The sequence below is a fragment of the Zootoca vivipara genome, chromosome 5 (assembly GCF_965207765.1).
Source record: "Zootoca vivipara chromosome 5, rZooViv2.hap1.1, whole genome shotgun sequence".
NCBI classification, from domain to species: Eukaryota; Metazoa; Chordata; class Lepidosauria; order Squamata; family Lacertidae; genus Zootoca; species Zootoca vivipara.
The window spans coordinates 11,004,953-11,075,734 of record NC_142588.1 but is presented as its reverse complement, the minus strand read 5'-3'; the positions used below and the strand labels follow the sequence as shown (position 1 = coordinate 11,075,734).

The following is a 70,782-nucleotide window of genomic DNA, read 5'->3' as shown; positions in this document are numbered from 1 at the left end:
TTCCTAAGCCTCCCTGTGGAGAAATCACCTTTAAAAACGTGCCTGCTAGAACAGGGCTTGGTATAGACCAGGGGTCAGCAAACTTTTTCGGCAGGGGGGCGGTCCACTGTCCATCAGATCTTGTGGGGGGCTGGGCTATATTTTGAAAAGGGAAAAAAAAATGACCAAATTCCTATGCCCCACAAATAACCCAGAGGTGCATTTTAAATAAAAGCATACATTCTACTCATGTAAAAAAAACACCAGGCAGGCCCCACAAATAACCCAGAGATGCATTTTAAATAAAACAACACATTCTGCTCATGTAAAAACATGCCGATTCCCGGACCGCGCGCGGGCCGGATTTAGAAGGCGACTAGGCCGGATCTGGCCCCCGGGCCTTAGTTTGCCTACCCATGGTATAGATGCAATGTATGTGCATGTCAGGTTGTTATTTACCCTGTTTCTCCTATTTTAAGACGTAGTCGTAAAATAAGCCATAGCAGGATTTTAAAGCATTCAAGGAATATAAGCCATACCCCGAAAATAAGACATAGTGATAGGCACAGCAGCAATGACGGCCATGGCAGGAGGAGGAGGAAAAAAATAAGACATCCCCTTAAAATAAGCCAGTGTGTTTTTTTTTAGGAAAAATAAATATAAGACGGTGTCTTATTTTCGGAGAAACACGGTAGCTACACAAGTCAGCCTGGGGAAACCCAGTAACCCAGTATCTCTCCAGTATTGACTGGCATGAAAGTGTGGCGACAAGGAATGTTCAGTCACTCAGGGGATCAGAGTTTGCAGCCGAGCTGCAAAGCCAGCGAGGGGAGTGAGTTGTCAACTGAGTTGCGATTGAAAATCTCACACAGGGGCAAGGCTGAAGGGAAGAGTGAGAAACAGGAAACAGAAGGGTAGGCGGAAGAGAATTTAAGTGGCAGAGAAGAGGAGGCTGGATGCAACTTCACAGTGCTTAAGTTCCTATGGGAGGAAGAGAGGATTAGAAAGTTGGCCAAGGAACAGGGTGGCAAAACACTGGAATTCTGCCAGCTGTGTCTTCTGTTGTGAAAGCAACACTGAGACCTGGCAATCATGAGAGGGGTCAACAAGGGCCAAAAAACCAGATTAGGATACATATATTTGAACTAAAGCAGCCCATTCTTTGACTGCAAGCTACTAATTCACAGTCTCGCACATGCCAAAAATAAAGCAACCCTCTTGAACTGTAGCCCAATCAACCCTTTTATTATTTATTTCTTATTAAAGTTCCGCAAGTTATAATACCTGCTAGAGAGGGTCAGCCTTCTTACTGGCAGAGACGATGAACAGAATCTTCTGGGATGTCGGGGAAGGAAAGTCAGGCCCCGTGTGACAAGCTCCCCCCCCCCCAACCACAACTGAACAAAGGCCTCCACATTGCATAGGTGGGCCAACAAGGGAGATATGAAGGAAGCACCAAGGCAAACATACTCACCATGTGGCAAGACCTGCTGCAAAAGGGATGCTGCCCCCTCCCTATAAGCTGCTGCTCTAGAGCAGGCATCCCCAAACTGTGGCCCTCCAGATGTTTTGGCCTACAACTCCCATGATCCCTAGCTAACAGGACCAGTTGTTGGGGAAGATGGGAATTGTAGTCCAAAACATCTGGAGGGCTGAAGTTTGGGGATGCCTGCTCTAAGAGCCAATGCGCTATTGAGCTGGGCTGATAACCAGCAAAGATTTCACAATGTCTAGATTGGGGTCTCCTGCTGTTTTTGGACTGCAACTCCCATCATCCCTAACCACTGGTGCTGCTAGCTGGGGATGACGGGAGTTGTAGTCCCAAAACAGCTGGAGACCCAAGTTTGAGAAACCCTGGTCTAGATACATTACCAAGACATTATCAAGGGTGGGTTTGTACATACCGTATATTCCGGCGTATAAGACGACCCCCAACTTTTCCAGTTAAAATATAGAGTTCGGGATATACTCGCTGTATAAGAAATACGACCCAGCATATAAGACGACCCCTAACTTTTGAGAAGGTTTTCCTGGGTTAAAATGTAGTCTTATACGCAGGAATATACAGTACACTCCAGGAGGCCACAGGCAATGAACCTCCTTTGGAAGGGCTGTGTAGGCTAAAACTGTAGTTCCAGAGATCTACAAACACAAGGTTCCAGCAACAGCATCAAGAGTCTGAGCACTACACAGCGAGCCTATGCCACAGCCCTCAAAGGGATATCCATTCCCACAGTCCTGATCGAGTTCTCTGATAAGAGAGGACCATTTGTCGGGTGGAACAAAGGAAACACCATCCTTCTCCTCTTTGAACAGTTTTATTTTAAGAACTACACTTCAGAATGCATTTCCCACATGTCCTCACACATCATCACGGAAAACACACACACACACACACACAGCTTTCCCCAATACCACAGCAGGGCATCAAAAGCATAGGATTAAAAAAAAACACCAAAAAAAAAACCACAAGAGAAGACAGTAACTTAAATCAGTCCATCAGTGCATTGTAAACTGAGTTCTTGCACCGGTCAGGCGCAATGATTTTTTTTCTTCTTTAAAAAAACAACCAACCGTTAAAAAACTTTCAGAAGTTACCTTTGGCAAAAAAGAAATGAGAGATCCGAAGGTTGTGTTTAAGTCCCATCATCCTCTTCCTTCCAAGCGAGGCATGTGGCTCCTCTCCGCATGGGCTCTATGCAACAGCAAGATTCCACAAATTGCTCCAGTCTCCGTTGGCACTCTGGCCAATACTGCTGCACATCTGGGGCATTTTCCATGAAGCACAAGAATTCCTTTTGCCCTCAGGCAAAGGCAGAATGCTTTTTATTAGTATTGCCATTTGCCAAGTCCAATCTTGCTCTTCAGAAGCCATTCCATCCCCCTTCCCGATCTATTATCTGTTGCAAGAACTCTGGCATTCCACTGCTTCTATGTGGCTCACAGAGCTAAATCGAACAGTAGGTTTGGCTTATGACAAAGCTCCATTGCTCCCTCATTAAAGAGTCTGACCTGCCCAGGGGAATCTGAACCACTACCCAGCTTTCTCCAGAATGTCTTCGGCTACGGCATTCTGAATTCACAGTAAAAGATTAGGAGTGTGATCTGTACAATTAAATGATAAGAGTGTGATCTGTCCCAGAAAAGGAGCAGTCATGCTCAGGTGTTGTCCCAGCAAGGTGGCCATGACCTCTCTCCTGCTGGGACAAGCAAAGCTTTTGCAGCGAGGTCTTCTCAAAACTCTCCATTTCACAGAAAAGCACCTCTGTGGCAAAGGAGCAAAGCTGGGATCTTAACTCAGCACTCTCATCTTGATGAAACACAGCCAGAAACACCCACATTTCCTTCCAGGAAGAGAAAAGTAGAACAGAATGGAAAATAGAGGCTTCCACCATACATAGAAGTCTGTCCAAAAAGTCACTGCAAAAAAAGAGTTACCGTAACTTTGCTGTTCCCCTTCTCCACCTATTTATCCATTATAATCTAGTATGCAGAAGGCCGAGGATGGAGTGAAATTAACATTTCCATGTATGGAAAGAGAAACATGACACAAAGGTGTTTTTACTGACAAAAGGGCACTGGTGCTCATTGTGGAAAAGCCGTCTGGAGGGTAGGAAAGGGAATCTGTGTGTATGGGGACTTCAGCCTGGACTCCCAGCAGAATTAAGAGGTCAGGCCCTCCAAAATGCCGTTTTGGCACGGTACACTCAGAAGACTTTCTTCTCTCCATCCCTACCTGCCCCCTCTATGTACTTGTAACCATAATTTTGTTTTACATAAGAAAATTGTGCCATCGGAGAGAAGGCGACCTTTGACAAGCATGGAAGCTAAACCTCAGAGAAGGGGTGACGGGGAGATTTCTAACGCTGAGGTGCAGAGGGAAGATCGAAATGGCTTGTCTAGTTGCTTCTCGCACACAGGCAACTATGCAGATGCCAGCATGCAATTGCTTTCACTTCCCTGGCAAAATAAGCAGGCAGTGGCGCGTTACATGGCCAAAGGTTCTCTCCCACTTCAGGAGACCCTCAAGAAATTTGAGACTTACTGCGTCCACCCTTCATGCAACATCATAATTCAGCTGGTGGGATGAAGCAAAAGACTGGTAGGGCCAGTCTAAACTCTGCTCCCCCCCCCAAAAAAAAGTCTTTTGCGATGTGACAGGTGACAGGCAAGTACCAGGCGCCAATCTCTGTATACTGGCAGGTCGCAGACACACGAGTCCTTGGCAGCTAGGTTCCTACTTCATAAAGCACGGGATCTTCTGGAAGGTTAAGTGAAGTTGAAAGAGGGATAAACAGGAGTGTTTGTTGGTACCAGTCACTCCCTACGTTGGTGCAGAGCAGGGCAGAGCTGTGCCAGGAGCTCCTCAGTCTTTCAATTGCTGCGTGCGACACTAGCGCTTAGTATCTTCCACTTGTCTGTGAAGCAGCTCGCAACATCCACCACTGCAGAGGCCGAGGATTAGTCATACCGCCCCTTAATCATCATATTCAGCAAGGGGCCCACCTGTTCAGAGCGACAACAAAAAAGGAGAAAAACCACAAAAACTGTTGGCTACAGACATATGCCGAATGGAATGATGTTTGCACAGCCAAAAACCTTCCCAAGGTGCAAAACTGTAAGCACAGCTGGAAAGAGCAGAACACCGTTGAAGTGAACACTAGAATATAACTGTGCATCTTCCAACCTATTCTTTCTTTTTTTGTAAATAATTTTTATTAAGTTTTACAATTTTATATTTACTTCCCCTGCCTGTTTTGTTCTACCTTAATATTGCAATCTTTAACTTAAATGTTGTTATAGTCCTAACTTTTTCATACCATACAGTGGTACCTCTGGTTGTGAACGGGATCTGTTCCGGAGGCCCATTCACAACATGAAAAGGCCGCATCCTGAAGTGTAGAATCTGCGCACGTGCGTGATGCAATTCGGCGCTTCTGTGCATGCGCGCCAAACCCGGAGGTAACCTGTTCCGGGACTTCCAGGTTTGGCGCAGGACGCAACTTGAAAAGACGTAACCCGCAGCAGACGTAACATGAGGTATGGCTGTGCTTATTTTCACATTTCCACTTACACTTTGTTATTTTCCCATTTTTACATCTTTATTTCTGTATTTATTTTGTGAATTGTAAATGTTTACTCAAACGCTGCTAGTGAGTCCACCTCTTTACAATATTTCTGAAAACACAACATAAATGGTTCCCAGTCTTTTTAAAGTCCCTATTGTCCTTGTCTATCTTCCAACCCATTCTCAGTAAAGGATACAGTGGTACCTCTACTTACGAATAACTCTACTTACGAATGTTTCTACTTACGAATGGAGCTCCGTCCGCCATCTTGGATGTGGTTTAGATAGGATTTTTTCTACTTACAAATTTTTAGATAAGGTTGCTTCTACTTACGAATTTTTTCTCCCAATGCATTCCTATGGATTCGACTTACAAATTTTTTCGACTTACAAATGTGCGTTCGGAACACATTAAATTCGTAAGTAGAGGTACCACTGTAATAGGCTTAGAACTCAGTATTAATGTTTGGAGCCCTCACCCCAGTAGAACAAGCAGGCCTTAAGATCAATGTCAATTGTCACTTGTTTGCAACACCAGTGTGCAATTGTTTACAGAGGTTTTCTTTAGCACTAACATCTATTGAACTCCGAGGACCTTTGAAACCCTGCCCCTTGAGCAAATCAGCCTACTTTTGAAATCCGCCACATTTCCTGATGTCTGTACAAGATCTTATTGTATCTTAAGTTTGGAGAGATGTCTATTTGCCAATGACATAATGCTGAAGCTAAAAAGTTAAACCAGGCTTTGGGCAAATAGTACCAGAGATACCTCAAATTCGTATGACTCTATTAAAACCCACATTTTGTAGTGGATTTGCTTGAATTCCTTTTCATTTTAATACCACCCTGGCATCTTCATAGCTGATGTCCGGAGGTATTTTAAAATAAATACATGGCATTAATTTATAGCCCTTCTTTTCTCCCAGGGATAAGCCTTCCTGGGTATCTAAGGAACTGCAAACAACTGAATAAGGCTGTTTTGGTGCTCTCAGGGCCCAGTTAGAATTTGTGGGTTTCTGTGCAACTCAGCCCCCTTGGCCCCCAATAACAGTTTCCAGGTTTGTTCTGTACCTCTTGTGGGTTTCCAAGCGCCTCGCCCAGCATTTTCTCTATGTTCCTCATTATTGCCACCTTCTGATGAGCCTTTAGGGGATATTCAATCCTTTTGGGAGTTGGGGCACCCTGGAAAAAACCAAAAACAAATATTTACATGTGATCGTACTCTCAAAGAGGATTCCCCACCCACCCACACTTAGGAAGCTTCCAAATCGATTGAGGGGGGGGGGATTCCTAGACAAAGAGACTAGCATCAAACTTGCAGCGCTCACTCTTGTTTCTGGTTTGGGAGGTAGCAGAAAAACCAAAAGGAAACAGCAGGATCATAAGTTTGTAGCTTGAAAAAACTAACACACACACACACACACAAAGTAAAACAGTGGCCAATAAAACAGTGGGGGACAGGAGGAGCAGCCAAATGGCACACAGTCATACTAGAGGTCATTGCACAAATGCTGGTCTAGGAAAGAACCATCACCATTAAACAATTAGGCATTGTTTCAACCCAAGGAACTACATACTTCACAGAGGGAGTATCTATGGACCGCCTCTCCCAATGTGAACCAACTCTGACCCAGTGATCATCAATCCCTAGCTCCAGAGGGTGACAACATGAGAAGGGGGCATAGCTGCCAAGTTATCCCTTTTTTAAAGGGATTTTCCCTTATGCTGAATAGGCTTCCTCGCGAGAAAAGGGAAAACTTGGCAGCTATGGAAGGGGGCCTTTCCTGCAGTGACTCAGTGGAGTCGCCTTATGGGATCAGGGGGCTGTGCGCAACCGCGCAAAGGTTGCCCCCCCCCCATTTGATGTGTGGAGCGGTCATTGTGGAATGGGCTCCCAGGAGTCTTCATTACATATCTTTAGGTGTCAGGTGAAAAATATTCTCTTTAACTAGACCTTTGGCTGATTAGCATTCTATGTCCTTTTAAATAAGTTTGCGGGAGGGGAGTTATTGGTTTTGCTTTTGTTCTGTTACGTACTTTGTGTTCTCATTTTGATCTTTGGTATGCAAATTTACTGAACAACACCAATGCAGCCATACAAATTCTTTAAGAAATGGAATTAAGAACACAGGCCAAGTTTGGCAGAGTTAATGTAACTCTAGGGGACCTTAAGCAGCCATCAGAGGTGTGTAGGATGAAGAGGACAGATTTTATAACGTAGCAACATCAATACTGCATTACACCACAAAACAGTTATTCCAAGCAGCAGCTCTATGTTTCTGTTCTGTTCCTGCACAAAGTTCTCTACTGCCAGCAACAAAAGCTAGAGACATGCTTACCTTGTACCAAAAGTTTACAGTGATGGTAATTCCTCCGTTCAGCAGAGACTCGATGTGATGCCACCTGAATAGAATAATAGAAAGGCCAGGGCAATTGTATACATTTCCAATTTTACCCTGTTTCTCCTAAAATAAGACACACCCATAGAATAAGCCGTAGCAGGATTTCTAAGCATTTGCGCAATATAAGGCATACCGTGGAAATAAGACATAGTGATAGGCGCAGTTCTGGAGGGTGCCAAGGAAGAGGCTAGGCTGGACATGTAATTAAAAAATAAGACATCCCCTGAAAATAAGCCACCGTGTGGTTTTTTTTGATGAAAAATAAATATAAGAGGGTGTCTTATTTTCGGAGAAACATGGTAGTAGCCACAGAGAATTTAAGAATTAACAACATCAGTGCTACAGCATCAACACAGACAGCTCAGCTTGAGCCTTTGTTATTATTTTATCCCCCGGCTTCTATCCTATTTGCACTTCATGCCAGGGAACTATGCTATGCCTATCCTTGACCTCTTGCTGTTTCTTTCTGTCCTTATTTTAAGTTGCTCAATGGATCACACTCCCATGAATGGGTGACCTCTTTGGACGTGTATACTTTATCTCAGAATACAAGCAAAGCATGCTTCCCTCCTTCAGTACCAACCTGACAAAGGTAGGTTCACTTTCATTCCAAGTTGAAAGGGCTACGGGAACTGAAGGCGGGCACTTTCTCCCCCTTTTCCCTATACTTTTTACTTCCTGTGGGATGTGTGCCATTTCCCATTTTAAGGCCCACAGAGATTGGTACAGGGACAGATCCACATCCAGCTTAGGTCAGACTTACTCTACCCTTACAGTAAAGGAGAACTCACCCCATGAGATTAGCCTCAGCTACTTGGGGGGTTTGTTTGTTTTTAGAAAACCAATGGAGACGGACTAAAATATTACACAGTGGTGTATGAAATTTTCAGTGGTTGGAACAGTTCAATCCTGTGTTGAGCTGCCATGGTTTAGGTAAGTTGAAGATAAGCCTCAACTTACCTAAACCCACCCACCCAAATCCAAGCTACTAGCAAATGTCAAGGATGTTTTTATTTTTTCCTCTCTCTTCTGGGATGAGAACACCTTAAAACACAAAAGCCTATTTATCCTCCGTATCTTGAGGATAAAGGAAGCACTCCCTCCCTTTTGAATGGTGACAGAATACACAGAGTATAGGCCTTACAATACATCAGAGTTAAAAGAGAAAGAGCCATAGGCCTCTGTGATCCCAAGGTTCCCGTTCCTTAATCTGGGCCCCTTGGGTTCTGCCGCAGTTGCCCCATTCCCACACCACCCTGTCCAATCCTCCATCTATGCTCATTACCAATACATGGGGATATAAAGCACATCGCCTGGGCCCACCACTGTCTCATAGCCAACGACGTTCTGGAAATTGGGAAAGCGCTCATAGTCAGGATTGTCAAAGTCAACCTAGCAAAACAGAGGAGAAAAGAACATGTCACTCAAGAGTCACAAAGGTCATCTAGAGAGCTTCTGAGAGTATGGTCCTTCCCATGCCCCAATTCCCCTCAGGTAAACCTGCACGAGCTCAGGTAGAGACAATAATCTGTTGCATACTAGTCACAAAAGTTAACCTGGAAAGTCAAGTGCTAGACTAAATTCTAGATTTAACCCAATTTGCTTTCTTCAAAGCAAAATTAGTTAACGCAGTATTAAGTAAGACAGTAATACACTGGGTTTGTCTCCTAAGTGCACATCAGTAAATGATAGAAAAAGAGGTCTGTGTTGCATGTCTGTACTATAGGTAGACAGTAAGCAAAAGAAATGGGGAAGGTTGCGTTCAGGCTGAGGTCCAATCATGAGCTAGAATCTTGCTTTTACATTAAAAAAGAAGAAGATAGGCTACCTAGAAATTTGGTAGGTTGTTTAGATACCTTGGTGGAAGGTGAATTCCACCCCATAAATTTGTTGTTCCTGGAGAAGACTACACATATGGTTGTAGAAACTGGTTACTCATGCCAATGTGGAGTGTACACGTTTAGAGGACAATGCATTACTCACATTGCATTCAATAGTATAGTGTTTTCTTAGTATAGTGTACAGCGTGAATGTTGCATACTGGAGAGCCAGTGTGATATAGGGGTTAGTGTGTTGGGAGTAGGATTTGGGTCAAAGCTCCAATCGGCCCCCAAGTTCTGTGTGTGACCTTGGGCCAGCCACTCTCTCTCTCTCTCGGAAAAACCTGCCTCAGAGAGGAGTTGTGAGAATAAAATGGGGAAGAACCATTTTGAGTTCCTCAGAGAAAAGGCAGGATGCAAATGCAATAACATGGGACGTTGCTGCGTTTAATCTGGAGCACAGCCACACTTTTCACCACGGCATTGAATCGCATGCAATCATTTGAAAAGAAAGCCGGGAGTGTTTGTATGCAGAAACCCCACATATAAACACCTGCTTGCACACTGGGGTTTCTTTGCAGCATGCAGTAGTTGTTGCCTTTGATGTCTCTTTCCTTCAACATCGAGGGGGTAGGGCTAAATTTTCAGATTAAACACCAGCAAGTAATGCCTGAACAGGACTTAAAGAGACGTTGACCACAAATAACAGGAGGAAAATACAGATCACGTTTTGCTTGTGACCTCCTTCAGGCTGGTCATTGTTAGAGAGGACACAGAAGCCTGTAAGAATCTTCCATCTGATCAGAACAAAGGATAGTATTCAACTCAGTTTTACTCAGACCCACTGAAATTAAAGAATGTGATTAAGTTAGGTCCATTCCTTTCCATCAGTCTACTCTGTGTAAAACTTAGCTGAATGCCACCCGAATATTTTACATCACACACTCTTACAAAGTAGGGGCCATTTGGCACAGATATCGCCTTACCTGGCTCTGCCGATCACATGGGTGGTGCACAGGATAAGGATAGAGGCACTCAAACTGGTCAGGGGAAAATAGGATACAACGCTTGTATCCCTTAATCTGGGCAAAGAAATTCTGCTGCTCGTCATAGTGTGCTGGAGTAACATTCCCTTCATAAAAAGAGACAAGAGACACTGTAAACCTGACAGCCCTCTAAACACAAGTATTAATAATGAGGGTGTGCCTACATTACAAGTGAACCATTATAAAATAAAGTTTAAAGAGCACATCGGGCAATTTAACAGCACTCTCAGGACCCACTGAAGGCAACAGCTCCCATCACTGCGTAAGGAAAGCCACTGACAAACCAATTCAAAACCAGCTTAACGGCTGGGGTTTAGATGTTTTCTGAAAAATAGTTATCCATACAGAGAGCTATCCAAAGCAAGGGAGGTTGTTTAATGGTTTTAGTGTAGGCTGTCTTATGAGAGAATGCCCTGAAAGGCACAATGGAATCATTACCTTACAACGGGTGATCTGCATTGGTCATGCACCAAAATAAATCAAGTTCTACATAGGGTGGGGGGTCATCTAAACAGTGTACCGGTATTCAGTTATACAGAGGACACATCTGAATGTATGTCATCGGTTTATAGCACACGTTACAGGAGAAGGAAGAATTAGTTACGTGCAGAAAGTCCTTCTCACTGGAGCAGTCAGATGACTGCCATGCTGCCTATCTGTCCAGCCAGATGGAATGGATGCATGTGAAAAAAATCATGCATATCTCCAAAACAAAGTAAGAAAAGTGTGGTTTATCTTATGAAATGTAACCTGTGAACAAGAGGCCCTATTCTCAAAGATTATGGATGTTTGGGGTAGCAAAAGTTATGCCCATGAGACGTTTGGACTGCAACTCCCATCATCCCTGCTCGCTGGCCATGCTGCCTGGAGTCCAACATCTGGGAGGCATAATGTTGGCTATTCTGGCATCTATGGACCCTATCCCTGACACCGCTTCTTTGAATGTGAATCACCTCTGAATCACCTACATCGGATTTTTCATATATGAGATTACAGGCGCTAGATGTTGGATGTTTGTGCGCAAAAGAAATCCCTAAGAGGTTGTCTATGCTAGTAATCCTAAAAAAGCCAAAAAAAACACACCAATAAAAGCAAAATGCAACGAGTTGTCCAAAGACCTTTAGGGACTTCTAAGTCAAAGGCAAATTTGCTACCTTCCATGCCGATCAGTAACAAGTTGGATGTCAGCTGACCCCAGCCTCGCTTCGCCTGTTGCCTGTTAATCCAATTCCAATTGAAGCCCAGGAAATCCACCACGATTTTCCTCCCAACTGTGTCGTTCAGAGTTTGCTGCAGATAAAGCCTGCACATGGCAGAAAACAAGGGGGAAAGGAGAATTTTAAATGTACGTCTGCAAAAAGGAAGATCTCGCCTTGCCATCTTTCATTCATTTTTAGCCAATGCCTCAAAAGCACATTCACCTGTATAGAAACCTTACCAGCAAAGGCTAACTTCACAGAGGACAGCTCCACTGCAGAGTTAAGGAAAGGATTCACTTGAGCACTACCAAGACAACAGAAATTGGGCAGGTACACACAGGCAGGATGACCCATCTGTTCCCTGATGCACAAAACACATGGTTTCAGGTACTCTCATCCTCAGAGATCACCTTTCACCTGAGCCCAGCTGCTGCCGAGGTTCTATAGGGTGGTCCTTTGTCTATGTGAGAAGAGGGCATCTGTAAGGAGAAGCAGGGCAATCTACTGCAATTGCTTTGAGTGTGCAATGGCCTCCCCTATGAGTTTAGAAGCCGTCCTATCTTTGTATCCTTTCAGACAGGATACAAAACCTATCTTCCAAAAGACCTAAAGCAGTGGATTAGGGACTGTGACCTAGTGTTAATACTGCTGTTGATTAGACTGATTATGATCATAGGTTCCTAGCCTGCCTTTTAGGGTGGCATGTCCTCCAGACGGGTTGCAACAAAGTAAAATACACCATTAAAATAGCAGTAAAAATAGCTAGCATTAAAATAGCAGTAGCAGAGTAAACAGTTCTCATATATAACCAACCATAAAACAACCCATAAAAAGCCCTTGTTTATGATGCTCTTATTTCCAAAGCTGCATTTTTTTATTTTTTTTATTCTATTATTTTTATAGGAAGCTGCTTTGAGCATTGGGGAGGATGAAAAAATGAAAAAACCACACACATCCAGTTGCACAACTGGATGATGAGGAACTCCTTGATTCCGCTCACTGCAATCAACAAAGGAAGCAAAGGGTCTCTTCTCCCAACCTGTGTAGCACATTCCTCGTTGTAGTCTTTTTCTTGGCTTTAATTGCACAGCCGCTTTCCAATGAATTTAACAGGAGAGGGAGCACTAGAACCAGCCCCCCCCCCCCACTGAGTCCAGAATCCTATTTCTTTTCCCCATCACCTTGAGTGCTGCCCAAAGGAACACACTTAACGGATGCCTTCAGCAGCAATACTAGCACTATAACTATTAGATATGATCCTGTTGTTTCAGGAAGACACTTCTGCATGGTAAAAGGGGGATGAACAGGAAAGGGGAAAACTCCCTTCAAGGTAAGAAGTACAGTGGTGCCTCGCTAGATGAATTTAATTCGTTCCACGGGTCTTTTCTTATAACGAAAAATTCGTCTAGCGAACCCCATAGGAATGCATTGAATTTTTTCAATTCATTTTTTTGCCCATAGGAACGCATTAATTGAATTTCAATGCATTCCTATGGGAAACCGCGATTCGCTAGATGAATTTTTCATAAAACGAATTCGTCTAGCGAGGCAACCTCCACTCGAAAAATCCTTTCGTTAAGCGGAAATTTCGTTAAGCAGGGCATTCGTTAAGCGAGGCACCACTGTACAGAATTTGACCGTGTGAAGAGAGAAACGAATTCTGTTTCGGATCAGTCTGCACTGTGATAGGATTTCTGTATGATGTAGAATGTCTCACCATTTTCTTCAGTTTAAAACTCTGCAAGCAGCCAGCCAGGGATGACATCTCATGCAGATGAGCCCCTTAGAACAAAGGCAGAGAACCACAGGCCTGGGGGCCAAATGAAGCCCTCCAACCCTCTCTATCTGGCCCTCAGGACTCTTCCTATGTCACACCCTTCACCAGTCCTGCTTCACAACTTACTTGAGATAAAACTTACACCAGTTGCTCCACCCACTCTGGCTCTGGCCCCACCCACCACTGGCACGTGTCCCCTAAATGAGAATGCAGCCTTTAGACCAGGCACCCCCAAACTTCGGCCCTCCAGATGTTTTGGACTACAATCCCCATCTTCCCCGACCACTGGCCCTGTTAGCTAGGGATCATGGGAGTTGTAGGCCAAAACATCTGGAGGGCCGCAGTTTGGGGGATGCCTGCTTTAGACCATGAGTAGGCAACCTAAGGCCTGGGGGCCAGATCTGGCCCAATCGCAGGTGGATGGTCCGAGAATCAGCATGTTTTTACATGAGTTGAATGTGTCCTTTTATTTAAAATGCATCTCTGGGTTATTTGTGGGGCATAGGAATTTGTTCATCCCCCCCCCCCCAAAAAAATATAGTCCAACCCCCACAAGGTCTGAAAGGGTTAAAAAAGTTTGCTGACCCTTGCTTTAGACTGAAAAAGGTTCCCACTCAGCCTTAGAAGAACTCAGTCCATGTCTCACGACAGAACCAAACCGCCAAGCCACCAGCCGATGTTACCTTTCTCCACTATCCTGCTGTTCTATTTCTTGGAGCTGCTCAACGAAGTCGCTGAATTTCATCTCTTCCCTGCTTGACTTAGGCTTGAAGTTCTTAACATTTGCCATTTTCTTCTCATCGTAGTACAAGAACTTGTGGGTGCTTGCTTTATATACCGAAAAGTCCCCACTCCCAATGTTCTCCTGAAGATAGTTCAGATCCCATTTTAGAGCAGGAAACACCAGATTTGTATCTGTCAACACCACCGGCTCCTAGGAAAGAAAAGAAAAAAGCACAAGGCATAGCAATGCAAAATCCCAAGGTAAGGTGGGAGGTATCTACGGTAACTCTCAGCCACAAATATTCAGGATGGTTTTGGAACTAGGAATAAGCAATGGAAGGAAATAAAGCACAGCCTGAAGACAGCCTGTGTGTGTGTGGTCCCGCCACACACAACAAAGTAGCTGCAACTAGTCACTGCTGTCACTCATAAAGCACAGCCTGAAGACAATCCGATACAGCAGAACACTAGAAGTCAAAAAGCAGAATGGTGATGGGATTACCTTTCTGCTTAATGTTCAAGCCAGGAATCAAAATGCTTAACTCTTCAACAAGGATACTCAAATAGTGTTCAAAACTGAGATATATAAGCTAGGCACCAAAAGGCAGCTTAAACCTAGCCATAAATGCACAGGAACCGTAATGCTGAAACAGGAACATCATCAGCAGGTTTTTCATATAGCAACTGCAGAATAAAGTATAATGAGTAAAAAGGGGATCCAGGGGACTAAGAAATATTTTGCAAACAAAAATAATATAAAAACCACCCTCTTCTTTCCTCAGCCTATGTGCCACAATTCACTAACCTGTGCATGTGTGGGCCAGCTTGCCATTATTTGAAGGTTGCTTGTCAAAAGTGAATATTCCTACCATGGGGGTGTTTAAAAAAGGTGGTGGGAAAACTTCCCTCTATGTTCCCTCCCCCCCCTATTTTTTCAAGGTTGAAGTCTCCTGATCCAGCAACCCTACTCCATCATGTGAACCTTCCCAGGATCTGCAATCTTTGGGGAAGGCTCTCTTCTTGGTCCCGCCACCCTCATAGACACAAAGAGGGCCTTCTCGGTGGTGGCTGCTCCCAGTCAACTTTGGAACACCCTCTCTGGAGAAGCCACACTGGCTCCCTCCTTCCTATCCTTCTGTCGGCAGGTGAAGACCTTCCTATTCCAACAAGCTTCTGGGAACTGACCACTTTTAATTAAAGGGTTGGGTGCCATGCTGTTTTGATTATAATTCTGTGTGTGGTTTTAAACATATGTGTAATTAGTTTTTAATTCTATCAATGTTTAATGGTTTTTCTTAATTGGTTCCGGAGTGCCATTCACAGCCCGGAAAGTCCTTAACCCAAGCAGCGATAGCGTGCATGCACGAAGCACTGATAGAGCACTTCTGCGCATGCGCGCAAGGTGGAACCCAAAGGTAAACACTTCTGGGTCCGTGGAGTACTTAACCTGAAAGTACGCAACCTGAAGCGTACTCAACCCGAGGTATGACTGTATAGGGTGTGAATAGACAGATAGGAATTTATAAATGCATATACAGTACATACATGTGTATGTGCAATAATAATATTAATAATAATACTGGAGGCACCCTAACAAAGGCTGGTGGCAAAGTGGGGGGAAGCAGACAGATGGGCATGGATGGGTTGCTCTCAGCAGAGAGGACCCCCCCCCCCACTTCCTCCAAGAAGGAAACTCAGGCCTCCATCCCTCTCACTGTAAGCTGCCTTAAGTCATTGTCAGGGGGAAAGGCAGAGTATATAGTATCACAGGATTGTAGAGTTGGAAGGGACCCCGAGGATCATCTAGTACAGGGGTCCCTAGACTAAGGCCCGGGGGCTGGATGCGACCCAATCGCCTTCTCAATCCGGCCCGCGGACGGTCCGGGAATCAGCATGTTTTTACATGAGTAGAATGTGTCCTTTTATTTAAAATGCATCTCTGGGTTATTTGTGGGGCAAAGGAATTAATTCATATTTTTTTTCTAAATATAGTCCGGCCCCCCACAAGGTCTGAGGGACAGTGGACTGGCTCCCTGCTGAAAAAGTTTGCTGATCCCTGATCTAGTATAACCCCTGCAATGCATATATGCGTGTGTGTGTGTCTATACCCCCACTCTCAGAGTTGGGGGTATGGATAGACATATAGGAATGTATAAATGCATGCACATTTTTGTGTATGTAATAATAATAATAATAATGCTGGAGGCACCCTAACCAAGGCTGGCGGGAAACCGTAGGAGAGGGGGCCAGGGCGTTTGCCAAACCCCCACACCCTACCCCTCCCAAGGGTCTCAGCACAGGGGACCCCCTCCCCCTTCCTCCCGTCCGCCATGGGGGGGGGCAACCCCCTCACCTCGTTCTCGATGAGCTCCTCGGCCCTGGGGTCCCCGTGGCGGAGCCTGGGGATGGGCCGCGTGGGGAAGCCGTAGCGCCGGAACTGGGCTTCGCTCCAGCCTCGGTGGGGGCGGCCCCCGACCTCCCGCTCCTCCTCCTCTTCCTCGCCGCCGCCGTCTTCGGGGCTCCTGGGAGGAAGGGGGGGCGGAGAAGGGCACCCGTTCTCCTCAGTCGCCGCCGCCGCCGGGGACGGGGAGGAGCAGGACGCGGAGGCCTCCGCCATCGCCCACCTCGCGACGCTGGGCAGCCCGGGGACTCGCGGCGGCGGCGCCTCGCTCGCTCCCTCAGGCGGAAACGGCGGGCGAGGAACATCCGGGTACGCCAGGACGTGCCTGTTGTTGTTGTTGTTGCTGCTGCTGGCGTCGTCGTTCGCGGGGAGAGGGAAAGACTTCCGGTCCGGCTCGAACGCAGCGGCGGCCCCTGGCGGGCGGTCGAGGAAACGCGCCGCCCCCTCCACGAGGCTCTGAGCCATCAGCATCTCAGCGGCAGGTTCCAGCTTAGAGCGCCTTTGGTAAGCAGCAGGGCCGGCGCAGGCAGGTTTGGGTGCCTGAGGCAAGAGGGCACATGCACGCGCATCCTGCCAGGGAGCAAGAGGGCAGGGAGGCAGCTAAAGATTTGGCTTTTCGATCTGGCTTGATTTGCTCTGTTTCCGTGCCGCTCTCCTTTCGAACGCATCCCAGAGCTGATAGCAACAACGTAATGAAATGGAATGTCACAAATGCAGCATAAATCAAGTAAAATAATTAAGGTGGGGTATAAGAGAGAGAGAGAGAGAGAGAGAGAGAGAGAGAGATCTGCTCTTGGCATGCATAAGAAATTATTTGCAACTAAGATGGCTGTTTATTCTATTTTTCATGAAAAAGATACACCACTTGGTTGTTGTTTTTAAAGAAAACCTTTACAAAGAGAATAAAACCATAACATTAACTAGCAATCCTACGCTGTACACTCATGAGTTTTAGTCAATTAAGTTCTACTCGAAATAAGCCCATTGGAATCATCTAATCTGAGTTAGCCAGGTCTGCTAACTTAAGCAGGTCTGCTCAGAGTAGGACTGGTGTTATGTACTGAGCTGAATCCTAGAACAATAGGATTCAGAATCAGCGGGAGCTACCCAATCCAACTCCAGGTGGAAGTGAATCCGCAACCTGATTGGCCTGCTGGAGCAGCCAATCAGGCGGCTGGCAGAAGTGAATCTGCTACCTGATTGGCCTGTAGGAGCAGCCAATCAGGCTGCAGGCAGAAGTCAATCCACAATATAATTGGCCCACAGGTGTAGCCCTGAAGTAGCCAATCACGCAAGGCCCATTGTGTAAATAATGTATATAAGCAGATGGTTTTGGGAAAAGAGCCATTCGTCTTCTCTTCTTCTCCTTGATGAATATGAGCTGAATAAAGAGCATGAAATTCACTCTCGACTCCGAGTATATTTCACTGGCGACGAAGGTGGGATCCTGCTGAGCTGACTGCCACCACGCACTGCACCGCAGCACCGCCACCTGCTGCACCGCTGCACCGCTGCATCGCACCGTGCATCCAGGCTTCAGCTCCAGGACCCAAGGAACCCAGAATGGCAACCGACAGCAGCTTCTCGCCATTCAAACCAGCATCAGGAGACTGGGAAGGGTACGCCGCCCGTTTCAACTTCCTCCTGCAAGCGAAAGAAGTCACCAACGATGCCATGAAGAGGGCGACATTCTTCAGCGTCTGTGGAGAGGAGACGTTTGAAATCGCCCGGGCTCTCCTTGCACCTAGAGATGTCGCTACCGTCTCTTACAAAACAATAATGGAACGGCTGAAGGAGCACTTTTCACCACAGCCCTCGGTGGTAGCCTGCCGAAATGCCTTCTACGCAAAGCGGCAAGCCCCGGGGGAAACCATAACTGGGTTTGTGACCTCCCTCCGCCAAGCCGCCCGGTTATGCAACTTCTCAGAGTTGGAGAACATGCTTCGTGACCGCCTCGTCGGTGGCCTGAGGGACGAGATGTTGCAACGACGCCTCTACGCCAAAAAAGACCTCACGTTCCAGATTGCTCTGGAGGAAGCCCTGGCAACCGAAGCCGCCGAGAGATCAACGCAAGAGGCACGACCGGCCCCGCCATCCCAACCGAGGGTCTACCACGAAGACCTCACCGACGAATCCGAATCTGACAGGGAGGAAGTACACCGAGTACAGCGGCGCACTCAAGCAGCACACACACCACAGCAGCCTCGACGAGAAGGAGGGAACTGTGCAAGCTGCGGGGAGAACCACGAGAGGAGGACCTGTCGTTTCCGCAACGCAGAGTGCAGGCAGTGCAGAAAATTGGGACACATCGCCCGGGTGTGTCGGGCTCGACTCACCCTCGTCGACAAGCATCAGATGACCGACCCAGGAGCCCCAGGTCACACGGCACCATGCACCAAGGCAACTCGACGGAGATCACGGACTACCAGGTATTCCAGTTGCCCCATCCCAGCACAGAGAAAATTTATATAGAGGTACAGATAGAGGGAGCCCCATGCCGCATGGAGCTGGACACGGGTTCAACTCTATCCATAATCTCGGCCCGAACATTAAGGGAACTGTGCCCTAATGGGGGTCCCAAACTAAGGCCGGCCCCATTCACCCTCCGGGACTTCCAGAAACGTAAGGTCCCTACAATGGGGGTGGGGACCTTCAGGGTGCAATATCGAGGGCGAAAGCAACAATTGGACTTGCTGGTAGTTAAGGGCCCTTACGTTAGCTTACTGGGACTGGCATGGTTTGGACCTCTGGGGCTAGCCGTTACCGGGGTGAACCGCACTAGCTTACAAGTGGACGTGGACGCCATATGCAAAGAGTTTCCAGGGGTTTTCGATGGGGCATTGGGACGATATACAGGACCCCCCATTGCCCTACAGCTAGACCCCGCTGTACGACCCATCAGGCACAAGGCCCGCCGGGTCCCGTTCGCCCTGAAACCCCGCATAGACGAGGAATTGGACCGGCTCGTGGAGCAAGGAGTGCTGGAGCCGGTGCCCAACGCCCCCTGGGAAACTCCAATTGTCACACCCGTCAAGCCTAACGGTTCGGTCCGCATCTGTGCAGACTACAAATGCACCATAAACAAGGCTCTCACGGCCCATGCATACCCAGTGCCAGTGGTCAGCCATGTCCTCGCCACCCTGGCTGGGTCAAAAATCTTTGGCAAACTGGACTTGGCCCAAGCGTATCAACAGTTGCCTGTGGACGAAGCCACAGCAGAGGCTCAGACGATTGTGACGCACAGAGGGGCATTCAGAGTAAAGCGGCTGCAATTTGGCGTTAGCGTGGCACCAGGCATATTCCAGAATCTAATGGACTCTCTCCTTAAAGGGATTCCTGGCGTCACCCCCTTCTTCGATGATGTACTGATCGCCGGGCCCACACCAGAGGAATTTGAGGACCGCCTCCGCTCCGTCCTGCACCGTTTCCAGACGGCGGGCCTCAAGGTGAAGCGGGAAAAGTGTTTACTGGGAGTGCCGCAGGTGGACTTTCTGGGATTTAAGGTGGACGCAGAAGGGGTCCATCCAACCGGTGACAAGGTACGGGCCATTTGTGAGGCCCCAGCGCCCAAGAGCAAGCCCGAACTTCAGTCATTCTTGGGACTATTGAACTTTTACCATGCCTTCCTTCCCCATAAGGCAGCGGTAGCGGAGCCCCTACACAGACTCCTAGATAAAAGGGCCCCTTGGGTGTGGGGCCAGCGACAAAGGGCCGCATTCCAGGCAGTCAAGGACTTGCTCGTCTCGAACTCGGTCTTGGCACACTTCGACAAGAGGCTGCCAGTGGTGCTGGCATGCGACGCCTCTCCCTATGGCATCGGCGCTGTCCTGGGACACCAACTCCCGGATGGAAGAGAGGTGCCGGTGGCATACTTCTCCCAGACGCTTGCTGCAGCCGAACGAAACTACTCACAGATTGACAAGGAGGGTCTGGCAATCGTGAAGGGCGTAAAAAAATTCCATGATTTCTTGTACGGGCGGCCCTTTACCATAGTGACTGACCACAAGCCGTTGCTTGGCCTGTTTGCCCCCGAGAAGCAGACCCCCCAAGTGTTGTCTCCACGTGTCCTCAGGTGGTCAATTTTCCTTGCCGGCTACCAGTATGCACTAATCCACCGCCCTGGGAAGGCGATGGGCCACGCAGACGCACTCAGCAGGCTACCACTACCAGAAACAGGCCCCGACCCAGCGCCTGCGCAAGAGGTTATGACCCTGGAGCTGCTTCCCGACCGACCCATTCAGGCACAAGAAGTTGCGCACCATTCCACAAAAGATAGGGTCATCTCCCGGGTCCTGGACTGGGTGTGGCGAGGATGGCCCAGCAGCAGCCCCGGGCCAGAATTCGCTGGCTACACAAACCGCAAACATGAACTGTCGGCCCACAAGGGGTGCCTGTTATGGGGAAGCAGGGTTGTTGTTCCCCAGCCCCTCCGCAAAAGGGTCCTCACAGCCCTACACGAGACACACCCAGGGGTAGTGAGGATGAAGGCCCTTGCCAGGAGTTATGTGTGGTGGCCGGGGATTGACAGAGAGATAGAGGCCTGGGTCCAACACTGCCAGACCTGCCAAGAATCCCGCCCGGATCCCCCAAGGGCCCCAGTCCAGCCCTGGGAGTCCGCCCGACATCCATGGTCACGCTTGCACGTGGACTTCGCTGGCCCCTTCCAGGGAAAAACATTCTTCATAGTGGTGGATTCCTACACCAAATGGCTGGAGGTCGCACTGGTACCGTCCACTTCTACGGCGGCAGCCATCCGGGTACTACGTAAGCTGTTTGCAACCCACGGGCTCCCTGACACCCTCGTCTCAGACAATGGAACCGCATTCACGTCAGAGGAGTTCCAGACCTTCACAGCGCAGAACGCCATCCGCCACATCCGCTCAGCACCATTCCACCCTGCCACCAATGGCCAAGCGGAGCGCATGGTGCGGACCACCAAGGACAGCCTCCGCCGCATAACACAAGGGGACTGGGAATACCGCCTTGCCGCATTTCTTCTAGCACAGCACAGCACCCCAAGCACAACGACGGGCCGGAGCCCAGCTGAACTACTCATGGGCCGGCGCCTTGCAACTAGACTGGACCGACTTCACCCCGACAGAGCTCAGGATGAGGTAGTGGTGGGGAAAGGCAGGAACCCCCGGACATTTGTGGCCCAGGACCCAGTGTATGCAAAGAATTTTGGGGCAGGCCCAGCATGGGTACCCGCCACAGTCACCAAGGTGACCGGTCCCGTGTCGTACGAGGTACTAACGGAAGGGGGGCAATGTTGGCGCCGCCACTGCGACCAGCTACGGCGACGATTCCCAGGAGGAACCCGGGAGGAGAGCGGGACAGAGGGATCCCAAGGGGACAGCAGGGCAGTGAGGCCTGTAGAGCGAGAGGGGTGGGCAGGGGAAGCAGAAGCAGTAGGCACAGAGGGGCGCCCCGAGGCTGGAAGGACACCGGAACCAGAGTCACAACCTAGTGGTTCAGTGGCGCCAGACCAGACAGCCCCGGCACAGCCAGCAGCCTCGGAACACGAGCCAGAACCAGAACCCCTGACCAAGGAACACCCCAGGCCACAACGCACACGGAGGCGGCCAGCAGACCTTGGGGACTACGAATGCAACTTCCCGGGCAGGACTGGAACTTAGAGGGGAGGGGTGTTATGTACTGAGCTGAATCCTAGAACAATAGGATTCAGAATCAGCGGGAGCTACCCAATCCAACTCCAGGTGGAAGTGAATCCGCAACCTGATTGGCCTGCTGGAGCAGCCAATCAGGCGGCTGGCAGAAGTGAATCTGCTACCTGATTGGCCTGTAGGAGCAGCCAATCAGGCTGCAGGCAGAAGTCAATCCACAATATAATTGGCCCACAGGTGTAGCCCTGAAGTAGCCAATCACGCAAGGCCCATTGTGTAAATAATGTATATAAGCAGATGGTTTTGGGAAAAGAGCCATTCGTCTTCTCTTCTTCTCCTTGATGAATATGAGCTGAATAAAGAGCATGAAATTCACTCTCGACTCCGAGTATATTTCAACTGGCAAGGTGTAAAGGTGTGTTGATAATGAGATTTGGGGGGGGTGCATTCCCCCCTCAAAAACTTTTAGACTGGTTTCAGGCTTGTGGAGGTGGCTGGGAATCACTCTGCATTCGGATGGTTGGGAAATGTGATATACAGTGGTACCTCGGTTTAAGACCAGTCCAGTTTAAGAACCATTTGGTTTACAAACTCCGCAAAACTGGAAATAGTGTCTTGGTTTGAGAACTTTAACTCGGTCTAAGAACGGAATCCAAACGGTGGAAGGGCACCGGCAGCGGGAGGCCTCATTATGTCACGGTCCGGTCGGCGGGCGGTTGAAGCCCTGACTGAGGACGTCAGGACCAGAGGCAAGATGGAGGTGTAGAAGCAGGAACAGGTGCAGGGCTGAGGGTCCAGTAGCAGGCAGTCGCAGGGTCAAGGAGCAAGGCGTCGGCAAGGCAAAGGTCCAAGGGTCGAGGATCAGGGCGTCGGCAAGGCAGAGGTCCAAGGGTCGAGGATCAAGGCGTCGGCAAGGCGAGGGTCCAAGGAACAAGGCGTCGGCAAGGCGAGGGTCCAAGGAACAAGGTGTCGGCAAGGAAAGGGTCCAAGGAGCAAGAGGCCAGAGGCAACCAGGCAGGGATAGCATATCTGTGGCAAAGAGCTGAAGGGAAATGCTGAGTTTTTATCCCTCCCAGCTCCTGCCACCAGGTGCAGTGAGTTATCAAGTGGCCTCACCTGAGTGGCCACTCCTTGCTTCTCCAGCACAAGCTGAGGCAGGCCCCAGTCCTGCAAAGCACTACAGGCCCCAGAGCCTGACTCCTGCCCATACTCCTGACACATTAGGGAAAGCGTACCTCAGTTTAAGAACGGTTTTGGTTTAAGAATGGACTTCCGGAACGGGTTAAGTTCATAAACCAAGGTACCACTGTACAGGGTGTTCGAAAAGTAACACCTACTGTGTAGGGTTCATGTTGGGAGAGACCTTCCAGAAGCTATTGTGGTGCTCAGCTGCAAAGAGTTGTATAGGTCAAAAGGAGCACTTTTAATTGGGCTTGGAAGCATAAACAGCAACAGAACTGAAGCTGTATGTTATTGTTACAAAAGTTGGGTGCCTCCCCCTCTGCCTGCCGAGTGGTAGCGGGAGTCTGTGGCAGGCATAGGCAAACTCGGCCCTCCAGGTGTTTTGGGACTACAACTCCCATCATCCCTGACCACTGGTCCTGTTAGCTAGGGATGATGGGAGTTGTAGTCCAAAAATATCTGGAGGGCCGAGTTTGCCTATGCCTCGTCTATGGGGTTCCAGGCACTCATGCAGGGTCTGTGTTTCTTTGGAGAACTGAGACGTGGCAGGGACAGTCGTAGCTTTAAGAAATAAAAAGACCTTCAGTCTGCATGGAAGGAGTCCAGATCCTACAGCATGGTCATTGTGGGGCTTGTACCCCACAGCAGTGCAGCCATGGAGTGCAAGGCATCTCCTCCCAGTCAGCCTTCAGCCAGCCTGCCCAAGATGTATCCCAGTCTTTCTTTCCCTTCCTTCCTCCCTCCCTCCCTCCCTCCCTCCCTCCCTCCCTCCCTTCCTCCTTTTTCCAAGAACACCTTGCTAAAAATTCTCTTTTCCTGTCCCTTCAAACACACACCCCATTTCTTTCCAGGTCAAAAGGATTCCTCTCAGATGGCCCATCAATCCCTTTCATCTAGTATCTTGGTTAATAGAAATCCTACCATTTAAGTCCCATGGACTGCAAGAAGATCAAACTTATCCATTCTTAAGGAAATCAGCCCCGAGTGCTCACTGGAAGGACAGATCCTGAAGCTGAGGCTCCAATACTTTGGAGGTCCAGCGCCGAGGGCCTTCTGGCAGTTCCCTCACTGCGAGAAGCAAAGCTGCAGGGAACCAGGCAGAGGGCCTTCTCAGTAGTGGCACCTGCCCTGTGGAACACCCTCCCATCAGAGGTCAGAGAGATAAACAACTACCTGACATTTAGAAATACCTAAAGGCAGCCCTGTTTAGGGAAGTTTTTAATCTGTGATATTTGATGCATTTTAATGTTTGTTGGAAGCTGCCCAGAGTGGGAGGGGAAGCCCGGCCAGATGGGCCGGGCAGGGTATAAATAATAAATTATTATTACTATTATTATTATTATTATTATTATTATTATTATTATTATTGGCCACCTCATGAGAAGAGAAGACTCCCTGGAAAAGATTGAGGGCGCAAGGAGAAGCAGAGGACAGAGGATGAGATGGTTGGACAGTGTTCTCGAAGCTACGAACACGAGTCTGACCAAACTGCGGGAGGCAGTGGAAGACAGGAGTGCCTGGCGTGCTCTGGTCCATGGGGTCACGAAGAGTTAGACACGACTAAACAACAACCATTTAAGAATTTCTGGGGTTTAGGTGATTGCAATCCCTAAATTATATAACAATATTTTTGCCCTAAGGCGATCAGCAGTTGATCACCTGCATAGCACACTAGTTGAAGGTTTTCCAAAGAGTTCTCCCAGGCTGCCCTATATAACATATGCTCCACTCTGAAGGTTACCAGAGGACACGTTCCTGCAGCCAAGATGTAACTCCATCCTTAAGGTCTTAAGGTCATCGTTGAGACACCAGCCTAAGCTTAATTCTTCCTGTGGTCTGCCCACTCAGAACCACCTAAGCTGCTTTTCTCTCACACCTTGTTTAGTTTGGCCAAAGGCGAGTCTCTCCACAGCAGGAAGATTGCCAGGTTGGCGCAGCAGCTACATCCTCTCCTCCCACTGGGTTTCAAAGTAGATGGTGCAATACTTTGAAACATTCCCTGAGGGAGTTCCATGGAGCCTGCTCCCAGGTCAGCAGACATGAGATTGCAGCTTTGGAAAAGTGGAGAAATTGCATCTGAGCAGGGGCTCGGCGATACTCTCCTGCCAGGGGATTCATCGGGGAATATGGTCTGCAAATGGCTGGCATAGTCCACCACAGCTCCACTGTTTGGTTTGGCTGGAGAGTGAGTCTTTCTCTCTGAAGAGAGAAGTTTTTTCTCCAAAAACGTTCCATGCAATATCTGGAGAGACGTTCCTTCTGCATTAAGCTATGCCAAGCCTGTCAACTCGAGGCAGCAAAGTATATTGAAAGCCCTTCTTGCCGTGAGTTGGTCCACTTTTCAACAAACATTGACTGCACCTCGTGGTTCGTGAAGAAGAGAGCTCTTAGCCACAAGTCCCAGCTTAGACAACACCTTGAGTGAAACCTTGGCAGGGCAGTAAGAAGGACAAGGGGGTGTAGCAGGGGCCCAAAGGGCCCCAATTAAGGTAATAATGTAATTCCCTATAAATCCTGGAATATGCTTATATTAGTGAATTATGGTAACCTGTTGCTTTAAAGAAACTGATGATTCAGCAAGAAGCTGTCCCTACTGGGATAGAAGGTCAGCTAATATGTAAATCACAAAGAAGCAATTCATAAACTAGAACATAAATTGTTACAGCCACACGTAACACAGGTTCCCATACATGCAAACTAATAATATGTAACAGATCATGGTAAGAATCAAAGTTTAGTTAGCAACCCTTATTGCGCATGCGTATTAGATTAGGTAATGACATACGTATTAAATATGAAATGAGGTGATGAATATTAAATATTAAAATGATGTAATGCTTTATGTGATTGGTTAAATCAAAATCCTTTGTCTGAAATGTTATAAATTCCTGCCCGACCTTTGGGTGGGGTTGCAGTATTCCGAAAAGATTCGACTGTAACCTTATTGCTTTGCAATAAACATAATGGACTCCTAACTCCTCTTGTCTCTGAGTTTTATTGGCTAACTCAGAAGATAAGCCATTTTTGGCTTACAACAGGGGGAGCAAGGTGGCTGTGAGGTCCCCTCTGGGAGCTCCCTCAGTCACACAGCCTTGTCAAGCCAGGTCAAGGTATCTTATGAGAACATGAAGCTCAATATTTGTGTTGCGTATTTTATGTGCTTGCCCTTCTTGCGGCAAGCAACAGGCCTTCCTTTCTGACTTGTGCCATCTCTTTATTTCTGCCCACCCCTTGCTAAAATATATTTGACTTACTCAGCCATGGTTATAATAATATTGACTTTAAAAGTTGAAATGGCCATTGATGCAATCTTTCTCTCCATGTGGCAAATTCTAGCAAAAGTTAATGAGAATTTACAGGGCAGAGTTTTATGGGATGGAGGGATCAATTCCAAATAAGATCAATTTTGCATCTCACCTCATTATGCAAATTGCCTTTTTTGGAATGGTATCAATATTTTTAAAGTTAATATCCAAATCTAATTGTCTTGTCCTGGTAGAGCTGGGAAAATATAAACAGCTGAAACAGCATGCTTACTTTCAGATATATATATAATAATAGCATGACTGATGCATTATCTTGCATAAGATCAATATTAACATTAATGAAGCCTACATTTTACTTCATCACATAAACTCTGGTGTACTGGTTCTCATTTTTTCTCCCGTTATTCACATCAGACATAATGGGGAATGTCTCTGTAACGATCTCTATTATAAACCTCTGCAGATCAAAACCCATTCCAGATTATTTATCATTAAACCCATTTGCTCTAATGACAACATTAGTTATAAACATACTAATTTAATGAAGACAGTGATAAACCAGGTATACCTACATCTAACTGCTGTTCATTCCCAACACAAATATGTTGCTTGCTTGCTCTTTCTGTTTTTACTGCCTTTTTTCTTATTTACAGAACCCTCCCCTGTGCAACCAGACCTGGAAGACATGCTGCTGCTGCTGGGAACTTTACATTGGCACATTATCAAGAATATTACGGCTTAACTTTGCATCAATGTAACCTCGCTACCAGAGCAACCTCAACCGTGTGCAGTGATAGACGGCATCAGAGATGTGTCATGGGAGGAGTACAGCATAGTCAGCAAAACAGTGTAATTTTACCCCGGACAGAAGAGGTGGTGTATATGTTAACACTCATGTTGAACTCAGCAGACCACCATAAAATACTTCCCCCATCTTCTTCCACCCTGCCGGCGCAAACCCCATGGATTCAGGCTATGTAGCCCAGGCATAGGCAAACTCGGCCCTCCAGATGTTTTTGGGACTACAATTCCCATGATCCCTAGCTAACAGGACCAGTGGTCAGGGATGATGGGAATTGTAGTCCCAAACACCTGGAGGGCCGAGTTTGCCTATGCCTGATGTAGGCAGTTATTGCATATTATTATTATTATTATTATTATTGCTGCTGCTGCTGCTGCTGCTATCATCATCATTTCAATTTATATACCCACCCTTTATCAAAAGGGGCCGCGAGTTTACCTGGGAGTAAGCCGCATGGAATTCAATAGGACTTACTCTCGAGTAGACAAGCTCAGGCTCTGCAGGAGCCATGCTATGGAATAAATAGCAACGAAAACAGCCATGAGGAAATCACAGAATTGTAGAGCTGGAAAGGGATCTAAGGGTCATCTAGTCCAACCCCCTTGCAATACTGGAACATCAGCTAAGTGGACTTTTATTTGTGATGTTGTGGAATGACAAGCATCAGGACCAAATTCGCCGTTATGCTCTGGTTTTTTGTGTGTGTGTTTGGGGGGGTTGTTTTTAATATGGCCGTAAGCACTCAGGATTTGTTTTCCATTGCAATCAAAACCCGATAATTAAATGTTTCACTTTCAATTGAAAGAGAGCCCGAAGGCCCCGTCGCCCTGTCTCTTGCTGGGGGGGGGGGGGGGCGGGCCAGCGGAGCAACCAGCCCTTAGTCGCGCTGCTGGAGAGGCCGCAGCCGGAGTGTAAAGCGACCCATTGTTTCCCGTGAAGGAAGAGGCCGCTTCCCCCCGGCGTGAGGCGACGACTGCGCGTATTTGTGCGCGTGCGCACGCGGAGGTTGTTGTTTAGTCGTTTAGTCGTGTCCGACTCTTCGTGACCCCATGGACCAGAGCACGCCAGGCACTCCTGTCTTCCACTGCCTCCCGCAGTTTGGTCAGACTCATGTTGGTAGCTTCGAGAACACTGTCCAACCATCTCGTCCTCTGTCGTCCCCTTCTCCTAGTGCCCTCCATCTTTCCCAACATCAGGGTCTTTTCCAAGGATTCTTCTCTTCTCATGCGGATAAATGGCGTCAAAAGGAAGCGCGGGCCTTAGATCCTGCGACGCAACGCTGGGGATGGTGGGAGCTGTAGTGCAAACGACATCCGGGGAACCAAGGCTGAGTTAGAGGGCCGGCATTTAATGCGTCTATGATCCGCGTGACGGAGCGTGCCTCGCCCCTCCTCCTTAGCTCCGCCCCTTTCCGCCGTCAAAGGCAAGAGTTCCCTTTGGAGCTTGAAGGTCCGCCATGGCGTTCGGCGGCGCCGCTGTCCGGTTGCGGCCTCTTCAGCTGCTGCGGCCGCTGACGTGGAAGGCGGCGGCTCCGAGCGGCGCCCGTGCCGGTCCGTGAGTTGCTGCTGCCGCCGCCGCCGCCGCCGCTTCCCATGGGGTGGGGCAGAGGGGGGAGGGACGGAAGAGGTCACCTTCCCCTCAGGCGGGCGGGTTGGGGGGTCAGCATCCCTTCAGGTGGGGGGGGGGTTGCTTCTCCACAGGTCACCTCAGGTGGGGAGTCACATTCCCCTCAGGTGGAGGTCACCATGCTCTAAGGTGGTGGTGGGTTCAACATCCCCTCACTTCTTCACAGGTGGGGACCACCTCAAGTTGGGGGGGTCACTTCCCTCAGGTATGGGGTTCCCCTTCCTCTTCACCTGGGGGTCCATTGAGCAGGGAGGAAGTTGAGGCTGCTGTGGCCACAAAACAGCTGTTTTCTGCATTTGTAAGAACTTGGTTGCTTAGTGAGGTAGCACCTACCACTTGGGAACTCCCTGCCTATTGATACCAAGCAGACAGCTTCACTGCACTCTTTTGGCACCTTCTTAAGACATTCCTGTTTGGGGGAAGCCTATGTAGGTGCGTAGAGGGTTGAGGTGGTTTCTAACCTGTTCCAGTGTTTTAATTTGTCGTACATTTTAAAGGTTCTCGGTTTTAGCGTCTTACTTTCCTGTATACTGCTTTGAGGGTTTTTGTTTTACCATCAAGTGCTGTATGAAATATAAGAAATGGTAAGAGCAGCCTGCTGGATCAGGCCATTGGTCCTTCTAGTCCAGCATCCTGTTCTCACAGGGACTGGCCTGTGGGATCTGAGCAGCAGAGCAAAATCTCACACTCATGGTTTCCAGCAACTGGAATTTGGAAACATTCACTGCCTCCATGTGCTGAGGGCAGAGCAAAGCCATTAATAGCCCTCTCCTCCTCCATTAATTTGTCTAATCCATCCTGGTTGATGTCCACCTCACAGATTGACTATATGGTGCATGACGAAGAGCTTCCTTTTACCTGTCACTGCATAGCTCAGTTGATATGGGACAGCTGCATGGTGCTGATAACACCAAGATTGCAGGTTCGATCCCCATATGGGACAATGCATATTCCTGCATTGCAGGGGTTGAACTACTAGATGATCCTCAGGATCCCTTCCAACTCTACGATTCTATGAATCTTTCAACAGTGGCTGCAGCCCTTTTGCATGCTTGCTTTGGGAGAAAGCTCCATGAATACACAGTGCCTTTACCACTGAGTAAACAAGAGTGGGATTGGGCTGTGGATTGGTTTTTCGTTTTCCCCTAGTTTTCTTTTTGTGCTGTGAATTTAGTGGGGCTTCATTCCTGAATGCATGCAACCAGAGGGGCCGGGTCCCAGATTATAATTCCCCGTTCAGTGACACCGAGGATGATGGTGGCTTTAAAAAGAGAAAGACAGGAAACCAAAGCCAGCTCCTGCCACCACAGGTGGCAGTCTTCTATCTGGGCTATTCACGCCTTCTCAATTTCCTCTGTTGGTTCTGTCATCTTCATCACCACCATCACTTTTAATTTGCATACCGCCTTTCTGTATTGCTATACGCAAGGCAGTTTACAAGCTGAAGAGGCAACAAAATATGCAAGAGAGGTCACACACCTTACAACGATCCAATACAAATAAGTCATAATTTAAAAATGACTTAAAATAAACATGTAAAATAAAGAATATTCCGTAATCCATCAGCCTATAATACACAATAAAATTAAACTCTCAAACTATCGGCAAATAATGATTAAAGAGAAATTTACTCTCAACAGTTACAATAAACCATTACTAAATTATAATCATTTTCATTTTTTTAAATAAAAAATTATTCATTTTATAATATGAAATATAACAAACACAAAATACATACATACACAGAATAACAATAACCCACAACCCCTAAAAAAGAAGTAAAAGAAGCAATACAAATAAAAAAGAAAACAATAAAGGCAGACAACCTTAAGACAAGACTTACATTTTCAGTGGCAACCCCACTAGTTTTGCTGTGAGGTGGGTGTGCTGCCGAACACAGCAGTGCACTTACTTCCTTAACTGAATTCAAAGCTTCCTTTAATGCAGGCCTAAATGAATTCAGCTTTCTGTTCTACAGCACTGTACTGTTCCTGCTCTGAATAATCTGTTCTTTGTAAGCTGCCATTTCCCCCTGTAGCCTTGGGCTTAACTTGCATTTCTTCCTCCAGCTTCGGACACGCCAAAAGTCTTGCTGCCTGGGCCTTACCCCAAAACTCCAGAGGAACGGGCAGCTGCGGCAAAAAAGTACAACATGAGACTGGAGGACTATGAACCTTATCCAGATGATGGCATGGGGTGAGGTATACTTGACTCAAAGATTGGGTGATGTGGGGAGCTGGGATTGTGAAAAGCATATGCCTCTCTTGTTGTTGTTTGCAGACACTTGGGTAAAATAAACATAATGCTTCTTGACTCTTCTCTGCCTACCCCCCCCCCCCAGCTATATAGATGGTTTTCATGAAGTTCAGTCAGTGGGGATCTAACCACACCATCTTGGGAACTTCTTGGACTTTGCAAGGCCAACCACAAAGGAAGGGACAATTTTAAGCACATATTCGGGTCAATATTATCTTGACCCACATTGAGATATTTGTTCATCTTCATACCAACTCATTGACTTGGGTTATTGGTCCGGTTTTTACCAGGGAGTAATGAAAGCTAGGGAAATGAACCTGCATTAGCAGCAGGATTCAGGACAGTGCCTTGGGGTTTTAAAATGGGGGAAATTCCTACCCTATCCAAACCCACTTAGGAATGTGAGTAGTAGCCAAAATATTGTTCTGTAAACTACTCCTTTAGAAGTACAGTCTACACTGTGAGGAATCCATAACTGATAGGGGAGCTTAGATTTGAAGTGAAGGCAGGAATCCAAATGCAACAGGGGTCCTCAACCAGTTTGGGCCAATGGATATATTGGGTAATTTTGAGCAAAACCTGGGGTGCCAGTTGCAGAATGGATGCTCTGGGGGTGCGGGTGACAGAACACCAAATGTTTGCCATATCTAGAAAGAGACAGGAACGTGAATTGACGTGCGCATGGCCCCTTCCACCAACAGAAAAAAGGTACCTACGTCAGCCACTTCTGCATTCACTCACAGAGAGCAGTTCTTTGCACGCCTTCTGTGTTCAGAACGGAAGGGAGGGTTGATGTCCAATCATGGCATCCAATGAAATGTGGGCATGTTTAAGGGGACCTGTTTAGTGTAAGAGATGCTGAGCCAATAAGAACAAGCACTGAGCAGGAAGAGCAAATATGCATTGCTGGTTTGGACCTTTTAAACAGACTCCATAAAATACCCAGGGGATCAGGTTGGTGACTGCTGAAATGCAACAACGTTAAGTCTAAAGTTTTGAAATGTAAGCAAACAATTCCATGTTAATGTAGTCCTTCTGTAGTTTGAAGCTGTTCAAGACTCATAATTGGAGAAACATTGGCCTAATTCATGGAGGATCCTCTCCCTTAGCTCACATTTGTAATAAGATTAAAGTGGCACTAGCTGCCACTGTGACATAAACTTCAGTCTACCTCACTCTCCCCTCCTTCAGATTGGAATTTGGATCTTTTCTAACCCTGTGATATATATATATATTTAAATACACAACTCCGAATGGGTTTTGTTTCCATGACTTGCTGGTAATATCACACTATAACCTGCGGAACCTGCAAAATTGGAAAACTGGGAAATGGTAAAATTGCTTTTTACAGGATGGAATGGCTGGGTATTTTTTAATGCATAAACTCAGATCTTTATAGGATGCTTTACCTGCTTTCTCTTCTGCTCTTGTATTATTGTTTTTGTAAGCATTTTTCTGTTTGTCTAGTGCAATGGATTTATGGTGACTTCCTTATATATATTTCATAGTTACGGTGACTATCCCAAGCTTCCTGACCGATCCCAACATGAGAGAGATCCTTATTATGAGTGGGACCAGCCTGAGTTAAGGCGTAACTACGGCGAGACAGTAAGGATGATAGTTTTTTGTGTTCCATTTCTGTGATTTCAGTTTGCAGTCCATATTTGTCTGGGTTAGGGAGAGTATCACCGAGTTGAGACTTTTTACTGAATCACATTCTGATGCTTCCAAGCTCAAAAGATCTTCCTGTTCTTGAATTTACTTACTGTACACACATTGACATTTTAGAATCCAAGTTTGAGTATAAAAATGATAATTGTATGTGTTTTAAGAATAGATCCTGACCTTGCAGATGTTTTGCTTTCTGATTGTGGTGTATGAAGTCACACAGTGTCATCAATACTTGTGGTGCTTTGCAACGTAACACAAACTAAGCAGGTCCTTTTCTTAAGAACTTAGTCTTAAGGGAGGGGTCAGAAAGGTGTGGGTAGTAAGGGCTAGGCAGGAGCAACTGAAGTTATAGGCACATAGGATGTGTTTTCACCTGGAAACACAGATTTAACAAGGGAGGGCAAATATTAGAGAGAGATCTTTATCAGTGGCTTGAAGACTAATAAGAGAAGGTGCATGCATTCCGGGGGGATGATGTCACCTAGACATCATCCAGACTTCCTGCATTGCAAGGGGTTGGGCTAGATGATCCTTGGGTCCCTTCCAGCTCTGATTCTATGACGTAAACAGCATCAAGGATGAATGGATGGCTCTGTTTCAGGGACCAGGAGGTCTCTAAGCAGATTAGGGCAACAGAGTTGGAGGAGTGAAGATCACGGGCGAGAGTATATTAAGATACAAGATAGGAAAAGTCATCATGGGATGATGTCTCATCACAGCAGAGTCCCTTATTTGCAGAAAAATTCTGTGGTGTGGGAAGCAAAACAAGTATGGAAGGGGAGCATGCAAGGAAACTGGGTGCCCCCCCTTCCTGGTTTTTTACTGGGTCTTCACAACTAACTTTGTTTGCTTGTCACATCAGTTGAAGGGGAAGATTTATTCCTGCGATGTGAAATATTTCACATCTAAGCTTCCCCATAGACAACCACTGTTTCATAGTATTAGCAGTAAACATGTGTGAAGCCCTCTCTTATCTCCATAATAACCCCAAGATAACTCACAGGTGGTGTTGGCCATATATAACCATGCCTCCCCTTTGTCTTGACCAGTTGCATTGGGATTTTGATATGTTCATCCGGACCCGGGTCGACACATCTCCCACTCTCGTGCCCCGGAACACAATGCTTAAATACCTCTTCGGCTTCATTGGCTTCATGGGCTTCATGTTGTTTCTTGGCGAGATATATCCGTCCTACCAGCCTGTGGTGAGTTACAAGTCAGCCTTTAAGAGAGGGTCTTGAATATCTGGCTGTGAGAGCCCTCTAAAGCTCATACCTAGACTCCAGTGCCCCATACCATCCAGGGAGGAAACCACTTTCTGTCTTTTGTTAAAACATTTGGGGAAGCTCAGGCTAGGGAGTCATCTGCGCTCCTCAGGACTCTCCCTGGGCCATGCCCCCCTCTCCAAACCACACTTTCTGTTGCCCAGCTGGAATGTGTCATTAAACTGTGATCGTGCCTCTGGCTTGCCTGCATGGAAGAGGGGTGGGGTGTAACCCTTGAGTTTCATTATTATTATTTATTAAATTTGTATATTGCCCTATACCCACAGGTGTATTCCAGCGTGTGGCTGGAATGTAATCTGGTGTAGCAGAGTTGCAGCCCTGGATGGATCCCCATAAAGAAATGGCTGCCCTGGGGTGGGGGGTGGGGAACCCTATCCTTGAACCCTGATGGGATGGGGTTCTTACTGCTCACAATAGATCATTCAGCAGGTGATAATCATCTGTCTTAAGTGAGAAGTGCCACATGCAGATGGCCTTGTGAGCAAATGAAAAGTGGGGGGGGGGCATGGTCAGATTCAGCATGTTGGTTGGCAGGTATTTTGTTACTTTGAAAGGGCTCACTTGGGCCTCTTCGTGTGAGGTTCTGTACTCTATAAACATGTAGTGTGATGAGTTAATTCTCGCTGTCTCCTGTTCTCCACAGGGCCCAAAGCAATATCCATACGGCGACCTGCATGTGGAACGAGGGGGGGATCCCAGCGAAACACCTGTGGTGAAACATTATGAGATATAAGAATGGCCAGAACTGCAACTCCTCTTTTATCCTTCTGATCAGGATTATCTATAAAACAAACTATACACCACACTTCTCAAGATCCTGGTGTGGATTTTTTTTGGGGGGGGCGGGCGGGATTTGTATGAGTATGTTGTACAGTGAGCCATGTGGACTTAGCATGCGTCACTCTAAAACCTAAAGAGAGTTCTTTTATGTGTAACCTTGTTTCCTGCAGAACCTTTTGCGTCATGTGAGAATCGGCACATGAAGTATGATCAATACAGCATGACTCAGGAATGTTGTAAAGTAAAAACAAATGAGCGCCAATGTTCTGACAAACATCCAGGTTATTCAGTAAGTACAACTGGACCAGCTTATTTTGAATGAGAGGCAAACAGCAAAAGAAAACAAGCCAACCTCAGCTACTCTGTGGTTGGCTTGTCAGGATAAGGCCTGGGTTCAGGTGCCCATTCCAACATAAAATTAACTCTGCCAGTCACAGCATGAGCTATGTGTCTGGGCTTCTGTGAAAGATGAGGAGGAGGACAGTTATATATGCAGCTTTGAGCAGCGTGATATAAATGTGATAATAGATTAAAATAATCTGTCTTTAAAAATCCATTGATCCACAGTAAAGAAACATTTCTCATTATTATTGTTTATTAAATTTGTATATTGCCCTGTAACCTCAGGTCTCAGGGCGGTTCACAAGATAAAATCAGAATATAAAACCACTAAATACCTAATAAAAAACAACCCAATAACCTCCCCTCCACCAACACTTGTACAGCACCAGCAAACAGTACCAAACTGCAATGACAGAAAATCGAAAAAGGTGGCTTCAAAAAGAAAACATTTCCTTGCCCTCCATCAAAACCTAGCTATCAACTCGCAAGGAATCGTCACAGAAATCTATAGATCACAAGTTACTACCAAAAAAATATCCCCTCAGGCCTGAAACAAGCAGAACCAAATGAGAACTCTCATCATGGAGGCCATACAATGCAATACAATTGGGTGAAGGGAAATGCTAATTTTGTTTCTCTGGGTTACTTGACACCAAGCCAAAGAAAATGATCCTTCACATAGTGATATGTGTTCAGTCCGAGTGCATTTTAAATATCACTTTATAAAGATGTCTCGCCCCAGCGGCATGAGCAGGTCAGTTCAACGACAAAGCTTGCTGTAATAACGAAACAGCATTCCACCAACATTGCTGCAGTGCTGCTGAACAACAGACTGGTGATGTAGTCCTATGCTTGATGCGAATGAGCACTTGGACTAAGTTTATCCCACGGCATATGGAGGGGTGATGGGAGCAGCCATGTGAGGGTCAGAGAGAATGCTCCCACTTCCCCCCACATAATTAAAAGGGGGAAGCGGGTGGACAATACAGGACCTTGCCAGAAAAGGCAGCGACTGCTAAGACTGCAGAGGATCAGGCCGCTCAGATACAGATAGCACTGGGATCTTCCTGAGAGTAAGCACCAGCGGATACAATGGGACATGCAAAGCATTTGTAGGCTGAGATGCACCGGGAGAGGTGCAGAGGGAATCCGGGTGCAAGAAAGTTACAGAACGAGCAGAGTGGGAAGGTAGATGGGTCCAACTCTCTCCTTTGCTTCCTCCCCAGCCAAATCAAGCAGTCGGTTACGAAGCCGTGTGGTCCATTGGCTTGCATGCAGACTGGTTGCACTTTTAAAAGTTCACAAACACAAAACCCGGTGTTCTGGTGCTAATTTGTTTTTCAACCCGGGATAACCGCATGGGAGCACCCCGCAACATTTAGCGGCTGGCCCTGCTTGCCTCGTGCTCTGTTTCTGCTCTTCAGAGACGAGAGCTGCCTCTTACGTAGCCAAGGCAGCAACAGTCGGACATAAGAGGGAGGTAACCAGGGTAACCCCGATGTTTCCAGGAGTGCAAAAAATGGGGTGGGGGGTGGGAAGGGAAACTGTAAGAAGCACCCAGAACAGCCCAATGAATATGCTTATGGGGCGGGGGGTATGAAAGCCAGTTGGTGGGAATGGAATAGAGTGGCTTGGGAAGAACAATAAATGAAGAGACGCATAAATATAAGCACAGGCAACTTATTCGTCACCACCCAGCAGGGCAGTAGGAGAAAATACTCCAGTTCCTGCATTGCTAATAGCAATCTGAGGACAGCTGTCTGGGATATTGGGAGTGTGTGCTTTTCACATACACACACTCAAGCCACCCCCTCCTGTCAGGTGTCGCTCCCTGAAAATAGGCTCTATTCTGCCAAGGGGTAGGGCAGCTTCCGTCAAACACTGCCCTTGTGCACTGGCTAAGCCACCATGAGCTGCGCTACTGTTAGGAAAAGAAGCAGCCGCAAAACCCTGATGCCCCAACTTTCTCCAGCTCAGTAGTGTTGGAAACTGGAGAAACAACACAGCTACACATTTTCCCGGTCTTGGTGGTACTGCCTGTTCCTGGGAAAGAAAATGGGGTGTGAAACGCAACCACAAAGCTATTTAGGACCAGCAAAGCAGTACTCTTGCTGCTGAGAACTTAAAACCGAGGGCTGCTGTGATGTGAGTGAAACGACGATTGCAATATCTCAATTTAGGTGAGCACCGCAACCACTGCAATAGTTTTAGCCTGCTCCCAGACCCTCCCTATTTTCCAGGGACAGTCCTGGATTTACAGAAGCCATCCCAGTTTCTGATTTGATCCCGGAATATCCTGCTTTTCCTTAGGGTGTTCCTATTTTCATCAGGGAAATGTTGGAGGGCATGAAGTTATGCGACCCCACTGAGCCAAGGCGATAAGTAGCTAAACAATCTTTAGAAGACATCTGAAGGTAGCCCTGTATAGGGAAGCTTTAAAACGTTTGTTGTTGTTTAGTCGTTTAGTCGTGTCCGACTCTTCGTGACCCCATGGACCATAGCACGCCAGGCACTCCTGTCTTCCACTGCCTCCCGCAGTTTGGTCAAACTCATGTTCGTAGCTTCGAGAACACTGTCCAACCATCTCGTCCTCTGTCGTCCCCTTCTAGTGCCCTCAATCTTTCCCAACGTTAGGGTCTTTTCCAGGGAGTCTTCTCTTCTCATGAGGTGGCCAAAGTATTAGAGCCTCAGCTTCACGATCTGTCCTAAAATGTTTAAGGGTTTATTATGTTTTTATAGATGTCGGAAGCTGCCCAGAGTGGCTGCAACAACCCAGTCGCAGATGGGTGGGGGAGAATAATAATTAGAAGAAGAATGGAATAGAATGTCTCTATTCTCATGGGAGAAATGTTGGAGGGCAGCATAGAATCGTAAGGCTGGAAGGGACCGCGGGGGTCATCGAGTCCAACCCCCTACAGCGCAGGAATCTTTCACCCAACCGTGGGGTTCAAACCCACAACCCTGAGATTAAGAGTCTCATGCTCTGCCCAACTGAGCTATCACCGCTGATGACAAGAGAAGTTGCCAACTAACTCAAGGGTTTGACTATGCGCCAGCTACTTTGGGTAGTCCCAGCATGCCTTGCTTGCAAAGCCCTCTATCCTAAGAGCACTCAGCCTTGCTCCTATATCCGAGTGGTGGCAACTTTGAGCATGCCCTGTTTGCTAAGGTGTGCCATTCCCATGCAGCCAAACACACACACACACACACACCCCTAGCATGTCACTTCCCCTCTAGAGGGCAAAATGCCTCAAGGAGAACATGGCTCCCGAAGCCTCGATTGCTGTGGGTACATTTGATGGAGGCAGAGGGGGCTCGATTGTTTAGCGGGATGGGGTTTGTAAAGGCACTTGCTTTGAGTATAATACTTGCACTAACTTCTATTGAGGGAACAGTGTGAGTCCCGGCAAAGTCCTTTCTCCGAGTGTCTTTGAAGCCAAGAACCCATTGAAAGGAAGAAAGCCCTGAAGAGGGGATTAGTTTGTTCAGCAGCTGTGAATTTCAGTGGGAGGTTGATGAACTCCAAAGTCTTTGTTTAATTTCTTCCCGCTTGTAAATGGCCCTGCTGGAGGGAAGAGACCCACAGGACTAAAACAAGGAAGAATCCGAGCAGCGGGGCGCTGTGTACCCGCCACAAGGACTTTTCCCAAACACTTTCGGGGAAAGGTGTTGTTGAAGAGAGCCAGTGGGGATTAGCATGTGAAATGGACTTTCCATTGACTCCGCCGTGGGGAGGGAGAAAGGCAGTTGGGTGTCTCGGTTATTGGACTTTTGTTCCCGCGCGTCACCCTCCTCTTGAGGCCCGCTAAAGAGGTTTTGATTGGGAGGCAGCTGGGTCTGTGTTGTCTCGCTCGAGACGCGGCCACCTGGGAAGCCCAATGTAAATATTTCTCCTCTCAGGAATGCACCTTCATTAAGGAGAAATGAATATGTGGAAGCATCCAATATGCGAGGACAATGGCCCGCTGCCTCGGCCGCTGGGAAGCCTCTTGCTCCATCCGACCCCGGGCTGGCCCTGCACCGCTGTGAGGGGTCAACGCGCTCTGCAGCTGTGTTGCGCCAGCATATGTGGCAGAGAAAGGAGCCTTCGGCCGAGTTCCCAGAGCCCCGTCTGCTTGGGCAACCCGCCTGGAGGGAACCGTCCTGCGCCTCGCCAACAGGTGTCACTCTGCTGAATGGCACGGCTTGGAAGGCCGCAGCCCCCAAGCGCCAATTGTGTGGGGAAGAATGCCGGCCGTGAAAGACGGGGCCCCCGTGGACCGGGCCGAGCTGGGCCTTTCTGCTTCCCAACGCGGGTGGAAGGGCAGCGTCGGAGAGCTGCTCTCCCAGGTCTCCCCCCACTCTCCTCGCGCCACTCCCTCCCCGCTTTTGCCCGTCGACTAATTGGCACCGAGACAAGGAAAGGGGAAGAAAATGAGCTTTGCAAGAAGGGGAGGGTGGTGCAGAAAAGTGATCTTTATTTCTCTGGCTCCGCACTCAACGTGCAGCCCCACTGAGCTTCTCAGGCGTGCTCTTTCTGAGGGGCAAAACAGAATGGAGAAGGCCTTGCTTGGAGAGGAAGCACGCAAGTCTACAAAAAAAAAAAAAAAACAGGCCCAGCTTTGCAATGCTACAGTGCTTCCTCAGATAATTTGGGAACATTCTCCACAAAAATGACAGGGCCTGTGCACTTCAAGTTCCCCTGTTCCCGCCCTGGAATTGCTGCTTTACTCCCGCTGCAGGAAAAATTACAGGGGCAAGGGGTGATTCATGGCTTATCTGGGTCTCTCGACTCTTCCGGGCTGAACTCTTCAGTGGCCACAAGCCACTCGCAAACCTGGTTTGGTGGTGTTGTTTTTAGCAGAACTCGTAATGCTAATTGTGCAGGACATCGCTCTTAAAATATGGCAGGACGGGCTCACCCGCAGGAGTAGTTCTCGCCAGTTTGCAATTTCCCAGCAGTTCTTTTCTGCTGACCTGCGCTTAGCAGATGGATATCTCAGTCTGCAGCAAACACTTAAAATAAAATAAAATAAAATAACTTTGTTTAAAAAGGGGCCTCCTTTGTGGCCAAATGCTAAAGCTGGTTTGCATGGTTTTTTGCACTCTGGTTTGCCTGGGGTTTGCATGCCCTTTGTTTCTGCAATGAAAATAGGAGCATGAAAAAAGGGACCGAACTACATAAATGGTATACAAACTTATTTAGGTACAGCAGCTAGAATGTTGCTTGCCCCAAAGTGGAAAGAGGAGGCAACACGTTGACCAGTTCTTGGGCAAAAAGTAACTGTTTTAATATGTAGTTAACAATAAATTAGACAGTGATCCAGGGTAATCATCTGTTTCGGTTAATGCTTCTTCAGTTTTATAACTAGTACTTGCGTGTACTCTGCGGAACAGGGGTCATACTCATATGTAACCCCTGAAGAAGCATTAACCGAAACAGATGATTACCCTGGATCACTGTCTAATTTATGGTTAACTACATATTAAAACAGTTACTTTTTGCCCAAGAACTGGTCAATGTGTTGCCTCCTTTTCTCAGCATTATAACTTTAATTTGCAACACAGGGGTTGTTTTATCACCAAAGTGGAAAGAAGCAGAAGTCCTACTAAAGAGAAGAATGGATACAAAAACTTATGGAATATGCAGAAATGGCGAAACTTACCAGAAGAGTAAGAAATCAACATAACAAACTTTTTATTAAAAAAAGTAGAAACGGTTTATTGAATATTTGAAGATAAATTGTAAACAGATTAAAATATTGGCAGGATTAATGTAATAACCTTCAGTTTTATAAGAGTATATATTTACAGTAGATAAATAAATGAGCAAGTTAAATGAACTACTTGGATATGCAGAAGAGCTGAAAAAATAAATTTAAGGAACCGCAGAAAGAGGGGGGAGGAAGTCAAATTTTGAAATGTTTAATTGATTGCAAAACTAATGAAATGTATAAAATTGAAAAATATAAATAAAAACTAAAAAAAGAAAAGACAATAGGAGCATCCTCTGCTACGTCAGGAAGCTTCTCCTGCATTGGATCTTGCTGCACACCTATTCGCATCTACATTGATCACCATGTGCCAATTGCAACCTCTCCTCCTATCCTAGCCCCAGAGCCAAAATTAAGGCATCTGGCACTTGACTTCAAAGGAGCCTGCCTTGTAGAATTTTAAGCATAACCTTGCTAGCGTGTGAAATGAGCGCAATTTTGCGTTTCGTTGAAGCAATAAGATCTATTATTTGATAATTGATGTAACCCTCCGAAATGTATTTTGTATAGTTAGGTTTTCACTTCTATCTTCAGTACATTTTATTATTATTTTTATCGCTACGGCCAGTGGCTGATGCAAATAAAGATTCTTCTTCTACTAGGGTACTTATGAAAGACTTGTGCTAGCCAATTGCCACCGCCAGAGGGAGCATAAGAGATTTCCTGTGAAACCCTTCCCTTTCTAAGGATGATTCCAGATATTGGCTTAATCATACAAAGGCTGCTGCAGAAACTTGTGAGATTTTCTGCAGAAAGGATAAAATCAGATTACATTACCTGGCTTGTTTATCCCACAACCAAATGAGGATTTATACCTGCTTGTCTTCCCATTAATGTTGTGGCATCCATATCACATCCTCTCCTTCCCAGTGTCATTCCTGGAGGTTTCCTCTCTTTTAAGGCAGGGGTTTCCCCTCCAATCCTGGCCATCTTAGACTTTCCAAGGATTGCAAAACACCCCTATAGTAATGGGGAGTCAGGCCAGTGCAAATCCACATTTTGCCCTGCCTCGGCAACCCCACATTTTGATACCCACAACATCAGATCTAGGGAAGTAATAGTACCACTGTATTCTGCTCTGGTCAGACCTCACCTGGAGTACTGTGGGCACCACAGTTCAAGAAGGATACTGACAAGCTGGAACGTGTCCAGAAGAGGGCAACCAAAATGGTCAAAGGCCTGGAAACGATGCCTTATGAGGAACGGCTTAGGGAGCTGGGTATGTTTAGCCTTGAGAAGAGAAAGTTAAGGGATGATATGATAGCCATGTTCAAATATATGAAAGGATGCCATATGGAGGAGGGAGAAAGATTGTTTTCTGCTACTCCAGAGAAGCGGACACGGAGCAATGGATTCAAACTTCAAGAAAGAAGATTCCACCTAAACATTAGGAAGAACTTCCTGACAGTAAGAGATGTTCGGCAGTGGAATTTGCTACCAAGGAGTGTGGTGGAGTCTCCTTCTTTGGAGGTCTTTAAGCAGAGGCTTGACAGCCATATGTCAAGAATGCATTGATGGTGTTTCCTGCTTGGCAGGGGGTTGGACTGGATGGCCCTTGTGGTCTCTTCCAACTTTATGATTCTATGTGGATGCTGCGAAAAACTTGCATGTGTAAGGGAGGACCAAGACTGCAATGAGCACCCACCTGACTTAACATATAGAAGAAGAGAAGAAAAAGAACTCTAAGACTACAGAGTCTTCCACTGCTTCTCTCAGTGTTTCTTCCCCAATTTATTACAGACAAAGATCTGATTCCTGGGAGTCCCATGGCACTAACAACAGTAAGAGCTCATTTGGGGGGGGGGGACGACGACGACGACAAAGAGCTCCTTTTCCATCCCTTCCTCTTTCTCTTGTAATCATGAAATCCCAAGCAGGAAGCAGGCAGGTTGGAATTTTATTTCAAAAGGATGACTTCCAAAAGCCAAAAAGATAATTGAGAACATTGTCGAGCAAAGAGCAAGTCCAGGCTGTCACTATTTTGCAGGTGGGGATTCTAGCTTGTAGCGGCTAGGCCAGGTTGCACGATTATCGTGGATTTGGCACTCACCAAATCCTCTTATTTGGGGGATTTTTGCAGTCAGGAAAGTGTTGGGTAAAGTGGTTCGCTGGAAAGTGTGAAATAACAATTGTGATGTCGTGTAACACCCACCAGAAACAAATAAGAACGAATGCTTAATAAACCTACAACTTTGTGCAGCGGGCTGAAAAAATATAAATAAATAAATACCACACGGACATCTCAGTGTTTAGCAAGCACTTAGCTTTCAATTTATTTATTATAACCTAGACAGAGGTCTATTGACCAGTAATAGGTAGCTAGACTGGCTTTAATACTGGAAATTAACAGCAAAAGCTGAAACAACATAGATAAATTAATGCCTTGGGGATTAATCTCAGCATGTCACATCCCAAAGTCCCATGAAAAAAGTTGTGTTGTGTAACCCATGCACAGCAAGGAGGGGGAAAAACAAGCAAACCAGTTTTCTATCCAGAGTTATAAAGCTTTCACTAGGCCTAAAGGAGATACGCAATCTAGACGGATAAACAGTTATGCATACGTATATCACAGTTAACTGTGCAATAAATAAAACTTCAAAAGTGCTTAACTCTCCTATTTACAACATAATTAAATACCTTACTGGTGTTATCCATACCATCTACTAAAGGGAAGGGTTTCGTAAGTCGTAGCATGATGAATAATAAGACAGAGGGTTTTAATAATTTCATCCTGTGATTGGTTTTTTTTTTCAACCTAAGAAGCAGTCTCCCTGTGGCAGCAGCAGTTAGCTCTCAGATCAGGCCCGTGTTTGCTCTCCTTTAATGCTTGGCAGTACAGACTTGTGGAGAACAACTCTCCTGCGATCAGTTCCTGGGAAGAAGCAGAGAGGGCTTGCTCCGCAGCGTTGCTCGGAGAGATAAAGGGAGGAGAGAGTTGGCGAGGATCTTAACAGGGACAAAGAGAATGGATACTCCAGAGATGGAGTGCCAAAAAACATGAGAGGAGTCATGGGATCTCAAAACCAGGACGTTTGAGACAGCAGCTGATTAAGAAGGTCAAATGGCACCCTGAAATTTTCCACCCAGAGCCTCTAAAACGCTTATTCACACTGCACTGCACTGTTGAGGGCTGCAGAGATTATTAAAGAGGCAGAGGATTCTCCCCATGGCACAGAAGGTACGCCAGCCCAGAAGTGCTCGGAGAAAAATCCTTCTAATTCTCCGGATAATAAAACTCCAGATATGAAGGAAGAATTGAAAATAACTCTCCCCTGTATTGAGATTTAGTTTATATTTCTGGATCAAAATTTCCTTCTTGCAATATTACATGTTTTCCATGGTGAAGATGTGCAATGATTTCCATCGTTCGTTTTTGCCGAGGGCTTTCCAGAGGAGCAAATGTTGTTGTTGTTTTTAATTCAGAGCTACACTTTTGCTACCTTCAATCTAGCACCAGTCATAGTATAAACACTGATAACTGGGAAACACTGCCTTGTGAGTGCTCCAATCGGAGAACAGCCTTTACCAAAGGTGTCATGGACTTCGAAGACGCTCGAACTCTGGACAATAGGGAGAAATGTGCTTAGAGGAAGGCACGCTTGGCAAACCTTCACCATGGTCAATTACCACCTGGAAACCTATGTGCCCACTGTGGAAGGACGTGTGGATCCAGAACTGGCCTCCACAGTCACTTACAGACTGACTGTTAAAACCGTGTTCATGGAAGACAAATCCTACTCGGCTACGAGTGATCGCCGAAGAAGAAGTTGTGAAATATCTTATCCCCACATTGTAATGGATAGGTGTGGGGGAAGTCTTGGAGGAAGGGAGCTCTCAACTTTTCTTTGTAAATGGGCATGGGCGAGTCTAGTTGGGGAAATGGCCAGCCCAGACAATTTGGCACCTAAAGAGAACCACAGAATGATGCCCCCACCAGGGAAGAAAGTGGGAATGAAGATCTACATGAGGAACAATGGGGGGGGGTCTACACTGGGCTCTGCTCTCCCTATGGATCCTGCCGCCCGAGGTCGTCTCCCCATCTTGTCCTATGGGTGGGCCGGCCCTGGATGAGGAGCCTGCAGACAGCAAGCAAAGGAATTATAAGAATAGCCTTTCCCAAGCTAGTGCTCTCCAGATGTTTGGGAGTACAACTCCCATCATAGCATGCATAGGATCTAAGAGCATAAAAGTTCACAAAATGCCATGTTCTCTTTGTCTGTTTCGGTGTCCTTTGTCATAAATGAAGCCACAATCCAAGTGGAATTTGGCTCCCGCTACAGTTGCAAAAAGCTACAATGCACTATTGGGAAAAGAACGGCATTTTTGCAAGTACAAAAGCCTCGATCACTCGAGCGCCGTGAAAATGTGATATCCTCACCCCAGAAGAACTATACTGAGAAGAAGACTGAGCAATGAATGTAAAATTATCATGCCAAAAAACATCACAGAACAAACTCTCATCACCTGGTAAGGCCATGAGATTGGGATTATTTTGTCTGATTCTAAGGAACAGGGTGTCCAACCTTTGTTTCTTTTCGGCACATTATAGCAAATCTGTGAGTGATGGAAATGTATTTCCATTAGAGTGCACTCAAAACAGAAGCTGCATCCCTCCTTTCTCACTCGTGTGCGTTTGTCTCTCTCTTCACCTTCCACTTCAGAACTGCAACTGCGGCTAGTTCCTGGTTCCTATTCCCTCCCTGAATGTGCAACATAGTCTGCCACTCATATTTCCTGTTCCTCCTGGCCCTTCAAGGTTTGTTTCAGCGTTCAGGAATCCCTAACAGCCCCCTCTTCCTGAGAAGCCTCTTAACACAATCGGGTTCCCTGAAATAAAACTCTTTTCAACTCGCTTCACTCCTCCCTGATTCAGCTCTCACAGTAAAAGGGCTAATCGGGTTCTGCAACAGAGGTCAGAGAGAGAGAGAAAGACCCCCTGCTTAAAGTGGGTTTAGCTGTGCTTTTCTCACACCTGTAGACAGAAACATGGTCCTGGTCCCAGGCATGTACTGGAATGTGACGTTCAAAGCTAATAGCAAAGGACACAGGGGGAAGCTATCCTTGAAGGCAGCAAATAGAGCCATGTGGCTCAAACACACTTGGAATTCCCTGCAATATGTAAGCAAGCTCTGCAGATGTGGAGTTGCTACCTTGGAATCTCGGGTAAAAAAAAAGTCCTACCGTAGATTGGCTGGATGTTTTGTAGCTTCTGTTAAGGGTAGGATGGCCTCTGAGGTGGCAGCAAAGGACACCATGTGTTTCCTTACTTGGAAAAGAAACCCAATTCTTGGGTCCAATATACAAATCCGCTCCAGTGGTATGCAGTCAGTGGACTAGGATAGTCCCCTAAATGTTCCTGGTAAATCAGAGTATTAAAGGCTGCTGTCTCCTTCCCAAAGCCCAGGAAGCCTTTGCTTGGCTCAGCGAGGGAGATGTGATACTCCTACAGGGTCCAAGCACCCTTCCCCCACCTCCCCAAAGCCCACCCAGCTTTGGGTAAGGAGGCAGAAGGTTTCAGCATCCTGGCAGATGCCTAGCACCTCCTTCACAAAGCCCAGGAAGCTTCTGCCCAGCTTAGGGAGGCAGGGTACTCATGTGCGGGACATTGAAATAATGTATGTGCAGTCTCTCCTCTCCCCCCCCCCCCGGTCAGCCTTACAAACTGGTGCCTCTGGCCCTTACTGTTCCCCTGCGGAAAAAATTTCACCGCACACCACAACAGTCTGTGGGGGTTCCTGGAAACTTCATCTTTGCCGGAATGCCTGCGAGCTTCCTCCCTCTGGGCTTCCCCAACTACAGTGGTACCTTGGTTCTCGAACTTAATCCGTTCCGGGAGTCCATCCGACTCCCGAAACCGTTCGAAAACCAAGGCGCGGCTTCCGATTGGTTGCAGGAGCTTCCCGCGTCGGACGTTCGGCTTCCGAAAAACGTTCGCGAACCGGAACACTTACTTCCAGCTTTGCGGAGTTGGGGAGCTGATTTGTTCTACAACTAAGCCGTTCGGGAACCAAGGTACCACTGTACAGGGTTGTTGGTTCTAACTTAAATACTATTCAGAAGTGAAGAAAAAAATCAGAGGGGGAGGCGGATGGCAGGCGGATGGTTTTAGGACTGCTTCCTCTTGAGTTTGCGGGAGGCCGCGCTGCCCCCACCGCGTTCCCGCTTCTCCTTGCGCACGCAGTAATATTTGGTGACGCGCTTGCGGCACTGCTCACACCGGACGGCGCAGCACCAGTGGAACTTGCAGTTGCAGCTGGACACCATCTCGGCTCGCCGCTCCTCCACGGCCAGCCCACAGTCCCCGCACAGACGCTGGCAGCTACGCTTCTCCCACTTACTCAAGGCCTTGCCCCTCTTCAGACACTCCCGGCCCTCCGTCCCCAGCAAGCCCAGAGTCTTGTTCTCCAGGCAGTAGTCGGGGGAGTCCTCCAGATGGACCAGCTCCTTCTTGGAGATGGAGCTGAAGGTTTCCGCAATTGCCCCCCGGCTGGCGGCACTGTTGCCTGCCCCTTGGAGCAAGTCGACCTTCAGCCCTTTGTGGTATTTCTCCTTCAGGTAGGTCCCTACTTCTCGAAACTCGGGCAGCTGCAGCCAGCAGGTCTGCGTGGTGCAGCTGCCGGATACTCCATGGCATTTGCAGGTCCTCTTCATGGTCCCTTTCACGGCCTAGAGAGGAAGGAAAAGACAAGAGGGAATGCCATGCAAGAAGCCCAGGTGGACCGGAACCCACTCCCAGGGCCGGATTTAGGTTTGATGGGGCCCTAAGCTACTGGTGCCCCTTATATGTCCAGCTGTCCTTTGTCAACAACAAATTGTCACTGTTTTTTTGTGTTGAATATATGATATAGGTATCTAAAATCATTTGCACATAACAAAACACATAAAGTGGTACCTCGGTTTATGAACACAATTGGTTCCGGAAGTCTGTTCATAAACTGAAGCATTCATAAACTGAAGCGAACTTTCCCATTAAAAGTAATGGAAAGTGGGTTAATCCGTTCCAGACGGGTCCGCGGAGTACTCAACCTGAAGCATACTTAACCCGAAGCATGGGTGTAATTGGTTCCAGAAGTCTGTTCATAAACTGAAGTGTTCATAAACTGAAGCAAACTTTCCCATTCAAAGTAATGGAAAGTGAATTAATCCGTTCCAGATGGGTCCGCGGCATTCGTAAACTGAAAATTCATAAACCCAGGTGTTCATAAACCGAGGTTCCACTGTATGATGTACGATCATTTCTAGATCTAATAGGTATCTAAAACCATTTGCACATAACAAAACACATATTTTATCAAAGCAATTGTTTTTATCTTATATTTTCCTTAAAAAAAAAAATTGGGCCCCCAAGAGAGTGGGGCCCTAAGCTATAGTTTGTTTAGTTTATACGTAAATCCAGCACTGGCCACTCCCCCACCCCCCAGCCCAAGTTCAGTAAAAAGGTAAGGTAAAGGATCCCTGGACGGTTAAGTTCAGTCAAAGGCGACTGTGGGGTTGCAGCGCTCAACTCGCTTTCAGGCCAAGAGAGCCGGCGTTCGTCCACAGACAGCTTTCCAGGTCATGTGGCCAGCAGGACTAAACTATTTCTGGTGCAACAGAACACCGGGACGGAAACCAGAACAACACTGAAACGCCGTTTGTCTTCCCGCCACAATGGTACCTATTTATCTACTTGCACTGGCGTACTTTCAAACTGCTAGGTTGGCAGGAGCTGGGACAGTGCAACAGGAGCTCACTCCGTCTCACGGATTCGAACTGCCGACCTTCCGATCAGCAAGCCCAAGAGGCTCAGGGGTTTAGACCACAGCGCCACCTGTGTCCTGCAAGTTCAGTATCTAGAACTAGAAGACTTTTGACTGAAATGTATCATGATTTTCTACCTGAAAGGGAGGGGGTGCTTTCCAACTATTTTAGAAAACTCTTCCATCGGTGGGCAGAGCCTTCCAATTTCAACAGAAATTTATGAACCTGCTGACATTAAATTCTGGAGCCTTCAGAAAACTTGCCAAAGTGTTTCTCTGTATCAAGCTGTATGCGCCAGAGGAGGCTACCCCATCAGGTAGCAAGCTAAAGGATACCCATCTCCTGCTTCAAACTTTTTCATTTGCCATAGGTGGAAAATGCGTTGTTACCTTTCTGCCTGCCTCATTGTTATGCAGGTTCATCGCTGCTCTGGCGTCCTGCCCTGTCTCAAGTGCGTCCACAAACTGCTTTGAAATGGCCTCCCCAAAGCCCACATTGTCACTGCAGCCTCCCCAAAGCCATCCTTGTCCTCCTGTTGGAGAGAGAGAAAGAGAGAGATGTCACCAGGCAGCAGACTTCAGAGGCAGACTAGCTTCTTTTATTTTTTTATTTTATATATATTTTTATTGATTTTATAACACATACAGGAAAAAATATGGAAAAAATACAAAAAACAAAGAAGAAAAACAAAGAACAAAGGTAAAAAGTAAAAATATTTCTTTATGCTACTTCAGCCTCTTTGTACTTCCACTTCCCTATAATCTATTTTTAATCTTATAATTCTTTTCCAAATAAATCTTAAATTTCTTCCAATCTTCTTCCACCGTCTCTTTTCCCTGCTCTCGGATTCTCCCAGTCAGTTCAGACAGTTCCATAAATTCTATCAGCTCATAGCTGCCAAGTCTCCCATATTCCCCGGGAAACCCCCGTTTTTCCAGCTGTCCCCAGCCGAAAAAACAGATTTTTTTGTTTTTCCCCGGTTTATTCTGGTGCGGTGGCCATTTTGGAACTGGGCGGAGCAGCATCAAAAGTCACTTCTGAGCATGCTCTGCCCAGTTCCAAAATGGCGGCAGCACTACTTCCGGTATGCTACTTCCGGTCCGGTCCCTTATTTTTCAGAGAGGAACGTGGCAGGTATGTATCAGCTTCATCTGCCAGTCGTCCACCGTCGGTAGATCTTCAGATTTCCAATTCCTTGCTAATACAATTCTAGCTGCTGCAGTGGCATACCAGACTAGCTTCTTTTAACCCTTTCATCCTCATGGTGAGTGTTACAGATGCAGCCAGAAAAGAGCTGGATTCTCAAGAACAAGATTTGTTTTAGGGGCGATAACAAATTCCACATTCCCCAGAGCGGTTTAACAATCAAACCCTTTTTGCGGGGAACTCTAGGAATTGTGGCTCTCCGAGGGGAAATAGAGGTCTCCTAGCAAACTCTCAGCACCCTTAACAAACCACAGTTCCTAGGATTCTTTGGAAAAAAGCCGTGACTGTTTCAAGCCGTCTGAGTGAGTGCATTGAATTGCACAGGAGGTTGAACTAGATCACCTCCAAGGTCCTCCGCCCATCTCTAGGATTCTATGAAAATACACCATTTCTTGCAGAATACTGAAGCTACAGTCCTATGTTCACTTACCTGGTGGGAGTAATTTCCACTGAATTCAGAGGGACTGACTTCTGAATGGACATGCATAGGATTGCACTCACTGCCATAGCACTGATAGGGGAGAATCAATCCTGCAAAGTTTTCTAGCTCTGTTGGTTAGAGCATGGTGCTGATAACAGCAAGGTCGCAGGTTCGATCCCCATATGGGAAAGCTGCATATAAACTACAGGATTCTTAGGGACCCTTACAACTCTGATCTATGATTCTAATAAAGTGAGGATGTGGAGAAGGGCAAGAAATATTATGTTTGGATTGGCAGTTTTGCTTCTCGCAATAAGAATGGTCACAAGAGTAGGGCTGCCATATGTCCGGATTTTTCCGGACATGACTTGGATTTCAAAGGCGGAATTGATATTGGAATTGATATTTCCGAAAGGCAGCGCTTTGTCCTGGATCTTAGGCAAGTCAATCAAAAAAGCTCAACAACTTTTGGGGTTGTCCTGGTTTTTACTTTTTGAAATATGGCAACCCTGCACAAGAGTCCTTACCAAGTTGCCCGTTGCGTGAATCATCGCATCCACAATTGTCAAAGTCGCCCAGGCTGCAATTGCGTGTCAGTGTGTACATGACTCCAGCGGAGCTGATTGCATGGACAAAGGCTGTTTCTCGGTTTGCTGTCAAACGAAGACACAGGAAAAAGGAAACTAAAGGAGGCGCAAGGCAGGACGACACAGCAGCAGCTCCTGTGATTCGGAGCATCCATGATCAGTAAGGCTGAATGGACACATGGACTTGTAAAAGAGTATTGGGAAATGATCCATAATGAATTGAAAAAAAATGTTTTAAAGTACTTCCCCCCAAAACCAGAGTCCTTTCTGTTGGGGATAATTCAGATTGAAACTGTCATGTGTCAAGAAAAAGTTGTTTATGTATGCTACTACGGTGGTGTCCGTGTTTTGTTAGCCCCAAAATGGAAAATGAGTGAGGTCCCAGCTAAAGAAGAATGGCAACTTAAACTGATGGAATACGCACCGCTTGCAGACCTAACATATAGAATAAGAGAACAAGAAGAACATACGTTTAAAGAGGATTGGAAAAGGTTTATTGAATATATGGGAAGTAATTGTGTACAGCTGAAAACATTGGCAGCATTAAGATAAATTCAACAGTGTAAATAAGTTTTGATGGATGCAATAATGGAATACTGAATGGTATAGTTTGTAAAATATGCAGGGATTTATGATATGTAAAATGAACCATGGAAAGAGAAGAAGGCATAGTCATTGATATCTTAAGGGTGTGAAGCAGGCATAGGCAACCTTGGCTCTCCAGGTGTTTTGGAACTAAAACTCCCATGATCCCTAGCTAACAGGGCCAGTGGTCAGGGATCATGGGAGTTGTAGTTCCAAAACATCTGGACACAGAGCTGCAGCCTTTGCCTATGATAGCAGAAAGAACAGCCAGCTCAACTGTTCAGGACCATCGATGTGCCATGTAGCGATGTGGCTGCTCTCTCCACTGCAGTGTACATGTGGGTGAAATGTAAAGAAATATCTACCGTAGATTCAAACAGAGAAATATCTAGTAGAGCAAATATTGGTGGGGAAGGAACTGGCTCCCTCTTTGCTCGCCAGGAGGGAAAAGCCGCTTGGGAAAGTTTTGGCGCTGAGTGGGTGTAGCAGCTCCTATGTGAGTCTGTTGCTCATCCTGAAGCCGTCCAGATTGTAATAAAAAACAACACCACCTGTTTGGCTTTTTGTTCTCTGAATTTCTCTCGGGTGGCAGTGCCGCCCATGGGTCACAGCTGGAGGTTGTGCAAAGATAGGCAGATTAGCCAGATTTGGTAACCACAGTGCTTTTTTTCTTTTCTTTTTTAAAAAAAGTTTAGGGGTACTCTCATTTTGACTCAAGAAAAGCACCATTTTATAGTTCAAATCAGGGGAAATAAATACAATAAATGGACAAAAGTACAAAGAACATGCATTACTCATATTGAACTACTGCCCCCTCAATGAGGCCAAACTTTCATCAGTAAAACACCACACGTCCACATTCCACGCTGCTTCACACATTAAACCATGGGTAGGCAAACTAAGGCCCAGGGGCCGGATCCGGCCCAGTCGCCTTCTAAATCCAGCCTGCAGACAGTCCGGGAATCAGCGTGTTTTTACATGGGTAGAATGTGTCCTTCTCTGGGTTATTTTGGGGGCATAGGAATTCATTCATTCCCCCCAAAAAATATAGTCCGCCCCCCACCCACAAGGCCTGAGGGACAGTGGACGGGTCCCCCGGTGAAAAAGTTTGCTGACCCCTTACGCTCGCTTCCGTCTGCGACTCAGGAAATACCGGGAAAGGAAAGGAAACCACCGTCGGAGGTTGTAAGAACGAAACTGGCCAAGCACCGTGCTAGAGAAGAAATATATATATATAGTTTCTTCTCCCGTTAGATTCACAAAATGTTTAGGGGTATGCGTACCCCTGCGTACCCCCGAGGGGAAAAAAGCACTAGGTAACCATATTTGGCTAAAGCACTAGTCAGCCATAGCTTTTTCTCCTTAGCTCCCCTGTTGTGTAATACGGTAGATAGATCCATTGCCAGGGAACTAGATTATGTCGCTGATGGTTGTGAGATCATCAAAGCTTCTTCCTGGGGTGACTGCGTCTTTAAAAGGGCACATAAACTCTGGGGAATTGGCAGTTAAAAAAAACATCCTTAAAGCCCCTTAACAGCTCCTATGGGGCCGGTCCTATCTTTAGACTGAGCGAGGCAGCTGCCTGGGTGTCATGAACTGGCAGCAAATTGTTAGTTATTTAATGCATTACCATCATATTTGCATTGCCAGGGAGGGAGGGAGGTGCTTGTGGGGCTTTTCTACCTCAGGGGTTTAAAATAATTTGACCAGCTTGCTGGACCAACTTGAGTTAAAGGGGGGGCGTTTGGGGGGGGGCCCTCAGGCAGGCAATGTCTAAGGAAGCCCCTGGCCAACCTTCTTGCCATTTTCTTACCACTACGCAGTCCTCCGTGGCTGGAGAGTTGCAAAGCTCTCTCTGGGCAGTTCCAGCGATCCCAAGCAAACTGGAACTTGCATTCCTCAATCCCACTCTGTGCGCCGGCCGCAACGCTGCTGGAGTAGATGAGGTATGCCTGCAGGGAGGAAAGAGCAAGGACAAAAGAGATTGGCCATGCCTTCTCCCTCGAAACCTGCCTCTAAGAGTTCGATCCTTGCCCGACAAAGGAAACCCCTATTTGTATCCTCAGCACGGCAAAATCGGACTCAGCATCAATGTCTCCTGGAAGGCCCAGGAAGGGGGTGGCTATGTGCTCTACCCCTCCCCAGGAGACTTGTCTGACCATGTCCAGGGTTCAAGTCGAACAGAGATAAGATTGTGCAGTTAATTTGGTGACGTCTTCCATATTTAACATGGAACCAGTAAGTGATGAATTCGAAGAACAATTCTATTAGAAGCTGAAAAGGCAAAACAGAGCATGATCTGAATATAAAGTACTAAAAAAGTGAGAAAGTGCAGCTTCCTAAACCACTCATTCCAGGGCGTTCGGAATGTCTCGCCTGCTACTTCTCCTTTAGATTACCAAGAGATTTGCCTCTTTTGAACTGAGTCTTGAGTGCCTTCTTGTTCCTTGCATTGAAAAGAGGATGTTGAATTTTCAGGGCTGTGCTGAAAATTTGTCCCAGTTTTTCTCCATCCCGGTGATCCTCGGATGAAGGGCGGTGGAGAAATTTAATTATTAATAACAAAATAATAATCACATGGGAGAGCATTGGGGGGCTTTGTGTGTGAAATTCCTGTGGTTGGGGGGGGGGGAGATATGGTTTTTTTCCAGATCAGGAAATTTAGGGAGGCTGGAGAAATGTTTAAACACTAACCAACTCACAACACCGAGGTAAGCTCAAAACCCCACGACCACCCAAATTTTAAGCTAGGGAATGCTCAAGAATGAGGCAGACAAATCAAAGTCTCAATCACAGGAGAGGAAAATGTACAGGAAACTGGAGAGTCGTGGATGCTTTAGCTGAGATTCATGCATTGCAAGGGGTTGGAATAGAGGACCCCTGGGGTCTTTTCCATCTAAGATTTTATCTACTTTGCCTGACCTGGAAACAAAAGCAAAAAAGCATCAGGACAGAGAGGGGAAGGGCTTATTGACCCAGTGCACATCAGACCCTACTGGTCCTTCCTCAGGAATTTCAAATAACAGGATTTCGAAATCTGGATGTGCTACCCCTTCTATTTCCTCTGGGTAAGAGATAGAAGGGACAGCACATACCCTCCAACATTTCTCCGATGAAAATAGGGACGTCCTAAGGAAAAGCGGGACATTCCGGGATCAAACCAGAAACTGGGATGGCTTCTGTAAATCCAGGACCGTCCCTGGAAAACAGGGTGTCTGGCAGCACACCAGGACTTTGAATTACTGTTCTCTCAATTTCCCTGAAGAAGGAGGACCAGTAGAATATGGAACCCTTTGGATCAGGATCAATACCACCACACCACCACCACAGTTTACCACCTAGGCATTTTGTTCGTTTGTTTTGTGTTTTAGTTAGTTTGCTCCCGTTTTCTTTTTGCAGGATCCCTGACCTGGTCTATGTGCTAACTGCGTGGCTGAGCCAGACCCCACACTGTTGAGAACTGCAGAGCCCCTCGTTTGCTAACTTCCCACTTAGATCATGCTTTCTCCCAGCCTCTTAATCCACTTCCCAGCCCAACCCCCAAACAGCAAACCGGTCAAGTACAGCCAGACTTTTATCTAGACTCTTCAGATGTGTGGCCCCCTCCTCAACTCCCCACCCCTTTTCCTTTCCTTCCTTTTACTTCAGGGGGCCAAGTTCAATATGGTGTTTTCCTCTATGAAACAGTATCGGTGGTGGAAGCCCTATTCAAAGTCTTCAAGGCAGGCAGCTGTGTTTGTTTTTCTACAACAGACGGGACCGGCAGAGCAACTTCAATGGGGCTTACTCCCAAGTAAGTGTGCATAGGATTACAGCCAAAGGGCCCCTTCAAATATCCAGGCACCCAGGATTTTTTGTGCTCAAGATGCTACAGGAAAAGTCACATGCAATCCACTTTTAATACTGTTTGCATCTGCAAAAGTTTTTTTTGGGGGGGGGGGGGAGTCACACTGCTTTGCTTCCAATCGGCATACCGCATAAGAAATCTGGTAAATTTTATGCCACAAATGTTCTAGTTTCTTTGTTTTGTTTTGCTTTTGTTCCACAATAATGTGGAAGCATCGAGGAACGCCACAGAACAAACGAATGCAGAATACGGTAAATCTACCGCCAATGCACTGTTGCAGAATGCACCATTGGGGAGAGCCTTATTTTATGGCCCCTTAAAAGATTAAGCAGGGTTTGTACCAAAATGCCAGCACTCGGAACATCACCCAGGAGATCGCAACTGGAGAGATAAGAAAACAAGAGTTCCTCTGTTGGCTTGAGATGTCAATTCCATATGATTTTATAACAACGGAGAAGCCATTTTCAACAGAGCTCAGCAACAGAAGCGCCCCGCCGTACTGAGGCAGTGCCGAGTGTTGAAATTTTGCGCCCCTGACCATTTTGCCGCCAGGGAAACTGCCCCTGTGGGTCCCCCTCCCCATGCTAGGCCACTGCCTACAACTCAAGAGGCTTATGAGACTGTTATCTCAAGGAACCCGTCTTGTGTTTGCTAGGTTGCATTTGTATGTTGACCTGTTCCATTTTATACTTGACACCTCTGGGCTCGATCGGGTGATGCTTTCGCATGCCCCACAACACGGCCGCTGTTGGCATTTGTCTGTCTCGAGAGAGAGAATGAAGTGCGCCTCCGGGGGGGGGGGACCGCTGTGTTGGCAACATGGAAGCAGGGCCGTCTCAAGCATGTCGAGCGCCCTGGCGCCATGATGCAGAGATCGCTCTGGCCCACCCAGCCTACCCCTAGAGCCGGCCCTGCACGGAAGTGACCTTCCCAGGGCACAAGTGTGTCTGGAGGTCCTGGGCTGCTCAGACGACAAGACCCCCACCCCCACCCTCAGCCTCACTGATTCGGTCCAAAGGAAAGCAGAACAATACGTTCTGTGGATAGCAATTCCACAGCATGGAAATTAGCATTAGCTACCTGCTAATACATGAAAGGTGCAAGAGCGGGGACCATTAAAAAAAAAACACCAGCCAGCAAACTAGTAACCCTAACACCAGGGCTTTTTTCAGCATCTCTCAGGTAGGTGCCATTGCCATAATAAGAGAACAAGGGAGGCATTCCTGGTGAGTTCCAGCACCTCTTTTTCTAGAAAAAATAACACTGCTTAGCACTATGCGTAAGGTTCAAGTCATCAAGAGTTGAATCTGGACTTTAGCAACTTGGATTCAAATCTCTGAAACCTGCCCAGCCATAAACCTCCCTGGATTGCCTTGGGCAGGGATGTTGGGAAGATAGAATGGGGGTGGGGTGGGGTTGGGAATACCACCCCGAGCTCTTTAGAAAAGGAGAAAAACAGCTTCTCTCCTTGCTTTTTGTGCTTAAGATTCGGCACTCAAGAAACGGAGAGTGCAGGGAGCCCCTGTCCAAACCTTAGCAAACCTGGGAGGCTGGGAACAAGCCAGATTCCCAGCAGATCTCGGCTTGCTGGAATTAGAAACGCAGATCAAAGGAAATGCACTTACCTTGGGACCAGTCATCAGGAAATTATTCACTGACCTGGAAGGGAGAAAAGGGTTCATCAATGGAGAGAAGCAGAGGGGATGCCTGGAATTCCTCTGTGCCACCCCTGCCCAGCTCTTGGAGAGTCATCCCACTCACTGAACCAAGCCCATTGTTGCCCAGTAGGTACTGCTGAGGGCTCCTTGGGGCTGCGAGCCTCTCCCTGCCCTGATTCATTGCCTAAAGATAGTTGAATTATGGTCAAGTAGTTGTACTTGGGGTTTAAAAAAACAGGATGGAGTAATGGTTGGCAGTAGGCTTGTGGCTGCAAAGGTATTGTACGAAATGGAGAGGAGACCACACATGAACAGAGAGAGAAAATGCTTGTCAAAGTCTGAAGACCGATGAAGGCATTAGAAATTTATTTAACAGCATGGTGGAGGTATTAGATATTTCTTGATATGACACCTTCAGTATGATTTTATATAGATTTTAATTGTATTCTTCCCACCCACCCCCTAGCCTTCCAACTGTTAGATGTATCTTTCTATTTTGTACTTAGTATACAAAAGATGGAAAGATGATGGTGATGATGATTTTATTTATAACTTTCCTATCTGGCCGGGTTTCCCCAGCCACTCTGGGCAGCACATATAAAAACGTAACAAAACATCAAACATTAAAAACTTCCCAATCCAGGGGTCCCTTCAGATGCCTTCTAAAACATGGAAATCTTTAGTAAAAGGCGAAAGATTTATACGAGAAACCAGAGAACTTTTCGTAGAAGTGAAATAAGAAAGCCCCTATAACAAATAAAAATGAACATTTGTTGCCTGAAGACGCAAAAACTAAGTGAGACACTGAACACATAAAAAATCAGACGGGGGTGGCCCAGATTTACAATTTAATAGATATAACGAAATAGAATATAAAATTGTCAGAAAATGTTGAAAAATCACTTTTTCCTGTTGAAATGCGGTTATCAAAAACGGAGCTTTTCAAGTGAAATTTGAGCAGTTCCACCTATGTAGAAAGATTTACAAAAACCTAAGAGGTGATTGTACCCCAGTAAGACCTCATTTTCAAGCCTTCCTTGACCACATAGGAGAAGGGGAAGAAACACCCCTCTTCCCAAGTCACTGTGGATGGGACAAGAAGGAACCGAAATGTATATCTGGAAAGTGTCCCCCCCCCCAGAAGATCTGGGTAATTATTGCAGTTGCATTTAGCTTAAAAGGTGTGTCTGTTGATATGGAAACAGAACTTCACCCAGAGTAGATGAGGGCGAGGCAATGCTACCCCTAAATGTAAGTTTTTAATGAACTTATAAAGCTTTGCATCTCTCCACCATAAAACTGAAATAAAGTTTATGTGGGACACGCAAAGAATAGACCGCAAGAACCGACTGTGAAACCCAAGAAGAATGCTTTTATCCCCCTAGTGATTCTCCACCCCCAATCTCTCAGGTTTCCTTGTTGATTTTCATCACCCTCCCATAATGATGATCATATCTCAGCCTAATAAATTGAGGTATCAATTTTCCATGTTGTGTAGCACGCACCTTTCCCCTCCCTACACAACACGAGCAATCAAATCAGGAAGCTTCTAAAACTTCTCATTTTCGTCCAAACGGAACAACTGGTTCCCAGTTTAGGAAGCAAGCCCAGGGTATTAAAACCACAGTTGGTTTGAGCTCCTGGCTGTATCTGAAACCGGGAACCAGTTTCCCAGTTTGGACAAGATGTGAAACGATGCTCCGGATAGTTTGTGCCGTGCAGGAAAGAGCAAAGGGGCTGCATTCAAGTTGCATCCTTTGTCAGGAAAGACCCCAATGGAAATAATTCTATTAAAACACCACTTCTTAGCAGATTGGCTTTATCTCCCTTCAAAGGCAAGGGCAGTTGTCAAGGAAGGAGAAAAGACAGAGCACACAGATTCAAGTTTACCGGCCAGCACACAAGGGGACAGATTAATCGCTGGCGCAAAATGTGTGGAGATGTTCCCTTTAACCATAGAAGTTGTGATCATTTCTTTTTTTTAGAGTCAGTTTCTGTCAATTTACCACTTGCCATGGAGTGAACAGGACAGCCAGAGACTCCCAATTGGGTGAACTAAGCAGACTCTAAGCTAAAGAGGCAGACGACCACCCTGATCCTCTTTTCCAAGACGATGGGATTAAATACCCGAATGGCCTTGAAGCTAGGATATGGAATAAAGCCGTCAAATTTTTAAAAGTTGTTTTAAAAGGTTTTTTTTACTGCTTAAATCTTGCTTTTCATCCATTTATTGTTTAATTAAGTGTTTAACTGAATGTGTATCTTCTTCTCTGGCCTGATCCAGCAAGCCTGTTATTACGTTGCAGTGGCTTTTTAGTGATAACAGAGTCAAAACATTATTTCCATTGGCCCTGAATCTTTTGGATTTTATTTCTGCTTGGCTGAGTTGCAGATCTTCTCGATTATGCTCAGAAGATAACTATATCAGATTTTGAAAAAACAACAACAACAATAGCCAAGGAAGTATTACTGGACCTCAGGAATACTTGCTCCTGGCAGAGCCGCAGCATATTAAATTGCAATTCACAATCTAAAGAGGATGGTAGGCACACATTAAGAAGGGCATTAAGGTGTCGTCTGAAAGCAAAACCTCTAAAAGCAATGTTGGTTGCTTCCTGAAATTACCACTTCATCTCTGTAGGCAATTATTATTGCTATTTGTTGGTGTATTGTGGCATATTGTTGTTGTATTGTTGGTGTATTGTGGCATATTGTTAGCTCACTCTTCATCACAGTATATCCCAGGTCAAGCACAATCCACGGGTTAGAATACGCAAATTACATACAAATTGACAAAACCAATCAAAATGAGAAATCAGCATATCAAGAAGAGCAACGGAAAACGCACCATGAAGACTACAACAGCTACAGAATGGGCTACTCGCTCTCCTTTAGTAATTACTCCAATATCCTACAAATGCACATCCTATTTATGGATATATGCAAAGCCATGAGTGGAAGGGTCATTAAAACAATCTGTTGCCTTACAATCTCATGAAACACAACTTTCCAGTTGTGGCTGGGCATACAACTTGTTCTCATGATGACACACACACCCAAAAAAACCACCGTCACAGGAATCACTTCTGGTGCGATTTGTTGCTTAGAAAAAATTATTCAAGAAGCACCCTAATTTCCCTTCAACCTTTTTCTCCAGTAGATTTTGCTGATTTCCTTGAAAAAGGTAAAGGTAAAGGACTCCTGGACGGTTAAGTCCAGTCAAAGGCAACTATGGGGGTGCGGCACTCATCTCGCTTTCAGGATGAAGGAGACGGTGTTTGTCCACAGACAGCTTTCTGGGTCATGTGGCCAGCAGGACTAAACCGCTTCTGGCTCAACGGGACACTGTGACGGAAACCAGAGTGCACGGGAATGCCATTTACCTTCCCGTCACAGCGGTACCTATTTATCTACTTGAACTGCTAGGTTGACAGGAGCTGGGACAGAGCAATGGGAGCTCACCCCGTCATGGGGATTCGAACCGCTGACCTTCTGATCAGCAAGCCCAAGAGGCTCAGTGGTTTAGACCACAGCGCCACCTGCGTCCTTGTTCCCATGCATCAATGGGAAAGGTACAGAAAAGCTCTGAATCGTCTCTTCAGTGAAAGCTTATATAGCAGACCAACATTTGTCCATTGATGTCTTGGTAGACCTGAGACAGAGAGGCATAGAGCCATAGACACTTCACGGATGAGGAGGAGACCGTCCCAACGAACCTTGCAGATGAACATTTCCCAGTTATGTCCATCACTAGCAACAGGGCTCTTTTCAGCCAGAACTCACTGGAAGTCAGTTCTAGCAACTTTCAGGTAGGCACCATTGCCATTATAAGAGGACAAGAGAGGTGTTCATGGTGCGTTCCAGCACCTCTTTTTCTATAAAAATAGCACTGGCTAGCAGATATTCTGCATTGTTGTTTTTCATTCTAGGAATAAGAGTCACAGGCAGCTGCAGCTAAAATCAGGGTCAATGCACCTGAGCTTGCCTATTTTTATGATTATGATTATATTTTCACCTCACCCATCTAACTGCCTCAGCCGCTCGGGGCAGCTTCCAACATATATAAAAACATAATAAAACATTAAACATTAAAAAAAAACTTTCCCTATACAGGGCTGCCTTCAGGTTTCTTCTAAAGGTTGTATAGTTACTTATAGTTACTTATTTCCTTGGTTGTGTTCTGGCAGTTCCCTCCCTGTGAGAAGTGAGGTTACAGGGAACCAGGCAGAGGGCCTCCTCGGTAGTGGCGCCTGCCATGTGGAATGCCCTCCCACCAGATGTCAAGGAAATAAACAGCTATCTGACTTTTAGAAGACATCCGAAGGCAGCCCTGTTTAGGGAAGTTTTTAATGTTTGATGTTTTATTGTGTTTTTAATACTCTGTTGGGAGCCGCCCAGAGTGGCTGGGGAAACCCAGCCAGATGGGCGGGGTATAAAGAATAAATTATTATTATTATTATTATTATTATTATTATTATTATTATTACTACTACTACTACCCAATACCCTTCGACATTTCTCCAATGAAAATAAGGATGCCCTAAGGGAAAGTGGGACATTCCGGGATCAAATCAGAAACCGGGATGGCTTCTGTAAATCTGGGAATGTCCCTGGGAAAAAAGGGACACTTGGAGGGTCTGCGTTGCGATGATTTACTACAAATCACCCAGATATTTCTGGTCTAAATTATGTCCACATCTGGCCTAGTAGTGCAACATGTGGCACAGGTTTTCTTACAGGCTGGCGCGTTGCGTTTTGATTTGGAGTCATAAATGTGGCACAACAGCTAGTTGGCTAGTTGCGTCAGTTTCATAATGTGGAGACCGTCCATGGAGCATCACTTAGTTGGGTTTCCATAAACTAGCCTCTCGTGGTGAACAGATTTGGTGGCTTTGATAAGGACAGGACTCTCTCACGGCACCATAAGAGGTATGGCTAGGAATTGTCATGATCAGGTGTTCCCCAGGTTATCCTGAAATTGTTGGGTTATGGCCAGGGGTCAGCAACCTTTTTCAGTCGTGGGCTGGTCCACCATCCCTCAGACCATGTGGTGGGCTAGACTATATTTTTTTTGGGGGGGGGGGATGAACAAATTCCTATACCCCACAAATAACTGAGAGGTGCATTTTAAATAAAAGCACACATTCTACTCATGTAAAAACACACTGATTCCCGGACCATCCATGGGCCGGATTGAGAAGGCGATTGGGCCGCATCTGGCCCCTGGGCCTTAGGTTGCCTACCCCTGGGTCATGGCAGATAAGAAAATAGTTGCCCACACAGACCCGGGAAGCAAGGAGGAGAGTTGGTACTTGGCTGATTTTGTATGATTGTTTGATTTTGTATTCATTGTTTCATTTATGAATAGCTTCCTTAGGAAGCATCTTGAGGCAATTTCACAATACCGAAAAGAAACCCCAACCCATATACAAAACAAGTACGTACATAAAAACAGCCAATACAATTGCATTGTTAAAGATGAATTGCATGCCTTCCAACATTTCTCCAGTGAATATAGGGATGTCCTATTACATATTAATAATAATTTTATTATTTCTACCCCACCCGTCTGGCTGGGTTGCCCCAGCCACTCTAGACAGCTTCCAACACACACACACACACACACAAACATTAGAAAACTTCCCTATATAGGGCTGCCTTGAGAGGTCTTCTAAAGATTGTAAAGTTAAGGAAAAGCAGGACACTTCAGGATCAACTCAAGCTTCTGTAAATCTGGGACTGTCCCTGGAAAATAGGGACACTTGGAGGGTTTGAAATTGCACCTGATGGTGTTTAATTGCAGGTTCTGCTATCAAGATTAATCAAACGGTGGCCCTTATTTGCACTAATGTGTACTACCGGTAATAAGTGTGTCGATTCTGTTCTGAGCCTGGAGCCAGAAGCATCAGTAGCTGTGGAGTTTGGAGGCGGCAAATGATCCTGGCAGTCGAGTGCTATAGCCCAGCTTCCTCTGTAATGCTGGAAGCTGAGGTTTGGGCTCCAGGCAAGTAGCAAGCGGTTCATCAAGTCCTGAACCTAAACCTCCATACGGAGCGATGGTCCATAGACAGGGATATTCCTCCCTATGGTGTACATGACAGAGTCCAGAGAGGGGAGAACGGAGGTTTGGGAATGCGCATCTTGTATCCCCACATTTCAAGCCTCCGTCTAGCAAACTTTAAGCAGCTGGGGCTGGACCTCCTCCTCATCTCAAGAGACTTTGGAAGGACAATTAATTCAGACAGAAGAGAGCACTTTCCCCTTGGGTCCTTAAAAATAGATACCAGCCTCACCATGCACAAATCCTGACCCTAGTCCCTGCATCCTTCCAGGATACCATAAGTTATTAAGAGTTTGATCTCTCTCTCTCTCTCTCTCTCTCTCTCTTCTTTTCTTTTCTTTTTCTTTCTCTCTCTCGCTCACAGACAAACATTTCCACCAGCCACCTCACCCGCTGGACTCTGGTTCTTGGGAACTCTTTCACCTTTATTTTTTAAAATTAATGCTCCACCACTGCATATCTGGAATGCAGATGCACAGAAACGATGGCTTTAATTGTGGGTGGCCCCATTTTGCTGCTAGACCGATCGGCACGGGACCACCGGGTTTGATGTTAGAAGGAAGAAGCGGGGAGCCAGGAGGAAAAATTGTAGATTATCCTCAACCCGTTAAGAGGAATGCTCTTGTTGAAGGCTCTTAGACCCCTCTGAGGCTCTCCTTTCTCCTGGCAGAAGTTTTTAACCTTAGGCCACACACACACACACACACACACGCACACACTCCTCCCCAACCCTATTTCCCACTCCATTGAGACACCCTTGGCTTAACTATGAGAGGGTTTCAAACATTTCAGCAAGCCTGAATGACTTGTTCATGCCCTTAGTCCTTTTGCACTTCTGCTGTTAACATCCCAAAAGCAAATCGTATTGTTTTTGGAATACAAGCTCAAGATGTCGATACAACTTCCTTCTCTTCCCCTGCACTAGAATCTCTCCTCTGAGTCACTACTGCAAAAGTCTAACCCTCTCTGGGTTTTAGATAGGGCTCCCTAGCCAATTTCTCCAGATTTAATATCCCTCTGTTAGTGCGGATTAAGCGCAACGGGGAATGATATGAGAAATCTATTCCCCACCCAGCACAACTTGGTTATTTTTACACTCTCAGCATACTGGAATCCCAGTTGAGTTAAACTCTCTGAAAGGATGCCACAAGCAGCACTGAACTCGGATAAACTTAGCCCCAGATTTCAACAGGTTGCAAAAATTTAGCTTGCTGATGATAGCATGGCAAGCACAGAGTCTATCAAGCACAGAATCCTCTCAGACAACTTTGTTCCACTGAGACAAGAGGATGCCAAGCAAGATCAGGTGATTGGGGGAATTCCTGTTGTCGGAATTAATTCTGCCTGATGGTAAATTCCATGTTGCCTAATTAACACAGATGCAGTAAAAGAGAATGTATTGCCTATTGCCTATTATCTCATGAACGCTGGGCATTTGCTTCTCCGATATCCTTTCCAAATTTCTTTTTTTAAAAACAGACAATTTCAAAGGCGTTCACTCAAGTTTCATGAGCTCCACATTTTCTGGGTCTCACCAGTACAAAACATTTCAGGCTGAACCACGGAAAACATAGACAACGCAGCAGAAAGGTCCAATTGAATTGATTGCCAGTTTATATCTGAGAACGGTTAACTCTTATTGACTGCTGCGGGAGCCAATTGGAATATCTTAACGAATCGGAAACGTGATGTTAAAAAACGAAGCCGAATGTTCTCTTTTGGCATTTTCTTCTTCTTTATAACCCTTGCTATTCCCTTATTATTGAACTGTCAAGCCCAACGCTGTGATTTCAACCAGCTAAATCAATGCAACCAGAATCTTGGAGGCAGCAGCTGATATTGCTGGTTAGGAACAAAAAGGAGACACAGAATGCGAGGAAAGGAGAGAGGCAAAGGCAAGCGCTTCGTAGCTTGGGAACCTTCAGAGAGGAACCCCTGCTCTTCTGCGATAAGTTCACCTTGCAAATTGGATGCGATACCTTGCAAAGTGGCTTCTCTGAGATCCCCGGTGATCTCTCCAAGCAGTCCTCTAGGGGGGGGGGGGTCTGTAGGATGTGCCTCTGGGTGAGGTCAGGCTTCACAAGCCTAAAACATCCTTTAGCAACTCAAGAAATAGGAAAGGGGTGGTGGTTGCTCAGAGAGCAAGGTTAAGGGTGTCTTTGATCCTGCACGGCGGCGTCCCATGGGCCTGCCTGCTACATCGCAAAGGAAGGAACTCCGGATACTCACCAAGGATAGCTGAAGTGGAAGAAGGACACAAGGAACAAGGTGGCTGGATAAGAGCCTGTCCAAAACATAATCCTGCCCCTTCCCCCCTCAAAAACAAACAAACAAACAAATAAAAGGCTGAAAAAGAAGCTCTTGAAATATTAGGATGGTAATTTGAGGAGGGGGAGAAGAAAAAAGAGAAGAAGGGCAAAATGAGCTTCTAGCCTCTGCTCCTAAAGGGTGCAGAGAAGTTAAAAGACCCCCGAATCCAAACTGCGCTGTAGGACAATCGGTCCTGAAGTGCAAGCAAAGGGGATTGGTGAAATGGAGCCACTGAAATTTGTAAGAAGAGATTATCTACTTAATTAAAGATTTCTCTCTCCCCCCTCTAAGTCCTTCAGCCAATCAGGATTCAAGTGCCAAAGAGAGACTGAACTGATCAAAAGAACACCCCAGGTCCCTCGAAGACAAATGCACCAAGAAAAAGGATTTTTTTTGGGGGGGGGTGTTGGTGTTGTTTGACAGAGATAAAAAGACAGAAAGAGACAAAGCAAATCCCTCCAATAGTCCTTGGATGCAATCTCCACCATCAACAACTCTGCAACATCCCCAAAGGCAACTTGGAAAGACTTATTGCAAATCTTTGATCTTTCGCCTTGGGGACTTCCGTTGCAATCAGCACTTGCACGAGCATTTTCCACGAGCCTGTATTATATTTGTTCTTAAGAATTGGGGAGATGGAGTTGCGCTGTAAGAGAGCTTATGAGAAGAAGGCCGGAGAATCGAGAATATTTTCAACTCATCCCTCAAAGAGCTAGATAGAAAAGGAGTTGGCACCCAAAGGTCTTCTTTCTTTCTGATATTTTCAATCCCTCCCTTGGAGCAAACAAGGATGATCTTCTTCTCTGGCGATCACTCGTAGCCAAGTAAGATTGTCTTCCATAAACACGGTTTTCAAAAGTGAGTCCATAAGTGACTGTGGAGGCCAATTCTGGATCCACACGTTCTTCCACAGTGGGGACATAGGTTTCCAAGCAGGAGTTGATCACAATGAGGGTTTGCCAAGCGTGCTTTCCTCTTAGCGTGTTTCTTCTTTTCGTCCTTTGTTCAATCGTCTTCAAAACCCATGACACCTTTGGTAAAGACTGTTCTCTAACTGGAGCACTCACAGGCCAGTGTTTCCCAGTTGTCAGTGTTTATACTACATATTTTTTAGATTTGCCTTGAGAGAGTCTTTGAACCTCTTTTGTTGACCACCAACATTATGCTTACTATTTTTAAGTTCGGAATAGAGTAGTTGCTTTGGAAGACAACAATCAGGCATCCGAACAACATGACCAATCCAACGAAGTTGATGTTGAAGAAGAAGAAGAGTTTGGATTTGATATCCCACTTTATTACTACCCTAAGGAGCTCAACGGGGTGAACTCCCATTGTTTGGTCCCAGCTCCTGCCAACCTAGCAGTTCGAAAGCACGTTAAAGTGCAAGTAGATAAATAGGTACCGCTACAGCGGGAAGGTAAACAGCGTTTCCGTGTGCTGCTCTGGTTCACCAGAAACGGCTTTGTCATGCTGGCCACATGACCTGGAAGCTGTATGCCGGCTCCCTCAGCCAGTAAAGCGAGATGAGCACCCCAATCCCAGAGTCGGTCACGACTGGACCTAATGGTCAGGGGTCCCTTTACCTTTGAGGAGTCTCAAAGTGGCTAACAATCTCCTTTCCCTTCCTCCCCCACAACAAACACTCTGTGAGGTGAGTGAGGCTCAGAGACTTGAGAGAAGTGTGACTAGCCCAAGGTCACCCAGCAGCTGCCTGTGGAGGAGCGGGGACGCCAACCCGGTTCCCCAGATTACAGGTCTACCGCTCTTAACCACTACACCACACTGGCTCTCATTGCTTCAACACTGTGATCTTTGCTTCTTCCAGTACACTGGCATTAGTTCGCCAGTCTTCCCAGGTGATGTGTAAAAAAAATTGGAGACACCGTGGATGGAATCTTTTGAGTTGGAGATGGCGTTTATAAGTGATCCATGTTAAGCATACTGTAAGGTTGGTAGTACAATAGCTTTGTAAACAAGCATTTTGGTTTCCCTGCTGTGAATGTCCTGGTCCTCAAACACTCTGCACTTCAATTGGGAGAAAGCCACACTCGCAGAGCTCAGGCAATGCTGGATTTTGGCATCAGTGTCTCGTCTGGAGCAAATACTCTAGACAAGGAGTAGGTAGGAACCCACAGTTCCTCTGTGCTGACATCAATAGGGAAAGACTGGAAAGTAAAATGGTGCTTCTTCTACAAGATAATGGTGATGTAGAGAAACACATGCCAGGTGGGTTAATTGCTCAAGGAATATTTTCTTAAAATATTATTCTGCAAAACAGCTGGGTAGCTATGGGGAAAGGGCACTTAATAATATAATAAGAGCACGGCTGGATCAGGGCAATGACCCATCTAGACCCAGCATCCTGTTCTCATAGCGGCCAACCTAGTGCCCATGAGAAGCCCAGAAGCAGGACTCGAGCAACAGTGTAACTATTGAACACATGGGAACTTGCACGAATTTCTAAGCAGAGACATGTGAGCCTCCTGCCTCAGGGCTCCAGACACAAAAACCCAACAGCAGCTCCCACTTCACTCCAAAATTTGGGGTTTCCAGCCAAGGCTGGATTAGCCACTTAGCAAAATAAGCACACGCTTAGGGCATCAAGGGAAACCGGAATGTGGGGCGCATCACAGAAATTTTCCATTTCCGGATTTACCATGGACCATATATGGTGCAGCTGAACCAGGTTCTCCAAAAAGTGGCTCCCACAATAAATGAAAATATCGAACGCACGCACGAGTATATATACTATACAGTAGATGACAATATTGAGCATGCCTTCCGAAATACAGTGGTGCCTCGCTAGACGAATTTAATTCGTTCCACGGGTCTTTTCTTATAACGAAAAATTCGTCTAGCGAATCCCATAGGAATGCATTGAAATTTTTTGAATTTTTTTTTTGCCCCTTGGAATGCATTAATTGAATTTCAATGCATTCCTATGGGAAACTGCGATTCGCTAGACGAATTTTTCGTAAAATGAATTCGTCTAGCGAGGCAACCTCCGCTAGAAAAAACCTTTCATTAAGCGGAAATTTCGTTAAGCAGGGCATTCGTTAAGCGAGGCACCACTGTATAGACATTTGCTTTTGTATATTTTTAACATCAACGGCCACAAATTTCTCGGCTGACCGTTCGTTTTCTCAGCCAAAGTCTAGTAAAAATCCCAACAGAGCAACTGTGCAACAAGGCAGGCTAGATGCCTGAGTTCGACTGAGTACAAAAGCAGGTGTGTTACGTAAGATTAGCTCTGAGAATCTGGTCAGAGACTTTGCAATTAGAAAAAGCAGGGGGGGGGAATCTCAAAAATAAAGTGGACGTATACCAAAATAAACCCTGTTTTCCATTTTACTGTAGGTTTTGCTTCATTTGGGGGGGGGATTATTTTACAGTTTATTCTTGTCTATGTTTTGAATTAGATCTATTTGGGGGCACCGAAATATTTTAAGCGCTTAGGGCCTCTAAAGGTCTTAATCTGGCCCGGATTCCAGGTCTGATCATCCCACGTAGCTCAAGCAAAGGAAGAGGAATTGCTCACAGCAAAGTAGAACTGTTGTCTTTCAGTTGCCTATGGAAGACCTTCATCTTCTGATGAGCCTTTTAAAGAGAGTGCTTCCCAGTCGACATCTACCATGTTTCTCCAAAAATAAGACACCGCCTTATGTTTATTTTTCCTCAGAAAAACACACGGTGGCTTATTTTCGGGGTATGGCTTATTTTCGGAGACGGTATATTGGAATCGTCCTTAGATGCTTGCAAATGTTTTCGTTGTTTTATTTGTTGTGTGTTTTCCACCCCGGGATCCTTTGGGGGGGGGAGCAAGATATACATTTTCCCCTGCTGCTGTTACTAACAACAACAACAACAACAACATATTGCCCTGAGCTCCTTCAGAGGAAGGGTGATTCATAAATACAGGCATCCCCAAACTTCGGCCCTCCAGATGTTTTGGACTACAATTCCAATCTTCCCCGACCACTGGTCCTGTTAGCTAGGGATCATGGGAGTTGTAGGCCAAAACATCTGGAAGGCCACAGTTTGGGGATGCCTGCATAAATACCTTAAACAAAACAAAACAAAACAAAACAAACAATCCTCTGAAGAAGTGTGCATGCACACGAAAGCTCATACCAATAACAAACTTAGTTGGTCTCTAAGGTGCTACTGGAAGGGATTTTTTTATTTTGTTTCGACTACGGCAGACCAACAGGGCTACCTACCTGTAAAACAAACAATAATACTAATCACAAGTTGTTATACATGCAAACGCACCCATACATTTGGCTTTAGCTTGCCAACCTACTTCTCTCCTGTGCCTTTGAAGAGAATCCCAGTACAAATGAGAGAAGAACGAGAACTCTCCATCAAGAGGAGATTGAACTCCACCTGGGAAGGTTTCTGGAGGGAAGGGCGCCATTTTCCTTTTCTTCTCCACTCTTCAAAAACCCTCCCCATCCCAACATGTAGCAACAAAGCAACTAGCTCCGAACTTTACTGCTATACAGTGGTACCTCGGGTTACAAACACTTCAGGTTACAGACTCTGCTAACCCGGAAGAAGTACCTCAGGTTAAGAACTTTACCTCAAGATGAGAACAGAAATCAGGCGCCGGCAGCGGGAGGTCCCATTAGCTAAAGTGGTACCTCATCTTAAGAGTGGTTTCAGATTAAGAATGGGCCTCCAGAACAGATTAAGTTCGTAACCAGAGGTACCACTGTATCAGGCGAGGAAGGAGCAGAAGCACAGGAAGCAATAATAGGGGCTACCTTTGAAGGTGACCTGGAAACTACAACTAATCCAGAATGCGGCAGCTAGACTGGTGACTGGGAGCGGCTGCCGAGACCACATAACACCGGTCTTGAAAGACCTACATTGGCTCCCAGTACGTTTCCAAGCACAATTTAAAGTGTTGGTGCTGACCTTTAAAGCCCTAAACGGCCTCGGTCCAGTATGCCAGAAGGAGCGTCTCCACCCCCATCGTTCTGCCCGGACACTGAGGTCCAACGCCGAGGGCCTTCTGGCGGTTCCCTCGTTGCGAGAAGCCAAGTTGCAGGGAACTAGGCAGAGGGCCTTCTCGGTGGTGGCGCCTGCCCTGTGGAACGCCCTCCCATCAGATGTCAAAGAGAAAAACAGCTACCAGACGTTTAGAAGGCATCTGAAGGCAGCCCTGTTTAGGGAGCCTTTTAATCTTTAATCAATTATTTTGTTCTTCTGTTGGAAGCCACCCAGAGTGGCTGGGGAAACCCAGCCAGATGGGCGGGGTATAAATAATAAATAATTGTTGTTGTTGTTGTTGTTGTTGTTGTTGTTGTTGTTGTTGCCCTGGCCCTAGCCCTAGCCCTAACCTTAACCTTAACCTTCCCG

At 46.5% G+C, this 70,782-nt stretch overlaps 3 protein-coding genes and 1 non-coding gene across 4 annotated transcripts; 1 reads left to right on the top strand and 3 right to left on the bottom strand.

The window, feature by feature from the left end:
• Positions 1–2,278: 2,278 nt before the first annotated feature.
• Positions 2,279–16,915, bottom strand: HIF1AN (hypoxia inducible factor 1 subunit alpha inhibitor). The gene is made up of 8 exons (XM_035138243.3): positions 16,368–16,915; positions 13,975–14,225; positions 11,470–11,618; positions 10,256–10,401; positions 8,735–8,841; positions 7,387–7,450; positions 6,119–6,229; positions 2,279–4,485 (listed from the first exon to the last, which is right to left on the bottom strand). Exons 1-8 carry the CDS (start codon positions 16,884–16,886, stop codon positions 4,441–4,443), a joined length of 1,392 nt encoding a protein of 463 aa, XP_034994134.3. The 5' UTR covers positions 16,887–16,915; the 3' UTR covers positions 2,279–4,440.
• An 11,816-nt stretch (positions 16,916–28,731) lies between these two features.
• Positions 28,732–34,933, top strand: NDUFB8 (NADH:ubiquinone oxidoreductase subunit B8). Its single transcript, XM_060275077.2, has 5 exons — positions 28,732–28,839; positions 30,985–31,111; positions 32,680–32,779; positions 33,892–34,047; positions 34,772–34,933. The coding sequence occupies exons 1-5, from the start codon at positions 28,746–28,748 to the stop codon at positions 34,859–34,861; spliced, it is 567 nt and encodes a 188-aa protein (XP_060131060.1). The 5' UTR covers positions 28,732–28,745; the 3' UTR covers positions 34,862–34,933.
• Positions 34,934–47,108: 12,175 nt separating this feature from the next.
• WNT8B (Wnt family member 8B) lies at positions 47,109–65,620 on the bottom strand. The gene is made up of 6 exons (XM_035138499.3): positions 65,338–65,620; positions 57,015–57,048; positions 53,356–53,494; positions 50,898–51,023; positions 49,133–49,275; positions 47,109–47,669 (listed from the first exon to the last, which is right to left on the bottom strand). Exons 1-6 carry the CDS (start codon positions 65,403–65,405, stop codon positions 47,109–47,111), a joined length of 1,071 nt encoding a protein of 356 aa, XP_034994390.1. The 5' UTR covers positions 65,406–65,620.
• LOC118096668 (U5 spliceosomal RNA) lies at positions 57,650–57,766 on the bottom strand. Its single transcript, XR_015950287.1, has one exon. It is a non-coding gene; the product is annotated as a U5 spliceosomal RNA (small nuclear RNA).
• Positions 65,621–70,782: the final 5,162 nt, after the last annotated feature.

Bases quoted from the DNA above. Each gene is read 5' to 3' on its own strand.
- NDUFB8 (XM_060275077.2), top strand. From the start codon at position 28,746: ATGGCGTTCGGCGGCGCCGCTGTCCGGTTGCGGCCTCTTCAGCTGCTG. The intron at 31,112-32,679 runs GTGAGGTATACT...TATATTTCATAG, and splicing joins TATCCAGATGATGGCATGGG to TTACGGTGACTATCCCAAGC. The intron at 32,780-33,891 runs GTAAGGATGATA...TGTCTTGACCAG, and splicing joins GGCGTAACTACGGCGAGACA to TTGCATTGGGATTTTGATAT.
- HIF1AN (XM_035138243.3), bottom strand. From the start codon at position 16,886: ATGCTGATGGCTCAGAGCCTCGTGGAGGGGGCGGCGCGTTTCCTCGAC. The intron at 11,619-13,974 runs GTAACATCGGCT...TGCCATGTGCAG, and splicing joins CAGCAGGATAGTGGAGAAAG to GCTTTATCTGCAGCAAACTC. The intron at 10,402-11,469 runs GTAGCAAATTTG...CTTTTTATGAAG, and splicing joins GTTACTGATCGGCATGGAAG to GGAATGTTACTCCAGCACAC.
- WNT8B (XM_035138499.3), bottom strand. From the start codon at position 65,405: ATGTTTTGGACAGGCTCTTATCCAGCCACCTTGTTCCTTGTGTCCTTC. The intron at 57,049-65,337 runs GTGAGTATCCGG...TCTCCCTTCCAG, and splicing joins TTCCACTTCAGCTATCCTTG to GTCAGTGAATAATTTCCTGA. The intron at 49,276-50,897 runs GTAAGGACTCTT...TCTCTCCAACAG, and splicing joins TTCACGCAACGGGCAACTTG to GAGGACAAGGATGGCTTTGG.